Source organism: Ictalurus furcatus, chromosome 9 (genome assembly GCF_023375685.1).
Source record: "Ictalurus furcatus strain D&B chromosome 9, Billie_1.0, whole genome shotgun sequence".
Lineage (NCBI taxonomy): Eukaryota > Metazoa > Chordata > Actinopteri > Siluriformes > Ictaluridae > Ictalurus > Ictalurus furcatus.
The window spans coordinates 29,846,664-29,906,663 of NC_071263.1; the positions used below are offsets into that span (position 1 = coordinate 29,846,664).

Consider the following 60,000-nt stretch of genomic DNA (forward strand, 5'->3'; position numbering starts at 1 on the left):
TAATTGAGACTGTAACACACACTGATAGAGACTGTAACACACACTAATAGAGACTGTAACACACACTAATAGAGACTGTAACACACACTGATGGACTGTAACACACACTAATAGAGACTGCAACACACACTAATAGAGACTGTAACACACACTAATAGAGACTGTAACACACACTAATAGAGACTGTAACACACACTAATAGAGACTGCAACACACACTAATAGAGACTGTAACACACACTAATTGAGACTGTAACACACACTGATAGAGACTGTAACACACACTAATAGAGACTGTAACACACACTGATGGACTGTAACACACACTAATAGAGACTGCAACACACACTAATAGAGACTGTAACACACACTAATTGAGACTGTAACACACACTAATAGACTGTAACACACACTAATAGACTGTAACACACACTAATAGAGACTGTAACACACACTAATAGAGACTAACACACACTAATAGAGACTGTAACACACACTGATGGACTGTAACACACACTGATGGACTGTAACACACACTAATAGAGACTGTAACACACACTAATAGAGACTGTAACACACACTAATAGACTGTAACACACACTAATAGAGACTGTAACACACACTAATAGAGACTGTAACACACACTAATTGAGACTGTAACACACTAATTGAGACTGTAACACACACTAATAGAGACTGTAACACACACTAATAGTGACTGTAACACACACTAATTGAGACTGTAACACACACTAATTGAGACTGTAACACACACTAATTGAGACTGTAACACACACTAATAGTGACTGTAACACACACTAATTGAGACTGTAACACACACTAATAGAGACTGTAACACACACTAATAGTGACTGTAACACACACTAATTGAGACTGTAACACACACTAATTGAGACTGTAACACACACTAATGGACTGTAACACACACTAATAGAGACTGTAACACACTGATGGACTGTAACACACACTGATGGACTGTAACACACACTGATGGACTGTAACACACACTGATGGACTGTAACACACTGATGGACTGTAACACACACTGATGGACTGTAACACACACTAATAGAGACTGTAACACACACTGATGGACTGTAACACACACTGATGGACTGTAACACACTGATGGACTGTAACACACACTGATGGACTGTAACACACACTAATAGAGACTGTAACACACACTGATGGACTGTAACACACACTAATAGAGACTGTAACACACACTGATGGACTGTAACACACACTAATAGAGACTGTAACACACACTGATGGACTGTAACACACACTGATGGACTGTAACACACACTAATAGAGACTGTAACACACACTAATAGAGACTGTAACACACACTGATGGACTGTAACACACACTGATAGAGACTGTAACACACACTGATGGACTGTAACACACACTGATGGACTGTAACACACACTGATGGACTGTAGTGACGATACCTGATTTTTTTCTGGTTTAAACGTGTTTAAAGGCGGTGGTCTAGTCCAGTGGTTTTCAAAGTGGGGGCCGCCAGGGGGGCCTCAACAATTTGGTGTGAAAAATAAATAAATGTATGTTTTCTCTTTCTCACTCTCAGACACACACACAATCAATTCCTGATGTAATGTAAAGATGTAAGATGTAATTATTAATAAAAAAGGGGGATATATTCAGAAGTCTGTATTTTTAATGTGTTTTAAAGACATCTTGCAAAAGGGGGGCCTCGGTCACATGTCAATGCCATTTGGGGGGCCTCGCCCTGGAAAAGTTTGGGAACCCCTGGTCTAGACACTGTTAAAACCCTCTGGGACACTTTTACTAATAATAATAATAATAATAATAATAATAATCTGGAAACTTCAGAGGTGAACTACAAGCAGGTCATTTTAATAATTTAAATGTGGAGCTCAGAAAATCCACTCAAGCAGCTGTAACCCGACTCTGAATACCAGCAACTTTCCTCACGTAAATATTGATGTAACTTGTGGACTTAAGTTGCCGACTCTGCGAGAACAACGACAACACACACACGCACACGCGCACACACACACGCTGTTATTTATCACACATGGTTCTACGCTTTATTGAGTGTATGTAAACACATTCCAACGATAAGGAGAGATTGCACACTGGAAGGTGACTATTGCATCTTTCATTTTCTCTTTTTTCAATTCCTCCATTTCTGTTTGCGCAGTGGAGCATTATGGGATTGCTGGAGGCATCGACTCACTTAATGTGATCAAAGCTTATTAAAGCCTCGTGTCTGACACTCTAGCGTTCACCACCCCAGCTCACCCACACACTATATATTATATATATACACATATAAACACTTCCGTATTCCGCACACTTCAGTTATCCGTGCACACTTCCGTATTCCGCACACTTCAGTTATCCGTGCACACTTCCGTATTCCGCACACTTCAGTTATCCGTGCACACTTCCGTATTCCGCACACTTCAGTTATCCGTGCACACTTCCGTATTCCGCACACTTCCGTATTCCGCACACTTCAACTATCCATGCACACTTCCGTATTCCGCACACTTCAACTATCCGTGCACACTTCCGTATTCCGCACACTTCAGTTATCCGTGCACACTTCCGTATTCCGCATACTTCCGTATTCCGCACACTTCAACTATCCGTGCACACTTCCGTATTCCGCATACTTCCGTATTCCGCACACTTCAGTTATCCGTGCACACTTCCGTATTCCGCACACTTCAACTATCCATGCACACTTCCGTATTCCGCACACTTCAACTATCCGTGCACACTTCCGTATTCCGCACACTTCAGTTATCCGTGCACACTTCCGTATTCCGCATACTTCCGTATTCCGCACACTTCAACTATCCGTGCACACTTCCGTATTCCGCATACTTCCGTATTCCGCACACTTCAACTATCCATGCACACTTCCGTATTCCGCACACTTCAGTTATCCGTGCACACTTCCGTATTCCGCATACTTCCGTATTCCGCACACTTCAACTATCCGTGCACACTTCCGTATTCCGCATACTTCCGTATTCCGCACACTTCAGTTATCCGTGCACACTTCCGTATTCCGCACACTTCAGTTATCCGTGCACACTTCCGTATTCCGCATACTTCCGTATTCCGCACACTTCAACTATCCATGCACACTTCCGTATTCTGCATACTTCCGTATTCCGCACACTTCAACTATCCGTGCACACTTCCGTATTCCGCACATATCGGTTATTCGTGCACACTTCCATAGTCCGCACACTTCCGTATTCCGCACACTTCAGTTATCCGTGCATACTTCCGTATTCTGCGCATCAGTTATTCATGCACACTTCCGTATTCCATACACATCCTACAAAATACTGAACGCTATACACTTCCGTATTCCGCACACATCAATTATCCATGCGCACTTCCGTATTCCGCACACTTCCGTATCCCGCACACATCAGTTATTCATGCGCACTTCCGTATTCCGTACACATCCTACAAAATACTGAACGCTACACACTTCCGTATTCCGCACACATCGGTTATCCGTGCACACTTCCGTATTCCGTACACTTCCGTATTCCGCACACATCGGTTATCCGTGCACACTTCCTGCACTATATTGAATCCCGTACACTAGAGTATTCTGTACACTTCAACATTCCCTTCACCTCAGCATCTCATACATGTCAGTATTCCTTCTCAGTCTCTATCCTCCCTCGATCAATTTTGCTCTCCATCACTCCCTATTTTTTTCTTTTTCACATTTTCTTTCCTCTACCTTTCTATCTCTATTCCTTTCACTTTTTTTCTCTTTGACCTTCTGTCTGGTGAATATCCTTCTCTCTCTGTCCCCTCTCTCTCTCTCTCTCTCTCTCTCTCTCTCTCTCTGTGTGTGTGTGTGCTTCAGTCTTTTTGGACATCTCTACAGTCTCTTTTTCAGACCACGATCAGTTTCTCTGCATGACTTATGACTAGAAATGACAGAAATTCCATTCATGTTCGCTTTTATAATATATACATTATACTTGTTATAAATGTTTCACTATAAAGTGTTAAATAGGAAGTAAAAATTCACACAATCATTATTAACATTCGTCACAAATACCAACAACAAACAACTACACACACACACACTCACACACACCCTAAAGCATGTGAAATGCCCTTTAAACCTGAACCGAGACTAACTCCATCAGCAAAGCTGTACTTTAACAGAGCACACACACACACACACACACACACACACACGATCTGTGGCAGTTTTATGACATGAAAGCTATCAAGAACCTTTGAAGCTGAGCAAAGGCAAAACTGAACAATAACCAGAAAGAGAGAGAGAAAGAGAGAGAGAGAGAGAGAGAGAGAGAGACAGGAAGGTATGTAAACAGACAGACAGTTGGTGCTTTATTGATCCCAAAAAGTGAATTTTTTTTAGTTCGGACAGTAATGCAGAGAGTGTGCCAGACAGACAGCTAGACAGAGACACAAACGCAGAGTGAGAGAGAGAGAGAGAGAGAGAGAAAGCGGTGGATAGATAGATAGATAGATAGATAGAGACAGAGAGACAATTAGACCAAAATGCAAAGACAGGCAGAGAAGTTGTAACACTACAAAATGTGGAAATGTTCAAGGGGAGGGGGGGTAAATACTTATGCAACATACTGTAAAACCCTAATTTGTAAACCGTGTGTTTATGAAAAGAACACAACCTTCACACCTCATTTGTTTGGACACTGCCGCTTTAGATCAGCGAACACACAGACACGCTGACTGTTTAAATCGTGTGTGTGTGTGTGTGTGTGTGTGTGTGTGTGTGTCCATTTCCTCAGGCGTGCCTTTGGGTATTTTGTCTTATCTGTAGATGATGAGTGAAGAAGGGTCTTTTAAAAAAAAAAAAAAAAAACCCCTCCTCTATGTCCATGTTCCTGATGGCCTGCATCCACAGAGAGGTTCTCTCGTGGCCGCGGGTCTCAGACGGAGGGGTGAAAGCCACATGCAGAGAAAATGACTCAGAAAGAAGACGACGAAGTAAAAATATAGAGGAGGCAAAATTCACACGAATATGGAGGAAAAGCAAAAGAGAGAGAGAAAGAGACAGAGAGAGATAATATGGTGCTATATATGCACACAGATGAAGAGTCGCTAAACGTAGCCAGTTAGCTAGCAACTGGATAAACTAGCTAACAATTTGCTAGCTATTATTAATGGTTAGCCATGAGGAAGTAGAGGAGGTGGATTTAACACAAATATGAAGGAAAAGCAAAAACAGAGAGAGAGAGGGAGGGAGAGAGAGAAAGAGAGAGCAGGAGAGAGGGAGAGAGAGAGGGGGAGGGAGAGAAAGAGAGGGAGGAAGAGCGAAGGGGGGGGAGAGAAAGAGGGGGGAGAGAGAAAGAGAGGGGGTGGGGGAGAGAGAGACAGAGAGAGAGAGAGAGGAAACACTCCAACATCAGATAACCACCATCATGATGGACAGAGCTTTAAAACGGTTGATGTTATGATTAGAACATTAAGTCGTATTAAAGGTTAGTGTTGAAGTGGTGTGTGTGTGTGTGTGTGCGCGTGTGTGTGTGTGTGTTTGAGATACACAGGAGACACACACTTTCTGATCAACTCTCCATCATCTCTCTGTGCTCCAGAATAAATCTGTTGCTACTGATGAAGAATCTCTCAGAACATCAAAGTGTGTTTCATCTCCACCTCGCTGATTGTGTCTGTCTCTGGGATTTACAGCTCTCATATCCGTGCGTGTGTGTGTGTGTGTGTGTGTGTGTGTGAGAGAGAATATTTATGTATCCGACATCACCTAAACACACTGTATACACAATCGGTGTGTAATTAATGTTTCTGCTGGCAGGTAACAACCAAGCGTGTGTGTGTGTGTGTGTGTGTGTGTGTGTGTGTGTGTGTGTGTGTGTGTGTGTGTGTATTCCATATCAGAAAAACATCCTTACACTGCACACATCATTCACACCTCCCAGCACACTGTCAGGAAAATGCAAAAGGCAACACACGCACATTTTATATATATATACACACATATAAATAAATAAAATCAATCAGATCTACATAAACACGACCATCCCAGTCCCCTGACCTGAACCCCATAGAAACCCTGTGGGGTGAACTGAAGAGGAGAGTCCACCAGCATGAACCTGGAAATGTGAAGGATCTGGAGAGGTTCTGTACGGAGGAACGCTCTCAGATCCCTCGCCGTGTGTTCTCCAACCTCATCAGGCGTTACAGGAGAAGACTCAGAGCTGTTATCTTGGCAAAGGGATGTAGCAGTGTTGACTAAAAGGGTGCTAATAATTGTTGCTCACCTATATTTAACAAAGATTTTTTGTTCTAAACCCGTGCTGTGTTTGTAATCGTTTGATGTCCATAAGAGCAGAGTAATTCAGTGAATTATTTGAACAAAAGATCGAAAGGTTAAACAATAAAGACAAGTTTTCACAGGCTTCTTCGCTCCTATGTACCGAGGGTGCCAATATTAACGGAGGGCGCTGTAAATACACACACACACACTCTCCACCCACACACTATGCATTCCGGGTGTAATTTCTCAAAATACTATAATTTGTTAATGAGGCAGGACAGAAGATAAAATGAGAGAGAAGAAAAGACGGACAGAATGAGAAATACAGAACGAGACCGCGTGTGAGACCGACAGAGCGAGAAACGACGAGAGAGAGAACGTGAGAAAGACAGAGTGAGAGACAGAACATGAGAAAGACAGAACGAGAAAGTGATTGAGCGAGAAAGACAGAATGAGAGTGTGCGTGAGAGAGAAGCGAGAGCGAGAGAGATGGACGTTCCGTCCTGCAGGGGGCTTCTGTCCTCCCAGTCCGATGAGGATCTTCTGAGCGTGAGAGCTCCTGTGGTGCTTCTGTTGTGCAGTGGGGATTAGTCTAACTGGAGCTTCTGTCCTGTCGGGTTTGATTACCTCTCAGCCTGCTGACTGAACTCCGACACCGCAGTGTGTTCAAACCACAGCCATGAGACCTGATAAAGTATCAATGCTTTTATTAAAGGTGGAATTATTTACAGGTAACCAAAGACAAGATTCTGCGCAAAACCGGGTAGAAAGTGTTTATACATACATTTATATATATATATATATATAGAATTTTATTTATATCCTGCAATAACCAAGAAAAAAAAAAACTAACTGTATAAAACAAAAAATTCAGGAAAACCCCCACTGAGCATTCAGTGGAACATTGTCAGCGATATTTACACAAAATATTTACATTTACACACACCTTTAATTCCACTCACAACCCACTCCATTTCATCTCAACACAAAACCCGCGCGGGACTGCTGCGGCTTTAAAAACCCGGAGAGAATAGTAACTCGGTATGGCTCGGAGAGAAACAGGACGCTTATTATTCGAGTTAGTTTGTTTAGTTCGTCACGGATTAAACGGAACCGAAACACGAACTGATCGAATTCTTTACGATCTGAAAATAAAAGACGGAAGTTTCAGGGTGGAATCGATCAAACCCGTACGTTCGAGCTGTAGTTTTGCTTAATTGTACACCAATCTATTTATCCTAAGAGGCTTTTTTTTTTTTTTTTTTTTTTTTTTTTAAGGCATCATTTTTTATTTTACAACACAACTTAAAAGGTAAAACACGTCAAAGAATCGATTCAGTGTCATGCCAAAGATCCAAAATACAGCAAACTAAAATAATCTAAAATCTATATACGGAAAAACAAACAAACAAAAAAAAAAACAATAAAAATCATGAAATGGTGAGAATTGCTTGAAATTAATTGATTAATTAATTTTTAAAAAATCTATTTCAGGTACAACTGTTTGCAAAGGATGAGAAGTCTCAAATAAAATTGCAATTGTTCTTTAAAGGTGCAGAAAGTAATATTGATATTTTTGGATCTGAATAGTTTCTTCATTTCAGGCTTCCTTTTAGCGCTAAGCCCCGCCCTCTTAAAAAAAAAAAAAAAAAAAAAAAAAAAAAGAAGCTATCCTGCTAGTGATGTGTACAGTAGCATAAGAAAGGGGCGTGGTCTGGTGGAAGGCTCTAGACATTACATGCTGCTGCTTCAAGCTGAAATCTTGAGCTATACCGAAAAACCCCCCACAAAAAATGAGCCCTCCTTTTCTTAATAATAATAGAACATTTAAGGTGAAATTGTTTAGTTCCAGTCAAAGTAGAACATATTTAATTAATGTGAAAATGTGTCTTGTGACCTTTAATTTACACACACACACACACACACACTTTATCATATATCTTAAGGTGGAACAGTTTCACACCAGGGCCTCACTGAATGATTGTGCATCTCCATCAACAATACCACCTTAAAACTCTAACGCTGGCTCTAAGTGTGATTAAAGCATGATTCTGAAATATTTATTAAAAACTAAAAATTCAGAATAATGATAATAATGAAATTATATCGATGCCAAAACTTAAATTTAATTCCTTAATTTTGCTCTTCGAAAAAATTCCCGAGACGAACAGTGTGCGTTCGTGTTACTGCTCTTATATTCAGACGTGTGAAATAATGAAATTAAATCAATTCCAGGTGCCATTATTATTATTTTTTTTAAATAATAAACTAAACACCGCATGATTTGCAGGTACTGCTCAAACCCTAAATCACGTATTGAAATATTTTCTTTAGTATAATCCCGTTCGTTGCGTGCATTTTTATTTCTGGCCACTGCAGAACATACACATACAGACTTTTGAAATTAAAACGTAGAATTTATTCTCCCTGTTGAGAAATCCTGTTTAACACCCAATAAGCTCCACTTAAATAATTCTATACTTTGTATATTATTCTTTTTTTTTTTTTTTTTTTATTATTTTTGAAAAATAATTCATTATTTTCACTCATTCTTGAAATGTTCGCTGGACATATGTCATTATTTTGAAATTTCCAAACAATTATTTAGACGCCATTAATTCACCATTGATGGAATTAAAAAAAAAATGGAGCAATTTAAATAAAAATGAAAAGCAACAGCTCATAATTGAACAGGTGTGTGTGTGTGTGTGTGTGTGTGTGTGTGAGAGAGAGAGAGAGAGAGATAAAAGTGTCTCCATATTGATGTTTACAGACTTTGGAGTTGCCAGCTCCTCTGAAATCCTGCTAACAGCGCTCCAGATAGTCGATGACGCGGGAGATGGATTTCTGTCCTGTGGTGCCCACTGCGCACTACAGAGGGGGCGGAACAAGGGAGTGTGAGACACACACACAGAGAGAGAGAGAAAGAGAGATTTCACAAGAGTCTCTGTGAACAGGCTGCCAGATATTTGAACAAAAACTCCAACAATACGTTTCTGCTAAAATATTAGTGACACTGAAGCTAATTTGTTGGTTGGTGCGATATTATCCACCTAACGTTGCTCCTAAAAACATAAGCGCAACAAGTTCTCTTCTCGCTCAACATTTCTGAGCCAACGCCATATTAATCAGAGTAGCAGAATGCAGTGCAGCTACACGACGCAGATTTGTGGCTAGTTAGTGATCTACGGGACGACGAGCACCATGTTGTTGACGGCGTATTAGCGTGAAAGTTAAAGCATAGGATGCTGATGTGTTTGAGTGGAGCGTACAGACGAAGCTAAAGCGCCGCCGCATAGCTTTCTTTAAAATCTCACTTTACCATTTTCAACCGTATTTCGAAACTGCGTATCTGGCAACCCAGATCTCGCGCCTCCTGTAACGCGCACCGTTTTTAATCGGAGTTTCACCGTCAGCTCCATGAGGCGCGTCACTGCCAGATGTTTTTAAAACACCATGATTAATTTCAGAGTGACGGATGTTTTGGAACAGTTTAGTCAGATGCGGCGCCTCGTCCCGGTCTCCGCTGGGAGCCCATTAAAACAGGAGGGAATGCAATCCCAAAAAGAGTGCAATCCCACAGAGCATTATTATAACGCATTTTATCTGTATACGCCGAGTGTTCGATAAATATATTTATCATGACACGAACATCACAGCGAGTAAGAAAACTAACAAACACACACACACGCACACTTTTATATCGCGACCTTCAGACCTGACCCATCATTAGCTAGCTTCTGTTTGGCTTCTACTGTTCCTAGTTTCCTAGCAACAGTAACCTCAGTGTAAACTCAAAACAATGCTGTGCGTTTCATCTTTAAATATTAATAACTGCACAAGTTCACAAGTTCTCCTTGAACACTATTAATATTAATGCGATGTAAATTTAGCTTTATTATGCAATAGATGTTATTGTTTATAATCCTTGTTATTGTTGTTATTAATGAAAAAAGCAATAACTTATTATTATAGTATTGTACACAGCTCACAGTCAGGTTCATGAAGTTGAGGAACTTCTTCAGCATCTCAGTCATGATGGAGAAATCTCCTTTAGGCAGGCTGTCTCTCACAGCCGTTACATTCACCTGTTACACACACACACACACATCAGTAAAAGACTAAAGCTTTCCAAAGCAACACAACCTGTATTACAGTGTACTGTAGCATTATTACATTCTTATTACTACAGTATAAACTGTAAGGAAGTCGATATAAAGGAAATTCCAGGTGATGGAGGTGGTACTGACCGGACTGTCCTGACACACACACCCCAGCAGCAGCGCAGTGTATGACGCCACTATACTGTCCTCCATGTGTTTCCCAGCATGATGCAGGACTAACACACACACAAACACACACATTGTATTTGTAGTGTGAACACCTGATGATTCCCACATGTGTATAGAGTGATGAGAATAAGTGTGTGTGTGTGTGTGTACCTTTATTAAAATCGAGCTCCTCCTCCTCTTCCTCTTTCTCCTTCTCCTTCTTGTCGTCCGTGTTATTTTCTGAGGCGACCCACTGCATCTCTCCGCTCGTCACCTGCCACTGCCCGCTCTCATCCGCCTGAGGCTTCGGTGCCTCGCTGATGATATCATCAGCCTGCGCCTCGGCCAGCACGGCCGCTCTCTCGCGCTCCAGGAAGAACTGCACACACGTGCGCACACATTTAATTTCTTAATTTCATGTGGATTAGATATGATACTATAAAGCCGCAGTAAATGCTGGATTAATCAGCACCAGGACAATTTTTATGATAACGCTAATGACTGTGTGTTAATGATTGTGTTATGATATCCTAACGAATCAATACAGTGACTCGTTTACCTTAACGACTCAGTGTTAGGATTCATATCCTAACCAATCAATAGTGATTTGATTACCTTAACGACTCAGTGTTATGATTCTTACCTTAACAAATCAATGCAGTGACTCGTTTACCTTATTGCCTCAGTGTTATGTTTTCATATCCTAACGAATCAACAAGTGACTCGTTTACCTTATTGCCTCAATGTTATGATTCTTACCCTAACGAATCAATAGTGACTCGTTTACCTTAACGCTTCAGTGTTACGATTCACAATCTAACAAATCAATACAGTGACTCGTTTACCTTAATGCCTCAGTGTTATGATTCATATTCTAACAAATCAATACAGTGACTCGTTTACCTTAACGCTTCAGTGTTACGATTCACAATCTAACAAATCAATACAGTGACTCGTTTACCTTAATGCCTCAGTGTTATGATTCATATTCATATGATTCATAACATAGATCAAACCAAAGAAATAATAATTGGCTTTCGGAGGAAAGCTCTCCCTCTGCAGCCTCTTCTTAGTGATCATAATCACCCAGCTCACTCTTTGTTCAGGTGGAATAACTCAGGATATATCCTAAAACATCAAAGGCTAATGTGGATCGCCACTCATAAGCCACTTTTTTAATAACAGTCTTCTGAGCCACAGTCAGACTGACTGCAAAAGACACTGAGGCTGGAGGGAAATCTCTCACCTCCCATCTTACTCATAGCAGGGACACTTCATTCATACGCTCGACGGTCTCTGAACGGCTTGTATTTTTAAAATTCGTACTGGCTATGCCCGATAGAGGTTTTATATAATCGTTTATTTTAAATTTCTTATATTTGTTAAATTAAATTAACATGTATATACAGGTTTTATTTGGCAGTGTTGTGTTTATTGACTGAGTGTTATGCACAAGAATTCCAATGTACCTGTACTGCTTTGTACCTGTGCAAATGGCAATAAATCAAATCATATCCTAACGAATCAATACAGTGACTCGTGTACCTTAACGCTTCAGTGTTATGATTAATAATCTAATGAATCAATACAGTGATTCGTTTACCTTAACGCCTCAGTGTTATGATTCATAATCTAACGAATCAATAGAGTGACTCGCTTACCTTAATGCCTCAGTGTTATGATTAATAATCTAACGAATCAATACAGTGACTCATTTACCTTAACACTTCAGTATTATGATTCATAATCTAACGAATCAGTACAGTGACTCGTTTACCTTAACATTTTCATAATGAATCAGTGCTAGGATTCTTATACTAATAACTAACTGCTGTGATTCTTATCTGAAAGAATCAGTTATGTGAATCTTTTGCATTAACGAGTTGATTTTTATCGTGCTCAATCAGTGCTGTGATGCTAATAAATCAGCGCATTTGAAAAATCAAATAAACAACAACATTTAAATATATATCAGTCCAAAGTTAACATGCTGATGTTTATATTATTATGCACATCACGGCTGCTGCGGTTTCCTTTCCACAATCTCAGAACTCTAAACAGTGCAAATGAGTGGTGCGACTCCTGTAAGCTGCTGCTCGCTGGTGGACTGTCACGGTACAGCAGGCACACAATACTGTCTCAACCGGTAAACATATTGTTCTTAATCGCACACCTACAGTACCTGCACCAGTGCAGCGAGAGCACTTTCTTTCGCGTCCGGTCTCTTCTCCTTCATATCCTCCATCTCCTTGTTGACCTTCTGCGCTTCCTTCTCTCCCTCCATCCTCCTGTCTTTCTCCGTCTCCGGCAGAAAGCTCGAATCCACCTCCAGTTCTACCAGACAGTGTCTGTTCCTGGAGCTGTACTCCACCAGGTTTATCAGCAGACCCAGACCCTGCACGCATGCACGCACACGCGCACACACAGTTGTCACTACATGCGTGTACCAGTGTTTTTATTGCTGTATGGTGCTAATAAACAGTGATGCAATGCCGGTGTTTTAAAGACGTACGAGCACACGGATGTCAAATCTCTGCTCCTGAGGGAGAAACTGAGGAACTTTAAGCACACTGTTCAGCACAGTCACGATCAGTTCATCCTGCTCGCCCATCTTAGTGCTGCCCCACTCTGTCAGACAGACAGACAGACAGACAGGTTATTATGATCATTTTTATTCATGTTCTACTTTAAAGTGCATTCTTCAAGCTCTTCAATATTTTAACGGAAAGACATAATAACAGGGACGTGTTTATACTAACGACTCTGTGTCAGGATCCCTATTGTAATGAATCAGTTCTGTGACTCCTTTATAATACTGACACATTGCCATGATTCTTAAGTGTCATGAATCAGTTCCATGACTCCTTTATACCAATGGCCCTGTGTCATGTTCCCTATTGTAATGAATCAGTTCTGTGACTCCTTTATAATACTGACACATTGCCATGCTTCTTAAGTGTCATGAATCAGTTCCATGACTCCTTTATACCAATGGCCCTGTGTCATGTTCCCTATTGTAATGAATCAGTTCTGTGACTCCTTTATAATACTGACACATTGCCATGATTCTTAAGTGTCATGAATCAGTTCCATGACTCCTTTATACCAATGGCCCTGTGTCATGTTCCCTATTGTAATGAATCAGTTCTGTGACTCCTTTATAATACTGACACATTGCCATGATTCTTAAGTGTCATGAATCAGTTCCATGACTCCTTTATACCAATGGCCCTGTGTCATGTTCCCTATTGTAATGAATCAATTCTGAGAGTCCTTTATACTACTGACTCTGTGTCATGATTCTTATTTTAATGATTCAGTACAGGAACTTGTTGATACTAAACACTTATTGTTGTGATCCTTACCCTAATGAATCAGTGCTGGGACTCTTTTAGATTAATGACTCTTTTATATAAATAAGAGTCAAAGAAAGCGTAAAATTGTGCGTGTATGTGTGTGTGTGTGTGTTACCATTATCATGTGTGAGGTTCAGCATCACCCCCAGCACCGCCCTCATACAATCCTCCACTGCTTTTCCCACGTTGCTATGGTTACTGTGAGCAGAGGCGGCACTAGAGTTGATGACATCACGGCAGTAGAGATGAATCATGGATTCGCAATGCCTCAGGGCCCTACACACACACACACACACACACACACACACACATTATAAAGACACAAATGACATATTACAAACACACACCTTAAAGTTCAACTGCTCTGTATCACTGAGTGACAATATCACAGTCTCTCTCTCTCACACACACACACACCTGGCTGACGAGATGATCAGTTGTGAGTCTTTGTAAGCAATCAGGTAGGACTGATTCTCTGGATTATGAACCGTCACCTGGCGAATGAACACACACACACACACACACACACACACACACACAATTACTTTGTGGATAAGTATAATTATAATAAAGGTTAACTTTTTTCCTTTTACATGATTCCACGTTTCCTTTTAAAACGGGGTGTTAGGACAGGGATGTGCCGAGAGAATGACTTATTCCCACAACAGCCAAGAGCTGCTGAAATACACCACATGCCCACTGAATCTAAACACACGGACAGCTTCTATTTTTAACCAGATGACAGCCGAGCGGTTGTTGAAGAGTTTTGGAGGATTTCTCTCTCTCTCTGTAATAAAATCAGCGCTGTAGCTTATTTCATGATCAGTTATGTCAGCGTTACCTTTCATCCCCAACATCACCTCAGTCACCATGAGACGGAGGCGTAATCGTCGACAGTGGAAAAATTGAGCGACCCTCTAAGGCAGGGGGGTATTTTATATCGAAAGCCGCGGAGAAGACTGTAACCTGCAAACTCTACAAAGCGGAGCTTGTGTAGCACGGAAGCACGACAGCGATGCACATACTTCCAAAATGCTACACGGCGTGCAAGGGGTTGGGGGAAACTGGTGCGAAGCGCATTGTCATTACATGCTGTGTCTGCGCGCTTGCAGTGTACATTCAGTCGATTATTATAACGGGAGCGCTCTAGTAGTAACGAGGCCGCGTTGCTCCTCACTCGATGCAGACGCGGTGATAAACAGCGGGAGCGCAAGATCGGTAATGTCTAATTAAATCGGACAAACAGTTGTCCTAAAGTTTTAGTCTGAAGTTTATATTTGTAACACTCAGTTTGTGGATTTTATTTTAATTAAACAAAAAAAAATGGTATTAAATGTTGTTTTCTTTTCCCTCTCCAGCCAATTACTCATTAAAATTAATCGTCCGATTAATTGATTACGAAAATAATCTTTAGTTGAGGCCCTACGGTATCGTCACGCTTATCTTAATAAATCAGTGGCGCGACTCCGGCGAATCAGTGGCAAAGCCAGGACTCCCAAAAATCGTGACAACAATGAATCAAACTCAAAACAAACAAACAAACAAACAAACAAAAAACACAAGAAAATAATACTGTTCAGAGACGGGAAAATAAAACGGATGCACTCACACTCTCGAGAACTCGTAAACAGCGCTCTGCTCCCCATAATGAGGCCACCAGGTTCTCATGATCATCATCTGTATCTAGGTTTTCCACACACTCTTTCACTGAGACAGACACAGGCAGGGAATTAATTTATAGTACCATATTAATGTCAGTAGTAGTGTAACGACAGAGCTGCAAGACGACACAATACTTAACTCTGAAATAACATTACTACTATGAAAACCACCGTATTAGACTGAACAATAAGCGCTGTACACTTATAACGTGTGTGTACCTTTATCTATGATGTGGTCCAGTCCCCCCAGTAACCGGAGCTCTTCTTTAAACCAGTCTCCTGCTCTTTTAGATGTCAGTGAGAGAAGAGTCTCCATCGCCAGGTGACCCGTCTGAAAAACCAAAAAAAACCCAAAACACTCTTCATTCTCCTAAAGGATCAGTGTCATGACTCTGTACAGTGTACGCTATACAGTGACGCTATTCTCCAAATGAATCAGTGCTGGACAGTGATTCTTTATCCTCCAAATGAATCAGAGCTGTACAGTAACTCTATTCTCCAAATGAATCAGTGGTATACAATGACTCTTTATTCTCCAAATGAATCAGTGCTGTACATTGACTCTTTATTCTCCAAATGAATCAATGTTGTACAGTGATTCATTTTTATCCTAAAGAATCAGTCAGTGGTGTACAGTGACTATATTCTCCAAATGAATCAGTGCCAGATGTGACTAAATGAATCAGTGCTGCTAATTAAGATTCTAATAATCTAATTAAACTAATGACTCAAAGACATGATTCTCATCCTAACGAATCAGTGCCTCAGTCCCAGCGGCTGAAAGGACTCGGAGTTATGACTCACAGTGATGTTGTCTAGGTCCAGGTGTTTGTTGTGTACAGTTTCACACAGTTTCTGTATTTTCTCCTTCACTTTGCTCTGATGATCCTCAGACTCGTCCTGTTCCAGCTCCAGCAGACGGATCATCAGCTCCAGACAGCCACGGTCCAGGTCCATATTGAGCCGGTCCCGACTGAGAATGTAGAGCAGAGCTGCCGTGCACAATGCCAGGTTCTGACCAAACACACACACACACACTTATTATTATTATTATTACTATAATTGCACAATGATCATAATTATATTTATGAAATAGTTACCGGATGTTGTGGTGCGTCGCTCAGCATGTTGAACACCTGAGCCACTTTTCCTCTCGCTCTCAAATGCATGCGGAAACTCGGCATGGCACAGCGTGTGGCTAAACTGATTATACTGCTCACAAACACACACACACACACACACACACACACACACACACAACCAATGTAAATGTAAACACTCAGACAAATATAGATAAAACACTGGCACAAAAAAAAAACATTTTGTGTGTAGATGTTTTTTGGGTGTGTACATAAGGCAGTGTGTGTCTGTGTGTGTGTACCTAAGGCAATGTGTGTGTGTGTGTGTACACACTGTTTGTGTGCGTACCTAAGGCAGCGTGTGTGTGTGTGTGTGTGTGTAGACAGTGTTTGTGTGTGTATATAAGGCAGCGTGTGTAGACAGTGTTTGCGTGCGTACCTGAGGCAGCGTGTGTGTGTGTGTGTGTGATTGTGTGTGTGTGTGTAGGTACCTAAGGCAGCGTGTGTGTAGAGGCTGTGTGCTCTTTAGTCCCGTCTCCAGATACTCAAAGTCGTCAGTAAATTCTTGGTTCTCTCCGAATTCCACCACGTCGTTAAAGTGCTTCACGTGCTGGACAACTGTGTACAGCTACACACACACACACACACACACACACACACCATAACTAGTACATGCTAAAAAATTATTTCATCATACCCGCTATAAAATCACACTATACTAGAGCATGGTTTATACGGTACAGTGTAACCCGCTGTGATCCCGCTGTTTGCTACGGACGCATTATACTCCATGTAATATATGCTAACCACAGTCGCACTACACTCGCTACACGTGCATGATAAATTGCATAATACGGACTATAATTGCACTACACTCGCTACACTCGCACGATAAATTGCATAATACGGACTATAATTGCACTACACTCGCTACACTCGCACGATAAATTGCATAATACGGACTATAATTGCACTACACTCGCTACACTCGCTACACTCGCACGATAAATTGCATAATACGGACTATAATTGCACTACACTCGCTGGTACAGTCACTGCATCTGTTAGTGCTCTTACGCCAATTTCCGCATTACGTTTATTCCTAGTGAATAATTGTTAAAAAAAAAAAAAAAAAAATTGTTTCCCCACAATGCACTGCTCACCTCCTTTTGTTCTGCAGTGGTAGTGTGTGGGTGGGGCTCAGTGGGCGGAGTCACTGATTTAGTGACTTTAGGGGGAGGTGGTGGGGCTTTAAACACGGTGTCGTCTTTTACAGAATTCATGTCTTTGTTCACGTTTGACGGACTCGGCTTCTGGAAAAACCACACACACACACACACACACACACACACACACACACACACAATTTTATATTTCTATAAAATGTCATCTCAATGCTTTAGCAATACTGTAACTACTGTAACGTTTATTGTTTTTTAAATAGTCACTAAGTCATTAAATAGAATTCAATGTCAAAGGGGTCAAAGGTCAGGACGTACAGGTGTGATGTCACTGTGTGAGGTGGGAGGAGCTTCCTCCGCTTCAGGCTGATTCCAGTGACGAGCGTTGTACACCGCTTTAGTAGGAATCTGAAACACACATCAAGCAATATCACAAACCACACAGACACACAGAGTGAGAGAGAGAGAGTGAGAGTGGGTGAGAGAGAGTGTGAGTGAGAGAGAGAGCGAGAGCGAGGGTGTGAGAGAGAGAGCGAGGATGTGAGAGAGTGAGAGAGAGAGTGAGAGTGTGAGAGAGAGCGAGAGAGTGTGAGAGAGCAAGAGAGTGTGAGAGAGAGAGCGAGAGAGTGTGAGAGAGAGAGCGAGAGAGAGAGAGCGAGAAACAGAGAGAGAGAGCGAGAGAGTGTGAGAGAGAGCTAGAGAGTGTGAGAGAGAGAGCGAGAGAGTGTGAGAGAGAGAGCGAGAGAGTGTGAGAGAGAGAGCGAGAGAGTGTGAGAGAGAGAGAGCGAGAGCGAGAGAGTGTGAGAGAGAGAGAGAGCGAGAGAGAGACAGAGAGAGAGAGACAGAGAGAGTGTGAGAGAGAGAGAGAGAGAGAGAGAGAGAGAGAGAGAGAGCGAGAGACAGAGAGAGATGGAGCTTTGTGATGCACTGTTGGGGTCAGAGGTTTCCCCGTACCTTTCTGAAGATTTTGCGGCTGATGGTTTTGTCGGTGTGTTTTCCCGCTCGGTCTCTCAGTGAGTCTGGACCGGCAGAGCCCGTCTCATCCTGCCACTCCTGAGGATCTGAAACACACACCCTCTAAATTCTGTCTGCTTTCACAGAAACACCTCCATACACAAACACTCTGTTTTACAACTCTCCTCCTGTGCTCTCGGTGCAGTGTGAAGTGTTTATCATCCAGCCTCCTTCGCCCCTCCTTCGCCCCTCCGTATCGTAAAGACATACAGTCAGAGACGCACCGTGGACTTTGGGGTGATATAAACTTTATACTGTCTAAACTGCTTCAGATTAACCATACAGACTGCCTGAGAGAACACAAAATACACTTTATAAATGGTGATGTTATTTATTGAAGCCAAAAAAAGGTACCCAATACCGACTGTATTTGCCCCTGTAGTTACTAATTCCCCAAAATCTATGAAAGTGCATTGATAACGGGGTTCAGCTGGACTAGACGTAACCAGACCTGATTACTGCAAACCCTGTTCAATCACATCTACACTTACATAGAACTTTTTCAACAGCATGAAGTTGGTTAAAAGATCTTACCCAGTAACACACTACACCAAGCTGAAAGAGATTCCAGAAATGATGAGGGAGAAGGTGATTGAAACACATCAGTCTGGGAAGCGTTACAACGCTATTTCAGAGGCTCTGGGACTCCAAAGAACCACAGCGAGAGCCGTTATCTCCAAATGGAAAAACACGGCACAGTAGTGAACCTTCCCAGAAGCTCTCCACCCCGGCAAACATCTCGACCACATCCTCACACGTAACCGCACCACACATTATCTTCTCATTACTCCTCTCCACACCTCTCACCATCTCTTTATCCAGTTTTCTATTTCTCTCCCTTCACCCCCTCCACCTTCAATCTTCACTCCTTTCCCCCTCACCGTGATTATATACTCAATATAAAAATCACACTATACTTGCTACAATCCCCACTATACTCACTACAATTGTACCGTACTCTCACAATAGCACAGCAGCTCTGCTCGTACCTACAGAGGAACAACATTCATGAAATGCATCAGTCGGGGTTTAGACCTCATCATAGCACAGAGACAGCGTTAGTTAAAGTAGTAAACGACCTTCTACTGACCTCTGATCAGGGTTGTGTCTCGCTGCTTGTGATACTATAGATCACACTATTCTCCTTGATAGATTAGAAAATGTAGTAGGCATTAAGGGAACAGTCCTCTCCTGGCTCAGGTCTTATCTGACCGATCGTTATCAGGTCGTAGATGTAAATTGCGACATCTCCGTGCATACCGAGGTTAAATTTGGTGTTCCACAGGGTTCTGTTTTAGGCCCACTGCTTTTTACTTTATATATGCTCCCTCTAGGTCAAATTATTCGTAAACATGGAATGATCTTCCACTGTTATGCTGATGATACACAGCTGTATGTTTCAGCGAAGCCAGAGGACAGACAGCAGCTTAGTAAAGTTGAGGAATGTGTAAAGGACATTAGACGTTGGATGACTATTAACTTCCTCTTACTTAATTCTGATAAGACAGAAGAACTTGTACTAGGACCACGTGTAGCTAGAAGTAATCTTTCTGATCTCACAGTAACTCTGGATGGACTTTCTGTGTCATCATGTGCAGCAGTTAAAGACCTTGGAGTGATTATTGACTCCAGTCTATCATTTGACTCTCATGTAGATAATATTACTAGGATAGCCTTCTTTCATCTCAGGAATATTTCTAAGATAAAAAATATATTGTCACTACACGATGCAGAAATATTAGTTCATGCTTTCGTCACCTCTAGACTAGATTACTGTAATGCCTTACTGTCTGGATGTTCCAGTAGGAGCAGAAACAAGCTCCAGTTAGTCCAGAATGCAGCTGCTAGAGTCCTAACTAGAACCAGAAGATACGCCCACATCACCCCGATCTTATCCACACCGCATTGGCTCCCAGTGAAATCTCACACTGATTATAAAATACTATTCTTAGCCTATAAAGCATTAAACAGTCTCGCGACACAGTATCTAAGCGAACTTTTGGTTTTCCATGATCCGCCAGGCCTACTTAGATCAAAAGATGCAGGCTATCTGACGGTACCTCGAATAGCGAAGGCCACAGCAGGGGGAAGAGCTTTCTCTCATAGAGCCCCACAGTTATGGAACAGTCTTCCAATTAGTGTTCGGGACTCAGACACAGTCTCTGAAAACGTATTTGTTTACTCAAGCCTACCCTGACTAGACTTTCTGTTACGCTAAGCACAGTCTCACTTAACAATCTCCTCTCTCCCTCTGTCCTTCTGTCGAGCCACACACGATTTTATGGAGATACTACAGATCCTGATCCTCTCCGCTCTCCGGACCTGCCTGATCCGTTTCGGATGCCCTACCTCTGGACGGATCTCTCATGTACTCCAGTTCCACATGGACGTTCTCGCTGTGGTTGCTGGGACTACGGTTGCTGCAATGGCCCTGGGACTGCAATCACCACATACGGTTTCGCACCCGGGTCCCCTTTGAACAGTGGACTAGATCAACAAAACAGACTTCATATTAAAACCCTAACGATCTTTCTTTTACTTTCACACTATCTGTTGTTCCCCATATGAGGACGGGTTCCCTTCGGAGTCTGGTTCCTCTAAAGGTTTCTTCCTCTTAACATCTCAGGGAGTTTTTCCTAACCACCGTCACCACCGTCTCACTCAATAGGGATTAATCCACACACTTAAAATCTCTATCCTGTGTTTATGTTTCTGTCAAGCTGCTTTGAGACATCGTCCGTCGTAAACTAAATTGAACAATACTCACTCCATTTGCACCGAACTCACACTGTACTCTCTGTAGTCATGAGTACTAATACCTGCTTATGCTCCTACGCGACTCTCAGTGATAGATTAGGACCAAGCTCATGCTAGTGTATAGATAATCTACGGCTTGATGCCTAGCTCTGACAGACTGCAGACTATACCTGTGTGGGCGTGTGTAAGATCCGGAGAGTCACTGATCTGAGGACTGTCCGCCGCCGCCATCCTCGTCTCCTCAGCGTCCTTCTTCTTCTTTTTCTTCTTCTTCCCGGGCCGGTCATCATCGTCCTCGCTGTCGCTTTCGCTCAGCTCGTCAAAGCCGAAGTATTTTATCTTGTAGCTGGTGCCAGGTTCGGTGTCTCCGTCCTCACACACTCCGTCCTCAAAGCCGAAAAACTCCAGCTTGCACTCCAGCTTAGACTTAGTGGGACGATGCCTTTATTTATTTATAATAAATAAATAAATAAAATAATAATGTTAATTAATAAATAAATACGTACATTTAAAAGACAACACTAAACTGCTGTACCATTGACTGTGTGTGTGTGTGTGTGTGTGTGTGTACCTGCTGTACTTGGGAGGCTGGGCGTCCGTCTTTCTCCGGAACGTCCCGGCGTCCCCCAGATCGGATGGCGCGGTGCTCACACACTCCTCCACGCTGCGTTCTATGGAGTCCTGGATGGTGACGTTACACACCGATACACACGATGGATGCAGCAGCGTGTAATCCCTCACGCGTCCGCGACCTTTCACCCCCGACGCCCCAGGCGCAGACACGCTCGCGGAGATGGTGGCGGCGACGACGGGTTTATTGCTGTTGTTTTCTCCTGACAGTTGGGAATTCTGGGAGTTCTCCGGTTCTCCTTTCTTCCCGGCCCTTCTGTAAATGCGGTCTCTCGCCGGTTTAATCAGAGGAAGCTGCTCGAAGTCGATCGGCTCCTCCGCCGTCTCGGAAGCTCCGGCTTCCTGTTCGGCAGGTCTGGAATTGTCCGACACGGTGCCGGTTTGTGCGGACGTGCTCTCTGTGAGCTCAGATGGGGAACTCTCGCGCAAACAATCTACAAAACCGTATGAGTCTTTAGGGGCGGGTTTTAAATTAGCTGTGTGTGACATGGGTTTAGATCCAGTGATGGCGGGGGAGGGGCTCTGAGCGGGCGGGGCTGAAGGAAATGAGAGAAAAACAAATGAAACTTTATTTAAATATTCTGTATATTCCAGAATGCTAAAGTGTGTTTAGATGAACATTCACTCCATACACTACAGCGACACTGGCACTGATGGTGAACAGGAAGGTTACTACGTAAGCCATAAATGTGAAACATTTAGTAGTAGTAATAATAATAATAATAATAACAATAATAAGGAAACTGAGAGCAGAATCAGGAAAAAATATGAGATCGGCTACAAAAACAAGAATGAGATCAGAAACAAGCGCTTGCAATGGAATCAGGAAGAGAAACAAACAGGACTGTGAAATAGGATCAGTGATTGGGAAGAGAAATGGGGTCGGGAATGGGACTGGGAGCAGGTTGGCGAGGAACGGGAACGGGATCCGGAATGGAAGCGCAAAGGGATCAGAAACAAAAACAGCAGTGGGATAAGGAAAGGAAAGAGACACGGGAACGGGAACAGAAACAAAACCAGGAACAAAATCGGGACATGAAAGAGAAACTAAAATAAAATAAAACTCAGGATCAGAAACATAACTGATGGGAAAGATAACTGGCTGGGATTTGAAGCAGCTTAAGGAATCTAAACATAATCGGGAACAATTAGGATTCAGATTCTGGAATGAGAACTTTATCTGGAACTGTAATGGGAACAAGACACGTATCCATTTGTATGAAACCTGAACAGATCGTCCAGTGGACGGTTTTCCTGCCAATCTGGAGTGGGTGTGTCCTGTCTACCTTTAGAGAAGCCACACCCCTTCTTGTACTCGCTACATTAATGATTCATTAATCCTCACCAGGACATAGTTGCACGTCTGAGCTGATCGTAACGTCACTGCGATGACATTAAACGTGTTATTTGTGGGCGTAAACTGGACGTTACCTGCGCTGGCTCCGCCCTTCGCGTTCTGTTCTGCCTCCGACCCTCGGGACGTCTCGCTCTGCTCCTCATCATCGCTGTCGAAGCCGAACGGGTCGTCCTCCTCGTCATCGCGCTCGAGGCGGGGCTTTTTGTGCAGCGCGGATGTGTCGGGCGCGGCAGGCGTGTGGGCGGGGCGTCTGGATCCCAGCTGTGCTTTATACGTCGTCTCTCCCCATTTGGTACTCAGCGTGGCTTTCCTGTTACCGAACACCTCCTCGAACTTCGAGTTCGCCTCGCCGCCCTTCCGCGTGTACGTCTTGCTGAACTTGGTCGTCATGGTGACGCACGCGTTACATATTCCCTACACGTAGACATAACCAGACGCGTCACTACGGTGACAAAGAAATCTAACATCCTACTCGTTATAAAAGCACATTATACAGGGTGTAACGTAGTGCGTGTTTGGGCCTCTTCAGTTCCAGTGAAGGGAAATTGTAAAGCTACAGTGTACAGAGACTTTCTATATCTACACGATCGCGTGCTTTAAACTATGTGTAAACAGTTTGGGGGAGGAGCCTCATATGGGTGTGATGTTCATGGGGTGCACATACTTTTACTCCTATAGTGCATAAACACCAAGACATCAAAATAAATCACAAATAATTTAAAAACAAAGCTGTAAGTCTTAAAATTACCGACTTATGTATTAAATTGAATCAAATAAAAATAAACATAGTAAATTATTCAACGTTAACTGACCTAAAAAAAATCTATTTTCGGTGAATGAAACGTGCAGATTTATAAATTATAGACCAGTATATCAAAACTATACATTAATACACTTTCACAAATTACAAATTCAACAATAAGACGCATATATTGAATTTCTTGCGTATAAAAAGATGTCAAATATTTGTTTTATTTTAAAATAATTTTCATCTCCATGATAACCGAGATTAACTGTTTGCTTAGCATTAGCTCGTAGTTATCCACAACTGCTATTTTATCTCATGCTTACACTCCGTGCACAAAGTTGAAATAAAATGCAAAAAATAAAACAGTGTGCACTGTGGCTAGTTCTGCAAATAAATAAATATTATGTTAAAATAATACAATAATAAAAGAGTAAATATAAAGCACACTGGTGTCTCACCTGCGGCCTGCTGCTATCCGCTCTGTGCTAACCGGCTAATCCGCTCAAACACACCCGCGCGCCTACAGCCAAATCAAATTAAATAATATATATAATATAAATATGCAACGCTCACGAAAATAAAACGGATGCAAAATTATATATTATATTTTTATATTATTATTTATCATCTGTTTATAAGCTGTATCCGCTCGACTATGACGCGCCATGGAAAAATAAGCCCCGCCTCTTCCGGTCTCACGAGTAACCGGATATATGTCACACAGAAACACTACTTTTAGATTATTTTCAATGGATTGTCGTTTCTACGGCATTACGTATCCAATATTGTGAACTAAATAAATAGAATAAATAGATTATTGTTTGTTTGTTTAAAAAAATAATTAATTACAAATATTAAACCGCTAATTTTATTTACTTTCGTCAGTTCATCCTGTGGAGCTTCGAGCTTGGCTGAGAGCCAGTGTAGCCAGAATACCCGGATGAGACAGCGGCGTGTAATTGGCTAGTGGGACTTTACCTCTATGGGAGATGTAGTTGTATGTAAAATGGACTACATTTTATACACTTCATGTATAGCTTCATGTTTTTCAACGAAAATATTTCAATTTCAGCACTATAGCTTTTTCCCCCTTTAATTTATTATTTAATTACAGACTGTTAATGACTAAATTTGGTTAAATTTGGAACAGTAAATACTACTTTGCCCAAATTGAAAGCCAAATTTTTAATTTTAAACACGCTTTAATGAAAAATGAAACTGCATGAAGTGTAAATTATTATATGAGAGTTTTAGAAGCTCTCAAACCACTTGATAGAATAATCCAGTCATTTCTTATTCCAAAGATTAATAATAAGAATAATGTTTAGATCTCACACACGGATTTAAAACTGTTGTGGACTCGATAACCCCCAAACACAACTTTCACTTTCAATATTGCATATGTTTATTAGGCGTCCTCAGATTATTCAATTGTTACTGTAACTTTACTGCTTAAAAAAATCCAGGTAATACCTTATCATTTAATTATTGATTTTTCATTTTAATGAGTTTTATTGTGTTTTAATGAGCAGTTCCAGTATGATGTTGCAGTTCTATATGTGACCACTAGATGTCACAAAAAAACTGTATAAAAATTTTGCTGTATAAAAAAAAAAAACACTTCACTGTAAAATAATAAAACAAACAAAAAACAGTCCCTTGTGCTCAGCGTCAGAACAAGAGGTTTCATGATTTATTAACAGTAATAATAACTATAATAATAATAATAATATCAGACATCCAGAAGGCAGAATTTGCTATTTATTATGGATTTATTTGTTTAGGTGCTTGTGTACTTCTGGTTTTGTTTATGTATTGATTTGACATTGGTTTAAGCTATAGGTGGAATCTCATCTTTACAGGATTTTACACAGATCGCTTAAAAATAAAGACATAGAGCATACATGGTGCGTCTGGGCCATAAAACTATGTATGCTCTTTATCTCAAGCTATCTGTGTAAAATACGGTAGAAAGCAGCAATAGAAAACAAATTACAGTATAAAGGACCTTTCCATTTTTCTGTAAATACATTTTGATGAAAATCTTTGTGTTATTTGTATGCTAAGGCCAGCATTTTTCTATTTTATTAATTCTGCTTAACCATCTGTATATTAAACCTATTGTGGGATTTCACTTATAGCTCAATATCAAATAAATACACAAACAAAACCAGAATGCTGTATTATAAACAAGTACATAAACAAACTAAGCAAATAAGCATCTATATAAATAAAAATAATAATAAAAAAAATGTAAATAGCAAATTCTGCCTTCTGGATGTCTGATTATTATTATTATTATTATTATTATTATTATTATTATTATTATAAAATCAGTGTAGAAATTCTGTACGGAATACAAGAAGCCACAATACATCGCAGTATTTCGGGTTTTTTTAATAAGCAGAATAATAAGCAAAATATTTAAAGACATCTTTTAAAAAAGATCTTTAAAAAGATCTGAATCTTATTCAGTAAAAATTATTTTTATTTTACAAAAAATATGTAAAATCCAGCAAAAATTCTTCAAATGTTCCTAATTTTTCTCCGTGTGCTCAGGCTGAGAGCTTTTCTTATTTCATGAACCTTTTATCAATATTTATCTTTTTAAAAATAAAAAAAAAAAAAAAAAAAAAATCAACAGTAACTAAAGTAAGGCTTATTTTGTAAAATGTAAACAACAATAATATTTTAATTCAACGCTTTTTAACAAAATGATCAAATAAAATAAAAATACATGTAAATCTCCATCAATATGCATTTTAAGGCGGAGCTTCACCCTGTCAATCATTAGAAAGCCATCACTGATTGGCCTCAGCCCACCAAACCACAGACAGGTGGAGAGTCGAGGTCAAGGGTCGATCTCCATGGGGACAACAGTGAGAGGGACGTCCTCGTTGCCACGGCGAACGACGATGTGCAGCGTGGCGTGTGTGTTAATTACAGCACTGACATCAGCAGCCGAGGAAATCCGCACCCCATTAACCGAAATGATGATGTCATTCTCCTTCACTCCACCTCTACAGAGAGAGAGAGAGAGAGAGAGAGAGAGAGAGAGAGAGAGAGAGAGATTACTAATTACTAAAAACTTACCAATTCTAACTTCATTAAAAACAAAAAAAGACAACAATGAAATCACTTAAAAGGTATACAAACTGCAACGTGACGTCACACAAAGCCCCATTATAACACCGAATCAAATAATAAGGAGAGAGAAAGAAATGTGAAATAAAAGGAGAGAGAGACAGAGAGAATTAAAAAGAGAGGATGAGTAAGACAGATAGAGTGAGAGAGAAATGAAAGGAGAGAAAAAAAGACAGAAATAGAAAGAAAAAGAAAGAAAACAGACACAGAGAGAAATAAAAGAAAATGTAAAATAAAAGGAGAGAGGAAGAGTGAAACAGAAAATAAAAGAAAAGAGAAATAAAAAGAGAGAAGACAGAAACAGGGAGAGAGAGAGAGAGATAAAAAGAAAATAAAAATGAGGGAAGGAGAAAGAAAAAGAAATAAAAGAAATGAGAAATAAAAAGAGGGAAGACAGACAGAAAAATACATAGACACGGAGAGAGAAATAAAGAGAAAAAAAATGAGAGAAACAGGAAATGAAAAAGACAAAGAGAGAGAGAGAGAGAGAAGAAATGTGAAATGAAAGGAGAGAGAGAATTAAAAAGAGGATGAGTAAGAGAGAGTGAGAGAAATAAAGGAGAATAAATAGAGGGAGGAAGACAGACATGGGGAGAGATACACAGAGAGAGAGAGAGAGAGAGCGAGAGAGAGAGTGAGAGAGAGAGAGAGAGAGAGCGAGCGAGAGAGAGAGCGAGCGAGAGAGAGCGAGAGAGCGCGTATGCATGCGCGCGAGAGAGAGAAATATAAAAGAGAGAACAAGAAAATGAGAGACATAAATGAAAGGAGAAAAAAGAAATAAAAACAGAAAGAAAGTAGACAGAGAGAGAGAAATAAAAAGAAAAAGGAAATAAAATGAGAGAAAGAGAGCGAGAAAAATAAGAGAAGAGATAAAAGAAATGTAAAATAAAAGGAAAGAGGATGAGAGAGAAAGAGAAAATAAAAGAACGGAGAAATAAAAATAGGCAAGACAGAGAGAGAGAGAGAGAGAGAGAGAAAGAGAGAGAGAAAGAGAAAGAGAGAGAGATAAAAATAAATGAAAATAAAATGAGAGAAACAGGGAAGGACAAAGACAAGGAGAGAGGGAAAAACATGGCCGCCTCCGTGGTCATCTTTAGTTAGCAACATGCTAGCCAGCTAACTGATGTACATTTACCTCAGAGCAGTGAACTGTAGAGTCGGTGTTGTAGATTTATCAACTGAACATGTCTGTACGCTGATTAATCTAAAGCGAATGTGTACAGTATGTACAGCAGAACTGATTTAACGCTCTTTAAAGCTAAGAAGAAGTGCTGCTGCTGCGTTCACTGCTGATGCCGAGTGAGCGGCCATTTTGATTTGTCTTTGCTGCGTCACTGTATCGCACCATTGCGTTGATCCTGAAGAAACGTGTATAATCTCATTCCCGTGAATATGAGATCTATAGAGGAATGACAATAAAACCACTTCATGTGTCTTAACTTGACTCGGTGACGTTGTCGACACACACGCACGCACGCACACACGCACGCACGCGCGCGCACGCACACACAGACTTTCACATCATTCTTTATTATGCTTACTGGGTACACTGGAGCTCAGTAGGATCCTGTGGTCTGAGGTTGTATAACTTAAGTGAAAAAGGATTAAGGATAATAAATGCTAAATAGTAAAATGCTGTACAAACACACACACACACACGCACACACGCACGCACACACACGCACACACACACGTTGTAAATTGTGGTCACAAAATACTGAGCTGGAGGATTTTTTAACGATGAATAAATGTGGGTCAGAGGGCCTGTGTGTATGTGTGTATGTGTGTGTGTGTGTATGTGTGTGTGTGTGTGTGTGTGTGTATGTGTGTGTGTGTGTGTGTGTGTGTACTACAACAGAAGTAGTTGTGTAAGAAAAATGTGCCGTGCTGCACCGGAGCCAAAGATAACATCACTCATGCAGACTGAAGCCAATAAAAACTACACTGGCTGTGTTCCAATCCTGCATTGAACCCACCCTCATCCACTAACCCTCGGTTTAAGGGCACTTCTGTTACTTCTATTACAATTCTCTTGTCCTGTTGCACGGCACTAATCTGATCCAGTTCCGTTTTTCAAAATGTCGCATCAATGTAAAACAGCCCTGCTGAAAAAAAAAAACAAAAACAAAAACAAAAAACAAAACATCACAGAAATTCTAACGGTTCCCACTACAAATACCATTACAAACCACCAGCTAACCATTAAAACCATCATCATTATTTCTCCTTAATGGTATCCACTAGACATAACATGCCACCAATAGAAGGCAACAAATTACCACTAGAGACCCACAGGGACCATTACAGTTTCCATTAAAACCAATACACATTCTATGAGGGTTTCTATGTATTCATGTTGGACTTTATTTCTTTATTCCGTCCGTTCATCATACTGATAAAACTAATAGCGAATTAAAATGCTACTCAGTTAGCCGTACGCTGGGAGTCTGTGTGAGACATTTTGCCTAGGGGGGCAGGACCGTGGGGTACGACGGGGGAATGGACGGAGGTCACGGACTTCCCCTCTAGCATTCTGAATTAACGTGATTGCACGTGCGTCTGGGTTGTCACTGACTTTTGTTTACGTTTACGCACGTGTTTTCGGTTTGGTTTCTGTCCTGTCTTCACCCCTGTATCGTTATTGACCGCTTCCCCTCACGTGTCCTCATCACTCACAGCTGTTCCCGTTTCCTCGACGATTAGTTTCTCTATTTATACCCTTGTGTTTGTTTCACATCGCAAAGTATTGTTTCACCGAGCCGTACCAAGCCTTTGCTCTGCGTTCGTTCTCCCGGTTTCTCGACTTGGTTCAGTTTCTCGGTCTTCGCCTTTGCCCCGTTCACTCCGCTGGCTGATCGCCTGACCTACGCCTGTTTTTGGACCCTGATGTTGCCTTCACGTTTCGGAATGATCTTCGTGCCTCTCTTAAATAAAGCTTTATACTGCACTTGCATCCACCCACCCTGCATTACATGACAGCAAAAATATCAACGTTAGCAATATCCTGTGTATATGGAAAGCTCTATATATTAGCAAAACTGAACAGTAGGGAAAAAAAAACCCTAAATATCAGGGAAAACCTTGAATATTAGCACTTGGCATCAACTGAAATATTAGCTATACTCAAAATATTAGGAAAACTCTATTAGCGAAAATTCTGAATGCTGATTTATTAATATTAGCAAAACTCTGGCGGCTAATTAAACTCTGAACATTAGCTTAACGCTAAATTGCTTGTGTTTTCTACACTCTGAATGTTAGCTCAACGTTTCAAAATTCAGTGCGTTAACCCTCGGCATCATGGGAGTTGGAGTGTTTTAAGCACTCACACTGCTGCTGGAGTTTTGGAGATGACCTCGACCACGTAAGCCCCAGACGTGACGTCAGGAAAATCTCCCAGCTTCACTTTCAGCTCCTTCACCAGCCTGAGGAGAGATTAGCATCACATCACGCTAACAAGATCCCAGTGTTCCTACAGGCTGTGTCCCAAATCGCACAGCGCTAAAGCATGACAAAATAACATAGCATACGAAATCCGAACAAATTTCATTTTCATTAAAATATATATATATATATATATATATATATAAACATCGCCTCTTATCCACTCACTCGGGCGTCAGCGACATCATCCGAATACCGATGTATTTCTTCTTAGTTGTTACTCGACCTGTAAAAACACGCGACTCAATCCATTTCAGTTTACTGTTAAAACAAACCTCTGATAAAAACCTGCCGTGTTTCCGATCACATTAAACATGTATTTATTTATGTCTTCGTGACCTCTGGCCTGTCTGTCGTAGGACTCGGTGAGAAATTCCTTGATCTTGTCGGATGGAATGGCGAAGGAGATTCCCGCGGTCACCTTCAGAGTGTTTATTCCGATCACTTCACCGTCCTGTAGATCACAACACACGTACACACGCTCGAATGACATATTTATACACACCCTGCCGTGTGTCATGTCTTTTCAGCGTCCAGGCTCTGAAGTTTCCTTATATGGTCGTAACTTGTGTCAGCTGTTCCTCAATCCCAGCTTTCTTATGCAAGTTTGTCCTCTCCATCTGTAAGGTCATGTGTTTCTTACTGTATTTCTAAACAGTCTGTCTGTCTGTCTGTGACACTTCTTTGTCTGGGTAACTGTCTGTCTGTCTGTGACACTTCTTTGTGTGTGATAACTGTCTGTTTGTCTGTCTGTGACACTTCTTTGTCTGGAGAACTGGCTGTCTTTCTGTCTGTGACAATTTGTCTGGATAACTGTGGCTGTCTTTCTGTCTGTGACATTTCTTTGTGTGTGATAACTGTCTGTCTTTCTGTCTGTGACATTTCTTTGTGTGTGATAACTGTCTGTCTTTCTGTCTGTGACATTTCTTTGTGTGTGATAACTGTCGGTTTTCTGTCTGTGACACTTCTTTCTCTGGAGAACTGTCTGTCTTTCTGTCTGTGATAATTTGTCAGGATAATTGTGTCTGTCTGTCTGTGACACTTCTTTGTCTGGATAACTGTCTGTCTTTCTGTCTGTGTCATTTCTGTGTGTGTGATAACTGTCTGTTTGTCTGTCTGTGACACTTCTTTGTCTGGAGAACTGTCTGTCCGTATATTTCTATGTGATAACTGTCTGTCTTTCGGTCGGTCTGTCTGTGACACTTCTTTGTCTGGAAACTGTCTGTCTGTGATACTTCTTGGTCTGGATAACTCTGTCCATACATTTCTATGTGATAACTGTCTGTCTGTGATAATTGTCTGTCTGTTTGTAAGAGACAGACCCAACCGATCATGTGTATAAACATGAGAAAGTCATTATTTGCGATAAAAGAAATGAAATCCTTACCAGATTAACCAGGGGTCCTCCTGAGTTTCCGTACTGTGAAATAGACAAAACAACTTAGCTCCTGAAGTCTGAGGTGTGAACGTGTGAAAACCATGCACGCTGAACATCACGTGTGAAAACCGTGCACGCTGGACATCACGTGTGAAAACCGTGCACACTGGACATCACGTGTGAAAACCGTGCACGCTGGACATCACGTGTGAAAACCGTGCACGCTGGACATCACGTGTGAAAACCGTGCACGCTGGACATCACGTGTGAAAACCGTGCACGCTGGACATCACGTGTGATCATACGTCACTGTACTGTTTAGGTGAGAAGTTGAGACTGCAGTAAACGTTTAGTTACTCGGAAAACGTCACTGTAGCTACTCTGAAGTTTTAAACCAGCCTGCTTTTCACAACTTCACTACATATTTATGGAATGCCTGAATTAATGAGCGATGTGTTGATGTGTCGAGGCAGGTGAAAACATTTGTGTGTGTGTGTACGTGTGTGCGCTTACGTTGATGATGGCGTCGGTCTGGATGTAGTCCATGTCGGAGTTGCGTAGGCCGAGCTCTTTCCCGCCCCTCTGCGTGGTGCTGACGATCCCCGTCGTCACCGTGTGCTGCAGTGAAAACGGACTCCCGATGGCCACCACGAACTCGCCCGGTCTCAGATCAGCTGACCGGCCCAGACCCATCACAGGAAGTTTATTCTGTGGGACAGGAAGTGACATCTTCGTGAGGAATGATTGCTTTTGTGCTCCTTTACAATCACAACCTATAACCGTCAGGGTCGGGGCGTGTTGTTATGGGAAAATAATCAACTTTGGGGTTGTAACCGTAACAGAAACTCCACTTCATCGCACCAACCCATCACTGATCACTTTCCTTCAACAGCATGACACACACACAGTTTTATAACTTAATAACTCAGAGCTCTAAATACCGATGGCAATTTCAGAATTAATATACAGCCCCATTTGTGTGTGTGTGTGTGTGTGTGTGTGTGTGTGTGTATGTGTGTGTGTGTGTGTGTGTGTGTGTGTGCGCGCAATATGGTAAAAAATCAACAGATACAACCTCTTATAAAGTTTTAAAATGCTAGATATTAGACTTTAGTGCCATATTTGTTTATTTATTTATTTATGTATTTTGACAAATGTCTGACGGTAAGAGAAGATATTTTTAAGGCCTAATTTGCCTTGAAGTATGTTCAGCATGGAGGAATTCTCACTATAAAGTGTTTTACTGCATAATAAAATTCCTATGAAGTTAGATCAGAAAGAATATTTGAGAGCAACGAGAGGGCATGAAACGTTTTGATAAATTAAAGTGAGTGTGTATGCGTGAGAGAGAGATGGGGAGGGAGAGAAAGAGAGAAAGAAAGAGAAAGAAAGAAAGAGAGAGAGAGAGAGAGCAAGAGAGAGAGAGAGAGCAAGAGAAAGAGAATGAGAAAGAGAGATATAGTGACTATATACGGTATAGTCACTATATTAAGAGAGAGAAAGAGTGAGAGAGAGAGTGTGAGAGAGCAGTTACTCTGTAGAGACGTTAGAGCAGTAACTCTGTAGAGACGTTAGAGCAGTTACTCTGTAGAGACGTTAGAGCAGTAACTCTGTAGAGACGTTAGAGCAGTAACTGTGTAGAGACGTTAGAGCGGTTACTCTGTAGTGACGTTAGAGCAGTTACTCTGTAGAGACGTTAGAGCAGTAACTCTGTAGAGACGTTAGAGCAGTAACTGTGTAGAGACGTTAGAGCGGTTACTCTGTAGTGACGTTAGAGCAGTTACTCTGTAGAGACGTTAGAGCAGTAACTGTGTAGAGACGTTAGAGCAGTAACTCTGTAGAGACGTTAGAGCGGTTACTCTGTAGTGACGTTAGAGCAGTTACTCTGTAGTGGCGTTAGAGCAGTTACTCTGTAGTGACGTTAGAGCAGTAACTCTGTAGTGGCATTGGAGCAGTTACTCTGTAGTGGCGTTGGAGCAGTTACTCTGTAGTGGCGTTAGAGCAGTAACTCTGTAGTGGCGTTGGAGCAGTAACTCTGTAGTGGCGTTAGAGCAGTTACTCTGTAGAGACGTTAGAGCAGTAACTCTGTAGTGGCGTTAGAGCGGTTACTCTGTAGTGGCGTTGGAGCAGTAACTCTGTAGTGGCGTTGGAGCAGTTACTCTGTAGTGGCGTTGGAGCAGTTACTCTGTAGTGGCGTTGGAGCAGTTACTCTGTAGTGGCGTTAGAGCAGTAACTCTGTAGTGGCATTGGAGCAGTTACTCTGTAGTGGCGTTAGAGCAGTTACTCTGTAGTGGCATTGGAGCAGTTACTCTGTAGTGACGTTAGAGCAGTAACTCTGTAGTGGCGTTAGAGCAGTTACTCTGTAGAGACGTTAGAGCAGTAACTCTGTAGTGGCGTTGGAGCAGTAACTCTGTAGTGGCGTTAGAGCAGTTACTCTGTAGTGGCGTTAGAGCAGTTACTCTGTAGTGGCGTTAGAGCAGTTACTCTGTAGAGACGTTAGAGCAGTAACTCTGTAGTGGCGTTAGAGCAGTTACTCTGTAGTGGCGTTAGAGCAGTAACTCTGTAGTGGCGTTGGAGCAGTTACTCTGTAGTGGCGTTGGAGCAGTTACTCTGTAGTGGCGTTGGAGCAGTTACTCTGTAGTGGCGTTAGAGCAGTTACTCTGTAGTGGCATTGGAGCAGTTACTCTGTAGTGGCGTTGGAGCAGTTACTCTGTAGTGGCATTGGAGCAGTTACTCTGTAGTGGCGTTAGAGCAGTTACTCTGTAGTGGCGTTAGAGCAGTTACTCTGTAGAGACGTTAGAGCAGTAACTCTGTAGAGACGTTAGAGCAGTAACTGTGTAGAGACGTTAGAGCGGTTACTCTGTAGTGACGTTAGAGCAGTTACTCTGTAGAGACGTTAGAGCAGTAACTCTGTAGAGACGTTAGAGCAGTAACTGTGTAGAGACGTTAGAGCGGTTACTCTGTAGTGACGTTAGAGCAGTTACTCTGTAGAGACGTTAGAGCAGTAACTGTGTAGAGACGTTAGAGCAGTAACTCTGTAGAGACGTTAGAGCGGTTACTCTGTAGTGACGTTAGAGCAGTTACTCTGTAGTGGCGTTAGAGCAGTTACTCTGTAGTGACGTTAGAGCAGTAACTCTGTAGTGGCATTGGAGCAGTTACTCTGTAGTGGCGTTGGAGCAGTTACTCTGTAGTGGCGTTAGAGCAGTAACTCTGTAGTGGCGTTGGAGCAGTAACTCTGTAGTGGCGTTAGAGCAGTTACTCTGTAGAGACGTTAGAGCAGTAACTCTGTAGTGGCGTTAGAGCGGTTACTCTGTAGTGGCGTTGGAGCAGTAACTCTGTAGTGGCGTTGGAGCAGTAACTCTGTAGTGGCGTTGGAGCAGTTACTCTGTAGTGGCGTTGGAGCAGTTACTCTGTAGTGGCGTTAGAGCAGTAACTCTGTAGTGGCATTGGAGCAGTTACTCTGTAGTGGCGTTAGAGCAGTTACTCTGTAGTGGCATTGGAGCAGTTACTCTGTAGTGACGTTAGAGCAGTAACTCTGTAGTGGCGTTAGAGCAGTTACTCTGTAGAGACGTTAGAGCAGTAACTCTGTAGTGGCGTTGGAGCAGTAACTCTGTAGTGGCGTTAGAGCAGTTACTCTGTAGTGGCGTTAGAGCAGTTACTCTGTAGTGGCGTTAGAGCAGTTACTCTGTAGAGACGTTAGAGCAGTAACTCTGTAGTGGCGTTAGAGCAGTTACTCTGTAGTGGCGTTAGAGCAGTAACTCTGTAGTGGCGTTGGAGCAGTTACTCTGTAGTGGCGTTGGAGCAGTTACTCTGTAGTGGCGTTAGAGCAGTTACTCTGTAGTGGCATTGGAGCAGTTACTCTGTAGTGGCGTTGGAGCAGTTACTCTGTAGTGGCGTTGGAGCAGTTACTCTGTAGTGGCATTGGAGCAGTTACTCTGTAGTGGCGTTAGAGCAGTTACTCTGTAGTGGCGTTAGAGCAGTAACTCTGTAGTGGCATTGGAGCAGTAACTCTGTAGTGGCGTTAGAGCAGTAACTCTGTAGTGGCATTGGAGCAGTTACTCTGTAGTGGCGTTGGAGCAGTTACTCTGTAGTGGCGTTAGAGCAGTAACTCTGTAGTGGCATTGGAGCAGTTACTCTGTAGTGGCGTTAGAGCAGTTACTCTGTAGTGGCGTTAGAGCAGTTACTCTGTAGTGGCATTGGAGCAGTTACTCTGTAGTGACGTTAGAGCAGTAACTCTGTAGTGGCGTTAGAGCAGTTACTCTGTAGAGACGTTAGAGCAGTAACTCTGTAGTGGCGTTGGAGCAGTAACTCTGTAGTGGCGTTAGAGCAGTTACTCTGTAGAGACGTTAGAGCAGTAACTCTGTAGTGGCGTTAGAGCAGTTACTCTGTAGTGGCGTTAGAGCAGTAACTCTGTAGTGGCGTTGGAGCAGTTACTCTGTAGTGGCGTTGGAGCAGTTACTCTGTAGTGGCGTTGGAGCAGTTACTCTGTAGTGGCGTTAGAGCAGTTACTCTGTAGTGGCGTTAGAGCAGTAACTCTGTAGTGGCATTGGAGCAGTTACTCTGTAGTGGCGTTGGAGCAGTTACTCTGTAGTGGCATTGGAGCAGTTACTCTGTAGTGGCGTTAGAGCAGTTACTCTGTAGTGGCGTTAGAGCAGTAACTCTGTAGTGGCATTGGAGCAGTAACTCTGTAGTGGCGTTAGAGCAGTAACTCTGTAGTGGCATTGGAGCAGTTACTCTGTAGTGGTGTTAGAGCAGTTACTCTGTAGTGGCGTTGGAGCAGTTACTCTGTAGTGGCGTTGGAGCAGTAACTCTGTAGTGGCGTTGGAGCAGTTACTCTGTAGTGGCGTTAGAGCAGTAACTCTGTAGTGGCGTTGGAGCAGTAACTCTGTAGTGGCGTTGGAGCAGTTACTCTGTAGTGGCGTTAGAGCAGTTACTCTGTAGTGGCGTTAGAGCAGTTACTCTGTAGTGGCGTTAGAGCAGTTACTCTGTAGTGGCGTTAGAGCAGTTACTCTGTAGTGGCGTTAGAGCAGTAACTCTGTAGTGGCGTTAGAGCAGTTACTCTGTAGTGGCGTTAGAGCAGTAACTCTGTAGTGGCGTTGGAGCAGTAACTCTGTAGTGGCATTGGAGCAGTTACTCTGTAGTGGCGTTGGAGCAGTTACTCTGTAGTGGCGTTAGAGCAGTTACTCTGTAGTGGCGTTAGAGCAGTTACTCTGTAGTGGCGTTAGAGCAGTTACTCTGTAGTGGCGTTAGAGCAGTAACTCTGTAGTGGCGTTGGAGCAGTTACTCTGTAGTGGCGTTAGAGCAGTTACTCTGTAGTGGCGTTAGAGCAGTAACTCTGTAGTGGCGTTGGAGCAGTAACTCTGTAGAGACGTTAGAGCAGTAACTCTGTAGTGGCATTGGAGCAGTTACTCTGTAGTGGCGTTAGAGCAGTTACTCTGTAGTGGCGTTAGAGCAGTTACTCTGTAGTGGCGTTGGAGCAGTAACTCTGTAGTGGCGTTGGAGCAGTAACTCTGTAGTGGCGTTAGAGCAGTTACTCTGTAGAGACGTTAGAGCAGTAACTCTGTAGTGGCGTTGGAGCAGTAACTCTGTAGTGGCGTTAGAGCAGTTACTCTGTAGTGGCGTTAGAGCAGTTACTCTGTAGTGGCGTTAGAGCAGTTACTCTGTAGAGACGTTAGAGCAGTAACTCTGTAGTGGCGTTAGAGCAGTTACTCTGTAGTGGCGTTAGAGCAGTAACTCTGTAGTGGCGTTGGAGCAGTTACTCTGTAGTGGCGTTGGAGCAGTTACTCTGTAGTGGCGTTGGAGCAGTTACTCTGTAGTGGCGTTAGAGCAGTAACTCTGTAGTGGCATTGGAGCAGTTACTCTGTAGTGGCGTTGGAGCAGTTACTCTGTAGTGGCATTGGAGCAGTTACTCTGTAGTGGCGTTAGAGCAGTTACTCTGTAGTGGCGTTAGAGCAGTTACTCTGTAGTGGCGTTAGAGCAGTAACTCTGTAGTGGCATTGGAGCAGTAACTCTGTAGTGGCGTTAGAGCAGTTACTCTGTAGTGGCGTTGGAGCAGTTACTCTGTAGTGGCGTTGGAGCAGTAACTCTGTAGTGGCGTTGGAGCAGTTACTCTGTAGTGGCATTGGAGCAGTTACTCTGTAGTGGCGTTAGAGCAGTTACTCTGTAGTGGCGTTAGAGCAGTTACTCTGTAGTGGCGTTAGAGCAGTTACTCTGTAGTGGCGTTAGAGCAGTTACTCTGTAGAGACGTTAGAGCAGTAACTCTGTAGTGGCGTTAGAGCAGTTACTCTGTAGAGACGTTAGAGCAGTAACTCTGTAGTGGCGTTAGAGCAGTTACTCTGTAGTGGCGTTAGAGCAGTTACTCTGTAGTGGCGTTAGAGCAGTTACTCTGTAGTGGCGTTAGAGCAGTTACTCTGTAGTGGCGTTGGAGCAGTTACTCTGTAGTGGCGTTGGAGCAGTTACTCTGTAGTGGCGTTGGAGCAGTAACTCTGTAGTGGCGTTGGAGCAGTTACTCTGTAGTGGCGTTAGAGCAGTTACTCTGTAGTGGCATTGGAGCAGTTACTCTGTAGTGGCGTTAGAGCAGTTACTCTGTAGTGGCGTTGGAGCAGTTACTCTGTAGTGGCGTTGGAGCAGTTACTCTGTAGTGGCGTTAGAGCAGTAACTCTGTAGTGGCGTTGGAGCAGTAACTCTGTAGTGGCGTTGGAGCAGTTACTCTGTAGTGGCGTTGGAGCAGTTACTCTGTAGTGGCGTTAGAGCAGTTACTCTGTAGTGGCGTTAGAGCAGTTACTCTGTAGTGGCGTTAGAGCAGTTACTCTGTAGTGGCGTTAGAGCAGTTACTCTGTAGAGACGTTAGAGCAGTAACTCTGTAGTGGCGTTAGAGCAGTTACTCTGTAGAGACGTTAGAGCAGTAACTCTGTAGTGGCGTTAGAGCAGTTACTCTGTAGAGACGTTAGAGCAGTAACTCTGTAGTGGCGTTAGAGCAGTTACTCTGTAGAGACGTTAGAGCAGTAACTCTGTAGTGGCGTTAGAGCAGTTACTCTGTAGAGACGTTAGAGCAGTAACTCTGTAGTGGCGTTGGAGCAGTTACTCTGTAGAGACGTTAGAGCAGTTACTCTGTAGTGGCATTGGAGCAGTTACTCTGTAGTGACGTTAGAGCAGTAACTCTGTAGTGGCATTGGAGCAGTTACTCTGTAGTGGCGTTAGAGCAGTTACTCTGTAGTGGCGTTAGAGCAGTTACTCTGTAGTGGCGTTAGAGCAGTTACTCTGTAGTGACGTTAGAGCAGTAACTCTGTAGTGGCATTGGAGCAGTTACTCTGTAGTGACGTTAGAGCAGTAACTCTGTAGTGGCGTTAGAGCAGTTACTCTGTAGTGGCGTTAGAGCAGTAACTCTGTAGTGGCGTTAGAGCAGTTACTCTGTAGTGACGTTAGAGCAGTAACTCTGTAGTGGCGTTAGAGCAGTTACTCTGTAGTGGCGTTAGAGCAGTTACTCTGTAGTGGCGTTAGAGCAGTTACTCTGTAGTGGCGTTAGAGCAGTAACTCTGTAGTGGCGTTGGAGCAGTTACTCCGTAGTGGCGTTAGAGCAGTTACTCTGTAGTGGCGTTAGAGCAGTAACTCTGTAGTGGCGTTAGAGCAGTAACTCTGTAGTGGCGTTAGAGCAGTTACTCTGTAGTGACGTTAGAGCAGTAACTCTGTAGTGGCGTTAGAGCAGTTACTCTGTAGTGACGTTAGAGCAGTAACTCTGTAGTGGCGTTAGAGCAGTTACTCTGTAGTGACGTTAGAGCAGTTACTCTGTAGTGGCGTTAGAGCAGTTACTCTGTAGTGGCGTTAGAGCAGTAACTCTGTAGTGGCGTTAGAGCAGTTACTCTGTAGTGGCGTTAGAGCAGTAACTCTGTAGTGGCGTTAGAGCAGTTACTCTGTAGTGGCGTTAGAGCAGTAACTCTGTAGTGGCGTTAGAGCAGTTACTCTGTAGTGGCGTTAGAGCAGTTACTCTGTAGTGGCGTTAGAGCAGTAACTCTGTAGTGGCGTTGGAGCAGTTACTCCGTAGTGGCGTTAGAGCAGTTACTCCGTAGTGGCGTTAGAGCAGTTACTCTGTAGTGGCGTTGGAGCAGTTACTCTGTAGTGGCGTTGGAGCAGTTACTCTGTAGTGGCGTTAGAGCAGTTACTCTGTAGTGGCGTTGGAGCAGTTACTCTGTAGTGGCGTTGGAGCAGTTACTCTGTAGTGGCGTTAGAGCAGTTACTCTGTAGTGGCGTTAGAGCAGTAACTCTGTAGTGGCATTGGAGCAGTAACTCTGTAGTGGCGTTAGAGCAGTAACTCTGTAGTGGCATTGGAGCAGTTACTCTGTAGTGGCGTTAGAGCAGTTACTCTGTAGTGGCGTTGGAGCAGTTACTCTGTAGTGGCGTTGGAGCAGTAACTCTGTAGTGGCGTTGGAGCAGTTACTCTGTAGTGGCGTTAGAGCAGTAACTCTGTAGTGGCGTTGGAGCAGTAACTCTGTAGTGGCGTTGGAGCAGTTACTCTGTAGTGGCGTTAGAGCAGTTACTCTGTAGTGGCGTTAGAGCAGTTACTCTGTAGTGGCGTTAGAGCAGTTACTCTGTAGTGGCGTTAGAGCAGTTACTCTGTAGTGGCGTTAGAGCAGTAACTCTGTAGTGGCGTTAGAGCAGTTACTCTGTAGTGGCGTTAGAGCAGTAACTCTGTAGTGGCGTTGGAGCAGTAACTCTGTAGTGGCGTTGGAGCAGTTACTCTGTAGTGGCGTTGGAGCAGTTACTCTGTAGTGGCGTTAGAGCAGTTACTCTGTAGTGGCGTTAGAGCAGTTACTCTGTAGTGGCGTTAGAGCAGTTACTCTGTAGTGGCGTTAGAGCAGTTACTCTGTAGTGGCGTTAGAGCAGTAACTCTGTAGTGGCGTTGGAGCAGTTACTCTGTAGTGGCGTTAGAGCAGTTACTCTGTAGTGGCGTTAGAGCAGTAACTCTGTAGTGGCGTTGGAGCAGTAACTCTGTAGAGACGTTAGAGCAGTAACTCTGTAGTGGCGTTAGAGCAGTTACTCTGTAGTGGCATTGGAGCAGTTACTCTGTAGTGGCGTTAGAGCAGTTACTCTGTAGTGGCGTTAGAGCAGTTACTCTGTAGTGGCGTTGGAGCAGTAACTCTGTAGTGGCGTTGGAGCAGTAACTCTGTAGTGGCGTTAGAGCAGTTACTCTGTAGAGACGTTAGAGCAGTAACTCTGTAGTGGCGTTGGAGCAGTAACTCTGTAGTGGCGTTAGAGCAGTTACTCTGTAGTGGCGTTAGAGCAGTTACTCTGTAGTGGCGTTAGAGCAGTTACTCTGTAGAGACGTTAGAGCAGTAACTCTGTAGTGGCGTTAGAGCAGTTACTCTGTAGTGGCGTTAGAGCAGTAACTCTGTAGTGGCGTTGGAGCAGTTACTCTGTAGTGGCGTTGGAGCAGTTACTCTGTAGTGGCGTTGGAGCAGTTACTCTGTAGTGGCGTTAGAGCAGTAACTCTGTAGTGGCATTGGAGCAGTTACTCTGTAGTGGCGTTGGAGCAGTTACTCTGTAGTGGCATTGGAGCAGTTACTCTGTAGTGGCGTTAGAGCAGTTACTCTGTAGTGGCGTTAGAGCAGTTACTCTGTAGTGGCGTTAGAGCAGTAACTCTGTAGTGGCATTGGAGCAGTAACTCTGTAGTGGCGTTAGAGCAGTTACTCTGTAGTGGCGTTGGAGCAGTTACTCTGTAGTGGCGTTGGAGCAGTAACTCTGTAGTGGCGTTGGAGCAGTTACTCTGTAGTGGCGTTAGAGCAGTTACTCTGTAGTGGCGTTAGAGCAGTTACTCTGTAGTGGCGTTGGAGCAGTAACTCTGTAGTGGCGTTGGAGCAGTTACTCTGTAGTGGCATTGGAGCAGTTACTCTGTAGTGGCGTTAGAGCAGTTACTCTGTAGTGGCGTTAGAGCAGTTACTCTGTAGTGGCGTTAGAGCAGTTACTCTGTAGTGGCGTTAGAGCAGTTACTCTGTAGAGACGTTAGAGCAGTAACTCTGTAGTGGCGTTAGAGCAGTTACTCTGTAGAGACGTTAGAGCAGTAACTCTGTAGTGGCGTTAGAGCAGTTACTCTGTAGTGGCGTTAGAGCAGTTACTCTGTAGTGGCGTTAGAGCAGTTACTCTGTAGTGGCGTTAGAGCAGTTACTCTGTAGTGGCGTTGGAGCAGTTACTCTGTAGTGGCGTTGGAGCAGTTACTCTGTAGTGGCGTTGGAGCAGTAACTCTGTAGTGGCGTTGGAGCAGTTACTCTGTAGTGGCGTTAGAGCAGTTACTCTGTAGTGGCATTGGAGCAGTTACTCTGTAGTGGCGTTAGAGCAGTTACTCTGTAGTGGCGTTGGAGCAGTTACTCTGTAGTGGCGTTGGAGCAGTTACTCTGTAGTGGCGTTGGAGCAGTTACTCTGTAGTGGCGTTAGAGCAGTAACTCTGTAGTGGCGTTGGAGCAGTAACTCTGTAGTGGCGTTGGAGCAGTTACTCTGTAGTGGCGTTGGAGCAGTTACTCTGTAGTGGCGTTAGAGCAGTTACTCTGTAGTGGCGTTAGAGCAGTTACTCTGTAGTGGCGTTAGAGCAGTTACTCTGTAGTGGCGTTAGAGCAGTTACTCTGTAGAGACGTTAGAGCAGTAACTCTGTAGTGGCGTTAGAGCAGTTACTCTGTAGAGATGTTAGAGCAGTAACTCTGTAGTGGCGTTAGAGCAGTTACTCTGTAGAGACGTTAGAGCAGTAACTCTGTAGTGGCGTTAGAGCAGTTACTCTGTAGAGACGTTAGAGCAGTAACTCTGTAGTGGCGTTAGAGCAGTTACTCTGTAGAGACGTTAGAGCAGTAACTCTGTAGTGGCGTTGGAGCAGTTACTCTGTAGAGACGTTAGAGCAGTTACTCTGTAGTGGCATTGGAGCAGTTACTCTGTAGTGACGTTAGAGCAGTTACTCTGTAGTGGCGTTAGAGCAGTTACTCTGTAGTGGCGTTAGAGCAGTAACTCTGTAGTGGCATTGGAGCAGTAACTCTGTAGTGGCGTTAGAGCAGTTACTCTGTAGTGGCGTTGGAGCAGTTACTCTGTAGTGGCGTTGGAGCAGTAACTCTGTAGTGGCGTTGGAGCAGTTACTCTGTAGTGGCGTTAGAGCAGTTACTCTGTAGTGGCGTTAGAGCAGTTACTCTGTAGTGGCGTTGGAGCAGTAACTCTGTAGTGGCGTTGGAGCAGTTACTCTGTAGTGGCATTGGAGCAGTTACTCTGTAGTGGCGTTAGAGCAGTTACTCTGTAGTGGCGTTAGAGCAGTTACTCTGTAGTGGCGTTAGAGCAGTTACTCTGTAGTGGCGTTAGAGCAGTTACTCTGTAGAGACGTTAGAGCAGTAACTCTGTAGTGGCGTTAGAGCAGTTACTCTGTAGAGACGTTAGAGCAGTAACTCTGTAGTGGCGTTAGAGCAGTTACTCTGTAGTGGCGTTAGAGCAGTTACTCTGTAGTGGCGTTAGAGCAGTTACTCTGTAGTGGCGTTGGAGCAGTTACTCTGTAGTGGCGTTGGAGCAGTTACTCTGTAGTGGCGTTGGAGCAGTAACTCTGTAGTGGCGTTGGAGCAGTAACTCTGTAGTGGCGTTGGAGCAGTTACTCTGTAGTGGCGTTGGAGCAGTTACTCTGTAGTGGCGTTAGAGCAGTTACTCTGTAGTGGCGTTAGAGCAGTTACTCTGTAGTGGCGTTAGAGCAGTTACTCTGTAGTGGCGTTAGAGCAGTTACTCTGTAGAGACGTTAGAGCAGTAACTCTGTAGTGGCGTTAGAGCAGTTACTCTGTAGAGATGTTAGAGCAGTAACTCTGTAGTGGCGTTAGAGCAGTTACTCTGTAGAGACGTTAGAGCAGTAACTCTGTAGTGGCGTTAGAGCAGTTACTCTGTAGAGACGTTAGAGCAGTAACTCTGTAGTGGCGTTAGAGCAGTTACTCTGTAGAGACGTTAGAGCAGTAACTCTGTAGTGGCGTTGGAGCAGTTACTCTGTAGAGACGTTAGAGCAGTTACTCTGTAGTGGCATTGGAGCAGTTACTCTGTAGTGACGTTAGAGCAGTAACTCTGTAGTGGCATTGGAGCAGTTACTCTGTAGTGGCGTTAGAGCAGTTACTCTGTAGTGGCGTTAGAGCAGTTACTCTGTAGTGGCGTTAGAGCAGTTACTCTGTAGTGGCGTTAGAGCAGTTACTCTGTAGTGGCGTTAGAGCAGTTACTCTGTAGAGATGTTAGAGCAGTAACTCTGTAGTGGCATTGGAGCAGTTACTCTGTAGTGGCGTTAGAGCAGTTACTCTGTAGTGGCGTTAGAGCAGTTACTCTGTAGAGACGTTAGAGCAGTAACTCTGTAGTGGCGTTAGAGCAGTTACTCTGTAGAGATGTTAGAGCAGTAACTCTGTAGTGGCGTTAGAGCAGTTACTCTGTAGAGACGTTAGAGCAGTAACTCTGTAGTGGCGTTAGAGCAGTTACTCTGTAGAGACGTTAGAGCAGTAACTCTGTAGTGGCGTTAGAGCAGTTACTCTGTAGAGACGTTAGAGCAGTAACTCTGTAGTGGCGTTGGAGCAGTTACTCTGTAGAGACGTTAGAGCAGTTACTCTGTAGTGGCATTGGAGCAGTTACTCTGTAGTGACGTTAGAGCAGTAACTCTGTAGTGGCATTGGAGCAGTTACTCTGTAGTGGCGTTAGAGCAGTTACTCTGTAGTGGCGTTAGAGCAGTTACTCTGTAGTGGCGTTAGAGCAGTTACTCTGTAGTGACGTTAGAGCAGTAACTCTGTAGTGGCATTGGAGCAGTTACTCTGTAGTGACGTTAGAGCAGTAACTCTGTAGTGGCGTTAGAGCAGTTACTCTGTAGTGGCGTTAGAGCAGTAACTCTGTAGTGGCGTTAGAGCAGTTACTCTGTAGTGACGTTAGAGCAGTAACTCTGTAGTGGCGTTAGAGCAGTTACTCTGTAGTGGCGTTAGAGCAGTTACTCTGTAGTGGCGTTAGAGCAGTTACTCTGTAGTGGCGTTAGAGCAGTTACTCTGTAGTGGCGTTAGAGCAGTTACTCTGTAGTGGCGTTAGAGCAGTAACTCTGTAGTGGCGTTGGAGCAGTTACTCCGTAGTGGCGTTAGAGCAGTTACTCTGTAGTGGCGTTAGAGCAGTAACTCTGTAGTGGCGTTAGAGCAGTAACTCTGTAGTGGCGTTAGAGCAGTTACTCTGTAGTGACGTTAGAGCAGTAACTCTGTAGTGGCGTTAGAGCAGTTACTCTGTAGTGACGTTAGAGCAGTAACTCTGTAGTGGCGTTAGAGCAGTTACTCTGTAGTGACGTTAGAGCAGTTACTCTGTAGTGGCGTTAGAGCAGTTACTCTGTAGTGGCGTTAGAGCAGTAACTCTGTAGTGGCGTTAGAGCAGTTACTCTGTAGTGGCGTTAGAGCAGTAACTCTGTAGTGGCGTTAGAGCAGTTACTCTGTAGTGGCGTTAGAGCAGTAACTCTGTAGTGGCGTTAGAGCAGTTACTCTGTAGTGGCGTTAGAGCAGTTACTCTGTAGTGGCGTTAGAGCAGTAACTCTGTAGTGGCGTTGGAGCAGTAACTCTGTAGTGGCGTTGGAGCAGTTACTCTGTAGTGGCGTTAGAGCAGTTACTCTGTAGTGGCGTTAGAGCAGTTACTCTGTAGTGGCGTTAGAGCAGTTACTCTGTAGTGGCGTTAGAGCAGTTACTCTGTAGTGGCGTTAGAGCAGTAACTCTGTAGTGGCGTTAGAGCAGTTACTCTGTAGTGGCGTTAGAGCAGTAACTCTGTAGTGGCGTTGGAGCAGTAACTCTGTAGTGGCGTTGGAGCAGTTACTCTGTAGTGGCGTTGGAGCAGTTACTCTGTAGTGGCGTTAGAGCAGTTACTCTGTAGTGGCGTTAGAGCAGTTACTCTGTAGTGGCGTTAGAGCAGTTACTCTGTAGTGGCGTTAGAGCAGTAACTCTGTAGTGGCGTTGGAGCAGTTACTCTGTAGTGGCGTTAGAGCAGTTACTCTGTAGTGGCGTTAGAGCAGTTACTCTGTAGTGGCGTTAGAGCAGTTACTCTGTAGTGGCGTTAGAGCAGTTACTCTGTAGTGGCGTTAGAGCAGTTACTCTGTAGTGGCGTTAGAGCAGTTACTCTGTAGTGGCGTTGGAGCAGTTACTCTGTAGTGGCGTTAGAGCAGTTACTCTGTAGTGGCGTTGGAGCAGTAACTCTGTAGTGGCGTTGGAGCAGTAACTCTGTAGTGGCGTTAGAGCAGTTACTCTGTAGTGGCATTGGAGCAGTTACTCTGTAGTGGCGTTAGAGCAGTTACTCTGTAGTGGCGTTGGAGCAGTTACTCTGTAGTGGCGTTGGAGCAGTTACTCTGTAGTGGCGTTAGAGCAGTAACTCTGTAGTGGCGTTGGAGCAGTAACTCTGTAGTGGCGTTGGAGCAGTTACTCTGTAGTGGCGTTGGAGCAGTTACTCTGTAGTGGCGTTGGAGCAGTTACTCTGTAGTGGCGTTAGAGCAGTTACTCTGTAGTGGCGTTAGAGCAGTTACTCTGTAGTGGCGTTAGAGCAGTTACTCTGTAGAGACGTTAGAGCAGTAACTCTGTAGTGGCGTTAGAGCAGTAACTCTGTAGTGGCGTTAGAGCAGTTACTCTGTAGTGGCGTTAGAGCAGTTACTCTGTAGAGACGTTAGAGCAGTAACTCTGTAGTGGCGTTAGAGCAGTTACTCTGTAGAGACGTTAGAGCAGTAACTCTGTAGTGGCGTTAGAGCAGTTACTCTGTAGAGACGTTAGAGCAGTAACTGTGTAGAGACGTTAGAGCAGTTACTCTGTAGTGGCGTTAGAGCAGTTACTCTGTAGTGGCGTTAGAGCAGTAACTCTGTAGTGGCGTTAGAGCAGTTACTCTGTAGTGGCGTTAGAGCAGTAACTCTGTAGTGGCGTTAGAGCAGTTACTCTGTAGTGGCGTTAGAGCAGTAACTCTGTAGTGGCGTTAGAGCAGTTACTCTGTAGTGGCGTTAGAGCAGTTACTCTGTAGTGGCGTTAGAGCAGTAACTCTGTAGTGGCGTTGGAGCAGTAACTCTGTAGTGGCGTTGGAGCAGTTACTCTGTAGTGGCGTTAGAGCAGTTACTCTGTAGTGGCGTTAGAGCAGTTACTCTGTAGTGGCGTTAGAGCAGTTACTCTGTAGTGGCGTTAGAGCAGTTACTCTGTAGTGGCGTTAGAGCAGTAACTCTGTAGTGGCGTTAGAGCAGTTACTCTGTAGTGGCGTTAGAGCAGTAACTCTGTAGTGGCGTTGGAGCAGTAACTCTGTAGTGGCGTTGGAGCAGTTACTCTGTAGTGGCGTTGGAGCAGTTACTCTGTAGTGGCGTTAGAGCAGTTACTCTGTAGTGGCGTTAGAGCAGTTACTCTGTAGTGGCGTTAGAGCAGTTACTCTGTAGTGGCGTTAGAGCAGTAACTCTGTAGTGGCGTTGGAGCAGTTACTCTGTAGTGGCGTTAGAGCAGTAACTCTGTAGTGACGTTAGAGCAGTAACTCTGTAGTGGCGTTAGAGCAGTTACTCTGTAGTGGCGTTAGAGCAGTAACTCTGTAGTGGCGTTAGAGCAGTTACTCTGTAGTGACGTTAGAGCAGTAACTCTGTAGTGGCGTTAGAGCAGTTACTCTGTAGTGGCGTTAGAGCAGTTACTCTGTAGTGGCGTTAGAGCAGTTACTCTGTAGTGGCGTTAGAGCAGTAACTCTGTAGTGGCGTTGGAGCAGTTACTCCGTAGTGGCGTTAGAGCAGTTACTCTGTAGTGGCGTTAGAGCAGTTACTCTGTAGTGACGTTAGAGCAGTAACTCTGTAGTGGCGTTAGAGCAGTTACTCTGTAGTGACGTTAGAGCAGTAACTCTGTAGTGGCGTTAGAGCAGTTACTCTGTAGTGACGTTAGAGCAGTTACTCTGTAGTGGCGTTAGAGCAGTTACTCTGTAGTGGCGTTAGAGCAGTAACTCTGTAGTGGCGTTAGAGCAGTTACTCTGTAGTGGCGTTAGAGCAGTAACTCTGTAGTGGCGTTAGAGCAGTTACTCTGTAGTGGCGTTAGAGCAGTAACTCTGTAGTGGCGTTAGAGCAGTTACTCTGTAGTGGCGTTAGAGCAGTTACTCTGTAGTGGCGTTAGAGCAGTAACTCTGTAGTGGCGTTGGAGCAGTTACTCCGTAGTGGCGTTAGAGCAGTTACTCTGTAGTGGCGTTAGAGCAGTAACTCTGTAGTGACTCGCCCCACATCGATGTTCTGGATGATTTTCCACATGAAAGTGCAAAACGTTCCAAAATGGCTGACTAATACACAAGGAATAAACCACATAAACCTGCTGTGCCGTTTTAGGAAAATTATCCATGACGATGGTGCAATATGTCTCGACACAAAGTTTAAAGACTATTTTCCTCTAAGCGTGATTTATTCCTCTTCTAGAACAGCAATTTCCCAACCATCCCAATGTTTAATCTATTAACAGACTACACTTCGTCCTTTTTAACCGTTTCTAGGTGCATTTAACGTTGTGAAACATCCCTGAGACAGTGTCTCTGACAATGGAGACTCCTTCCATCTCCTTACCCTGGTGAAAAGTTCACCGTATCAACAAAATCTGTTTGCGTGGCACGTCCACCGTACGAGTCCCTGTGAAGGAGCCGTTACTATAGAAACGATAGCATGTTAGGAACATAAACAATATAAACCTGTGATTTGAATTAAAGCCAGCACTACTTTTAGAGCTGCTGGTATAGAAACATATTTCAACGTCTTCTGACCAGTCAGAATCCCGAATTCAACGGTGACAGAGGTATCGGTGCGAGAGAGTCAGAGAACAGCGCACGATTTCAGACGGAACCTTTACAAGCTGAAATGAGAGAAAGAATGCGGAGATGTTTTTTATTACACTGTTTTCCACAACCTTCCTATAAACATATGCAATACCCAGGTGTGTGTGTGTGTGTGTGTGTGTGTGTGTCTATGTTTATGTTGTTTGGCATTCTGTGAATACCTCATCAGCACTGAGGTGAAATGACCAAACCGTGTCAAAGATCAACACCCCCTATCCAAACACACACAATCCCCCAGCTTTACTCTCCATCCATATAGCACAGTCCCCTCCGTAACTATTGGAACAGCGAGGCCGGTTCATGTGTTTGTGCTCTACACCAAAGACATTTGGGTTTGAGATCAAAAGATGAGTATGAGACGAGAGTTTAGGATTTCAGCTTTTATATCTAGACGTGTCAAGCAACATAAAACATAGAAGCTTTTGTATCAGACCACAGCTTCTTTCAGTAGTTGTTTGTTTCGGGGGGTTTCTCCCTTCAGTCTCCTCTTCAGGAGGTGAGGTGCTGATCAGTTGGGTGAAGGTCTGGTGATGGACTTGTCCAGTCTAAAACCTTCCACTTTCCCCCTGATGAAGTCCTGTGTTGAGGTGGAAGTGTGTTTTGGATCGTTGTCTTGCTGCATGATGAAGTTCCTCCTGATTCATTCGGATGCATTTCTCTGTAAATCTGCAGACAGAATGTTCCTGTAAACTTCTGAATTCATTCTGCTGCTCCATCATGAGTTCATCATCAATAAAGATCAGTGAGAATGTTCCAGAAGCAGCCATGCAAGCCCAGGCCATGACGCTACCTCCACCATGTTCCACAGATCAGCTCGTATGTTCTGGATCATGAGCAGATCCTTTCTTTCTCCACACTTTGGTCTTTCCAGAACTTTGGTAGAGGTTCATCTCGGTTCCAGAACTTTTGTGGATCGTCTCTGTATTTCTTTGTGAATTCCAGTCTGGGTTTCTGATTCTTACTGCTGGTCAGCGTTTCACATCTTGTGGTGTGTCCTCTATATTTCCGCTCTCGAGGTCTTCTTCTAACGGTGGATTGTGACCTTCACCCTGCCCTGTGGAGGTTGTTGGTGACGTCACTGTCTGTTGTTTTTGGGTTTTTCTTCACAGCTCTCACAATGTTCGTCATCGGCTGCTGTGGTTTTCCTCGGCCGACCCGTTCGGTGTCTGTTCCTCAGTACACCGGCGGTTTCTTTCTTTTCCAGGACATTCCAAATGGTTGTGTTCTCTATACACAATGTTTGTGATTGATTTTCCCTCGACATTTTCTCTCAGCTTCAAAACGGCTCGCTTTACTCCCACAGACAGCTCTCAGATCTTCGTGTTATTTAGATAGTAGATGTTCAGAGCGGTTTAATGTGTAAACAATCGATCTAACAGGACTGGGGAACAACAAACACCCGTCAGTCACATCTTCCTTTATTTTTTTGCTCGCCAACAAATCGGGTGATCTACATATAAATACCAAGAATGTATATTACATGTGTATACACATGTGTATGTGTATGTGTGTGTGTGTGTGTATATACACTGTTGTTGTGTGTTTGTTCATGCTTTGGTCTGAACACATGACCCACAGTCACCACATTAGAGCTTTAGCCCAATAAACCCAACTGCTGTAACTGCAGTGTGTGTGTGTGTGTGTGCGTAAATGGACACAAGAGACTTCACTGGGGAAATTGCACTCCCGCTGATTTTGGACGCGACAGCATTCCCAGCTCTGAGAAGCAATGATGGGAAAAAACAGGCACATTGACGAGTCTGGTTTGAGGTTCTGGGTATGTATTGTGTGTGTGTGTGTGTGTGTGTGTGTGTGTGTGTGTGTGTGTGTGTGTGTTTCCATCCCTACACCAGCATTCAAACCAGTGACCTTGTATATTCACACACATATGGATTTGTTTTTCTTTTTTTTTTTTGCCTCATTCTCCACCTGTCTCACTTTCTGTCTCCTTTTTACTCTCACATTATAAGTCTCTCTTTTCCTTCTGCTCTCTGCTACTTTCCATCTGTCTCCATTACTGTCTCTCCCTCCATCTGTCTCTCTCTCTCTCTCTCTCTCTCTCTGGTGTCTGAGGTAGGAAGAGCGCTTTCCCTTTTTCTAATCTGAAGTCACAGTAATGTCTTCTCCAGAGGGAGAGAGACAAACATAAAATGAGAGAAAGCTCAGCAGAGGGATAAAAAAGAAAGACAGGCAGACAGAGGTGGGGGAGGGACAGTGGAGATATATACAGAGAGAGATATACAAAGAGAGACAGAGAGAGGAGCAGACAGACAGATAGGGTGAGAGACAGACAGTGAGGGGGGGGATTAAAATAGAAAAACTAACAAAGGGATTTAAAAAAAAAAAAAAAAAGACGCCCAGACACACAGAGAGGGATAAAAAGATATATATATATATATATATATATATATATAGAGAGAGAGAGAGAGAGAGAGAGAGAGAGAGAGAGAGAGAGAGAATAGTGACAGCTAGAAAGAGACCGAGAAAAAGAGGGGGAGAGACAGGTAGAGACAGCGAGACAGAAGAAAGGGGAGATTGTGAGAGTGACAGCAAAGAAAGACAGAGAGAGAGAGAGAGAGAGAGAGAGAGAGAGAGAGAGACTAAATAGAAAAATTAGCAGAGGGTTAAAAAAAGAAAGACACCCAAACAAATAGGAACATCGAAACTAGATGAAGAGAAAAAGACAGAGAGACAGTGAAAGAGACAGAGAGGTAGAAAGCGAAGGAGAAAGAGAGAGAGAGAGAGAGACAGACAAAGAGGCAGTCAGAGAGAGAAAGAGAGACAGAGAGAGAGAGACAGAGAGAGAGAAAGCCAGAGAGAGAGAGACAGAGAGAGAGAGAGAGAGAGAAAGACAGAGAGAGAGAGAGACAGAGAGAGAGAGAGATAGAGAGAGAGACACACACACAGAGAGAGAGAGACAGAGAGAGAGAGACAGAGAGAGAGAGAGAGACAGAGAGAGAGAGAGACAGAGAGAGAGAGACAGAGAGAGAGAGAGACAGAGAGAGAGAGAAATTGACAAAGACAGAGGGAGCAAAAGTGAGACATTGAAAGGAAGAGAGAGAGAAAGACAGAACTTTCCCTTCTGAGCATGTGCTATCCATTCTGTGGTCTCACACACACACACACACACACACACACACACAACAGATATTTATGAAGTGACTGTTTCTTTCCCATAACCTCAGTACTCACTTTCATTCTCTCCATCGCTCTCACTGTCCTGTTTTATAAATCACTTTTCTGCATGAGGCTGTAAAACGTTCTCTCTCTCTTCCTCTCTCTCTCCCTCTCTTCCTCTCTCTCTCTCGCTCTTCCTCTCTCCAGAAACCAGTTCATTTAAACTGCACTCTTTATTTCCTCCTCCAAGTCCTCACTCAGTCGTCATCGTCCCTCAGAGAATCGGGAACGCATCGAAGGAAACGAACTCCTACCGGAGAGTCGATCTTGAGCAGAGCGATGTCCGATCTTTCGTCGATGTCTGTGATTTTGGCGTCGTACGACTGTCCGTTCTTCAGTTCGACCTTCACTCGGTTTTTATCGGCGACGACGTGGGCGTTAGTGACGATGAGTCCATCATCAGAAACGATAAATCCCGAACCAGTCGCCACAGCCCTCTCGCGCAAACTGTACACCATCCTGAGAGAAAGAAAAAGCGTTCTGAAGAGAATGACACGTTTTCACCATTTTGACCATTAAATCAAACCTTCAGAGCAGTGAACAAGTTCCACAAAGACCTGCCAGAAAAGTCTCGACCGTAGACACGACCTGATCGTGAACTCTCGAGACATTTGGGAATAATACGCAGTACACTTTTTTTGGATTTTCAACTGTAATTATAACTCCTCCCCTTATTCAGAGATACTTACAGAAGTGCTTTGTTGTCTCTATCAAGCTCTAAGATCCTTGTACTAGTAGAAGTAGGTCAAAATTTAAGTATACTATCAGGTTAGTGCGAGGCATTGGTACTCTGATCAGTCAAGTTGTACTTGTGGCTTGGATGGGGGAAAAGGTGCAGAACAGGGTTTGATAAGTGCCTTCAGGAAGGTGGGGGTCCATGTTTGGCGTTGTAGATGAACCTCAGTGTTGCAGCAGGAAGCCAGTGGAGGTAACACAACAATTTTGTCATGTGGGAGATCTTGGGGAGGGTCAAAGCAAGTCATGTAGCTGAATTCTGGATCAGCTGCAGGAAACTTCTGGCTCAGGGAAGACCTGCCAGGAGTGAGATGCAGTAGTCCAATCTCCAGATGACGAGATGAAATTGCCAGATCCTCCTGATGTTGTAAAAGGAGAAATCTGCAGGGCTGAGTCAGGTTAGCAATATGCCTATACCAAGATTGAGGTCATTTGGTGTGATCCAAGAGTTCTCCCAGGAGATCACAAGATCTTGAAGTGCATCTCCGGGGATACACAACAGCTCAATCTTGCTGGGATTTAGTTTAAGGTAATGAGCTGCCATCTATGAGAAGATGTCTACCAAACACGTTGAGATATGAGCTGAAATGGAAACTGAAAGGTGAGGATGAGTCATCAGTGGTATGAAAAGCCATGTAAAGATATGACTTCACTGAGACTGTGGGTCTAGATGGAAAATGAAAGAGGACTGCACACTGAGCCTTGTGGGACACCAGTGAGAGTCTCCAATGTGGTGCCTCTCCAAGTCAGCTGATCGGTGTGATTCCCTCCAGGTAAGAAGCAAACCACCACTATGCTGTGTCAGTAATCCCAAGGCTCATGAGAATGGGCAGGAGGATCTTGTGATAAAAGAATGCTGGGAGGTCCAGAAGAACCAGGACTGCTAATAGTTTATCTATCTGATCTAGCAGCACGAAGCCTCTCTACAATACATCGCCACAAGGCCACTTCTGAGTGAAGAGTGGCCGGATTGGTTGAAACCAGGAGGCCATGCTGGGTAAGAAAAGAAGACAAGAGATTGCAAACAACATTTTTAAGCATTTTGGAAACAAAACAAAGGAGTGAAGTGATACGGATTTGTAGCTGCGAATTTTAGAGGAGCCAGAGGATCCCTAGTGTGAAGGGTGTAGTGAACAGTTTTACACTTTGGACTATTGGGTAAGAAATTCTGATAGTATTTTTCACTTGGTAGTGTTTCTTTTAGGATGCCACTTGGTAGCGAACACCTTTGTACCTTTGGTCTGTATTTGATCCAGCACTGAGCATATACAGTAATATAGAGATACAGATATAGTACACCAAAGAGAACAAAAATGGACCAAGAACCCAGCCCTGGGGAACTCTAATATTGATGTTGTGAGGTGATAATATTGAACCTCTTCAGGCAAGATACAGGTAAGATCCATCATTCCCACTGCATTTGCACAAGCACATGATTAATCAACAGGTGATTGTTGTTCATATTGTTTTTCAGATTTAAGTTACAATTTTCCAGACCTGCGAGTTGAGGCGAATGTCACAGTGATTGACAGGGGAGAAAGAGAGAGAGAGAGAGAGAGAGAGAGAGAGAGAGAGTATGCCATACCTCCTGCTCAGAAAGTACGGCCAGTATTCCTCTCTTGGCAACCAGACACAGCTAGCGGTGGCATCAGTGGGATTCAAACTCACAATCTTCAGAGATAGGAGGTCCGTATATTCTATCCCTGATTTTCCAGATTTAAAGGCAAGTGCATGTGTTTAAAAGTGGTGGCGTAGACGCGACTGAAAAACGCCATCTGTGTAACCTGACTCTGAATATGAGGAGCTCTCCATGTGTAAGTTTATGGCACTGAGCTGTGATTCTGGTCACACCGACATCGTAAGTGAGATTTTCTGTCTTTTATCTGAATCAGTTATCACGTGTTTAAACAGCAACTCCAAATGGTTTGATTGGATGCAGCAATGCATAGTGTTCCTTGGTGTTATACTCCCCAACACACATACACACACATACACACACACACACACACACACACACACACACACACACACACACACACACACACACACACACACTTACTTGCGGTAGAGTTCAATATGAACGACAGCAGGTGCGATTTTCTCCACCACGTCAGCGATGAAGTTGTATTTATATCTCAGACTGGTTGGCTTCTCCTGAACTGTAAGAGAGAAACACACACACACACACACACACACACACACACACACAATTAAACTAGCTGAAAATTACACTGACATCATCTAAAGAGAAAAAAAGTACAACACATCAGACTGGTCATTTCATTTCTCTTTATTTATGTCCATCTCAGAAAGGCTTCATTTACGGTTTAGAACAAAAATAAAAAAGATATAAAAAGAGAACTGGAGAAATAAAACAACAAAAAAAAGGAAATCAAAACATTTATAATCAAACGTTGAAGTTGGTGTTTTGGTAAAAAGTGGAAAGTGTGGATGATGATTATAGAGGACTTGTATCACTGTGTTGTATTGCTTGCGCTGCACCCTTGTCCACTTCCCCTTACTACTACACAGCACATACAGTATCACGACTGTGTAAGGTAGGGAGGAACAGAAGTATGTAGGGGGTGTAGGAGTGTGTACATGAGTGTAGAAGCAGCCTTTATTTGTCACATATACAATACAGCATAGTGAAATACATTTTTCACAGAGTCAGGCATGACACGACCTGGAGCAGAAAGGGTTAAGGCCTTGCTCAAGGGTCCAACAGTGTCAGCTTGGTGCTGCAGGGGCTTGAACCCCTGACCTTCTGATTGATCAGTAACTTGGTCTTAACCGTTGAGCCACCACTGCACTGTGTAAGGGAGTGTAGGAGTGTGTTAGGGAGTGTAGGAGTGTGTTAGAGAGTGTAGGAGTATGTTAGAGAGTGTAGGAGTGTGTAAGGGAGTGTAGGAGTGTGTTATGGAATGTAGGAGTGTGTTAGGGAGTGTAGTAGTGTGTAAGGGAGTGTAGTAGTGTGTTAGGAGTGTGTTAGGGAGTGTAAGAGTGTGTAAGGGAGTGTAGGAGTGTGTTAGGGAGTGTGTTAGTGAGTGTAGGAGTGTGTAAGGGAGTGTGTTAGGGAGTGTAGGAGTGTGTTAGGGAGTGTAGGAGTGTGTTAGGGAGTGTAGGAGTGTGTAAGGGAGTGTGTTAGGGAGTGTAGGAGTGTGTTAGGGAGTGTAGGAGTGTGTTAGGGAGTGTGTTAGAGAGTGTAGGAGTGTGTTAGGGAGTGTGTTAGGGAGTGTAGGAGTGTGTAAGGGAGTGTGTAAGGGAGTGTAGGAGTGTGTAAGGGAGTGTGTTAGGGAGTGTAGGAGTGTGTTAGAGAGTGTAGGAGTGTGTTAGGGAGTGCAGGAGTGTGTTAGGGAGTGTAGGAGTGTGTAAGGGAGTGTAGGAGTGTGTAAGGGAGTGTGTTAGAGAGTGTAGGAGTGTGTTAGAGAGTGTGTTAGAGAGTGTAGGAGTGTGTAAGGGAGTGTGTTAGGGAGTGTAGGAGTGTGTTAGGGAGTGTGTTAGAGGGTGTAGGAGTGTGTTAGGGAGTGTGTTAGGGAGTGTAGGAGTGTGTAAGGGAGTGTGTTAGGGAGTGTAGGAGTGTGTTAGAGAGTGTAGGAGTGTGTTAGGGAGTGTAGGAGTGTGTTAAGGAGTGTAGGAGTGTGTAAGGGAGTGTAGGAGTGTGTAAGGGAGTGTGTTAGGGAGTGTAAGAGTGTGTTAGAGAGTGTAGGAGTGTGTAAGGGAGTGTGTTAGGGAGTGTAGGAGTGTGTTAGGGAGTGTAGGAGTGTGTAAGGGAGTGTGTTAGGGAGTGTAGGAGTGTGTTAGGGAGTGTGTTAGGGAGTGTAAGAGTGTGTTAGAGAGTGTGTTAGGGAGTGTAAGAGTGTGTTAGAGAGTGTAGGAGTGTGTAAGGGAGTGTGTTAGGGAGTGTAGGAGTGTGTTAGGGAGTGTGTTAGAGAGTGTAGGAGTGTGTTAGGGAGTGTGTTAGGGAGTGTAGGAGTGTGTAAGGGAGTGTGTTAGGGAGTGTAGGAGTGTGTTAGAGAGTGTAGGAGTGTGTTAGGGAGTGTAGGAGTGTGTTAGGGAGTGTAGGAGTGTGTAAGGGAGTGTAGGAGTGTGTTAGGGAGTGTGTTAGTGAGTGTAGGAGTGTGTAAGGGAGTGTGTTAGGGAGTGTAGGAGTGTGTTAGAGAGTGTAGGAGTGTGTTAGGGAGTGTGTTAGGGAGTGTAGGATTGTGTAAGGGAGTGTGTTAGGGAGTGTAGGAGTGTGTAAGGGAGTGTAGGAGTGTGTAAGGGAGTGTGTTAGAGAGTGTAGGAGTGTGTTAGAGAGTGTAGGAGTGTGTTAGAGAGTGTGTTAGAGAGTGTAGGAGTGTGTAAGGGAGTGTGTTAGGGAGTGTAGGAGTGTGTTAGGGAGTGTGTTAGAGAGTGTAGGAGTGTGTTAGGGAGTGTGTGAGTGTGTAAGGGAGTGTGTTAGGGAGTGTGTTAGGGAGTGTAGGAGTGTGTTAGGGAGTGTAGGAGTGTGTTAGAGAGTGTAGGAGTGTGTTAGGGAGTGTGTTAGGGAGTGTAGGAGTGTGTAAGGGAGTGTGTTAGAGAGTGTAGGAGTGTGTTAGGGAGTGTGTTAGGGAGTGTAGGAGTGTGTTAGGGAGTGTGTTAGGGAGTGTAGGAGTGTGTAAGGGAGTGTGTTAGGGAGTGTAGGAGTGTGTAAGGGAGTGTAGGAGTGTGTAAGGGAGTGTAGGAGTGTGTAAGGGAGTGTGTTAGGGAGTGTAGGAGTGTGTTAGAGAGTGTAGGAGTGTGTTAGAGAGTGTGTTAGAGAGTGTAGGAGTGTGTAAGGGAGTGTGTTAGGGAGTGTAGGAGTGTGTTAGGGAGTGTGTTAGAGAGTGTAGGAGTGTGTTAGGGAGTGTGTTAGGGAGTGTAGGAGTGTGTAAGGGAGTGTGTTAGGGAGTGTAGGAGTGTGTTAGAGAGTGTAGGAGTGTGTTAGAGAGTGTAGGAGTGTGTTAGGGAGTGTGTTAGGGAGTGTAGGAGTGTGTTTAGGGAGTGTGTTAGGGAGTGTGTAAGGGAGTGTGTTAGGGAGTGTAGGAGTGTGTTAGGGAGTGTGTAAGGGAGTGTAGGAGTGTGTTAGGGAGTGTAGGAGTGTGTTAGAGAGTGTAGGAGTGTGTAAGGGAGTGTAGGAGTGTGTTAGGGAGTGTGTTAGGGAGTGTAGGAGTGTGTAAGGGAGTGTGTTAGGGAGTGTAGGAGTGTGTAAGGGAGTGTAGGAGTGTGTAAGGGAGTGTGTTAGGGAGTGTAGGAGTGTGTTAGGGAGTGTAGGAGTGTGTAAGGGAGTGTGTTAGGGAGTGTAGGAGTGTGTTAGAGAGTGTAGGAGTGTGTTAGGGAGTGTGTAAGGGAGTGTAGGAGTGTGTAAGGGAGTGTGTTAGGGAGTGTAGGAGTGTGTTAGGGAGTGTAGGAGTGTGTTAGAGAGTGTAGGAGTGTGTTAGGGAGTGTGTAAGGGAGTGTAGGAGTGTGTAAGGGAGTGTAGGAGTGTGTAAGGGAGTGTGTTAGGGAGTGTAGGAGTGTGTTAGGGAGTGTAGGAGTGTGTAAGGGAGTGTGTTAGGGAGTGTAGGAGTGTGTTAGAGAGTGTAGGAGTGTGTTAGGGAGTGTGTAAGGGAGTGTAGGAGTGTGTAAGGGAGTGTGTTAGGGAGTGTAGGAGTGTGTAAGGGAGTGTAGGAGTGTGTAAGGGAGTGTGTTAGGGAGTGTAGGAGTGTGTTAGGGAGTGTAGGAGTGTGTTAGGGAGTGTAGGAGTGTGTAAGGGAGTGTGTTAGGGAGTGTAGGAGTGTGTTAGAGAGTGTAGGAGTGTGTTAGAGAGTGTGTAAGGGAGTGTAGGAGTGTGTAAGGGAGTGTGTTAGGGAGTGTAGGAGTGTGTTAGAGAGTGTAGGAGTGTGTTAGAGAGTGTAGGAGTGTGTTAGGGAGTGTAGGAGTGTGTTAGAGAGTGTAGGAGTGTGTTAGGGAGTGTAGGAGTGTGTAAGGGAGTGTAGGAGTGTGTAAGGGAGTGTGTTAGGGAGTGTAGGAGTGTGTTAGGGAGTGTAGGAGTGTGTTAGAGAGTGTAGGAGTGTGTTAGGGAGTGTAGGAGTGTGTAAGGGAGTGTAGGAGTGTGTAAGGGAGTGTGTTAGGGAGTGTAGGAGTGTGTTAGGGAGTGTAGGAGTGTGTTAGAGAGTGTAGGAGTGTGTTAGGGAGTGTGTTAGGGAGTGTAGGAGTGTGTAAGGGAGTGTGTTAGGGAGTGTAGGAGTGTGTAAGGGAGTGTAGGAGTGTGTAAGGGAGTGTGTTAGGGAGTGTAGGAGTGTGTTAGAGAGTGTAGGAGTGTGTTAGGGAGTGTAGGAGTGTGTTAGAGAGTGTAGGAGTGTGTTAGGGAGTGTAGGAGTGTGTTAGGGAGTGTGTTAGGGAGTGTAGGAGTGTGTAAGGGAGTGTGTTAGGGAGTGTAGGAGTGTGTTAGAGAGTGTAGGAGTGTGTTAGGGAGTGTAGGAGTGTGTTAGGGAGTGTAGGAGTGTGTTAGAGAGTGTAGGAGTGTGTATAACTATCGGAGTTTCTGCTAGAACAGACTCGCCCTTAACAGTCAGAAGCCTCTGCGGTTTTTATCCCTCTATCTCTTCCTGTGATTCTCTGTATAGTTGTCTATATGGCGATATTTCCTTTTTCCCCTCTGCTGCCCTGTCTCACTCTCTGTCTTTCTCTCTATAGCCATCTATTTTTCCTTTTCTTTCTTTCTTTCTTTCTTTCTTTCTGTTCCTGGTCTCTCTCTCAAACCATCTCTCTCACTCTCAGTCTGTCTATTTTCCCCCTTTCTTTTCTCTCTGTCTACCTGCCTCTCTCTCTCTCTCTCTCTCTCTCACGCACACACACACACACGCACACACACGCACACACACGCACACACACGCACACACACGCACACACACGCACACACACACTCACCCTCATTTCTGACATCTCCTCACTCA

The 60,000-nt window shown here is 43.8% G+C and overlaps 2 protein-coding genes across 3 annotated transcripts; both read right to left on the reverse strand.

Moving 5' to 3' along the window:
- Positions 1-5,351: 5,351 nt before the first annotated feature.
- wapla (WAPL cohesin release factor a) lies at positions 5,352-25,411 on the reverse strand. 2 transcript variants are annotated; one of them, XM_053633910.1, is made up of 21 exons: positions 24,840-25,411; positions 23,708-24,047; positions 22,218-22,812; positions 21,817-22,088; positions 18,830-18,936; positions 18,194-18,283; positions 17,858-18,007; positions 17,186-17,322; positions 16,716-16,827; positions 16,420-16,629; positions 15,835-15,946; positions 15,564-15,661; positions 14,372-14,448; positions 14,070-14,230; positions 13,111-13,226; positions 12,781-12,993; positions 10,770-10,977; positions 10,578-10,666; positions 10,320-10,415; positions 9,103-9,198; positions 5,352-7,013 (listed from the first exon to the last, which is right to left on the reverse strand). In XM_053633910.1, exons 2-20 carry the CDS (start codon positions 24,021-24,023, stop codon positions 9,133-9,135), a joined length of 3,225 nt encoding a protein of 1,074 aa, XP_053489885.1. In that variant the 5' UTR covers positions 24,024-24,047; positions 24,840-25,411; the 3' UTR covers positions 5,352-7,013; positions 9,103-9,132. The 2 variants fall into 2 exon arrangements, with proteins under 2 accessions (XP_053489885.1, XP_053489884.1); XM_053633909.1 differs by lacking the exon at positions 5,352-7,013 and having other exon boundaries at positions 7,018-9,198.
- A 1,346-nt stretch (positions 25,412-26,757) lies between these two features.
- On the reverse strand, positions 26,758-52,455 carry LOC128613238 (serine protease HTRA1A-like). The gene is made up of 7 exons (XM_053633911.1): positions 52,343-52,455; positions 32,861-33,055; positions 32,357-32,389; positions 31,309-31,423; positions 31,138-31,195; positions 30,855-30,950; positions 26,758-27,401 (listed from the first exon to the last, which is right to left on the reverse strand). The coding sequence occupies exons 1-7, from the start codon at positions 52,355-52,357 to the stop codon at positions 27,233-27,235; spliced, it is 681 nt and encodes a 226-aa protein (XP_053489886.1). The 5' UTR covers positions 52,358-52,455; the 3' UTR covers positions 26,758-27,232.
- Positions 52,456-60,000: the final 7,545 nt, after the last annotated feature.

Coding starts and splice junctions, on each gene's coding strand:
- wapla (XM_053633910.1), bottom strand. CDS start 24,023: ATGACGACCAAGTTCAGCAAGACGTACACGCGGAAGGGCGGCGAGGCG. Junction 18,008..18,193: donor CACACAGTGACATCACACCT/GTACGTCCTGAC, acceptor TGGTTTTTCCAG/AAGCCGAGTCCGTCAAACGT. Junction 10,667..10,769: donor GGAGCTCGATTTTAATAAAG/GTACACACACAC, acceptor TGTGTGTGTTAG/TCCTGCATCATGCTGGGAAA.
- LOC128613238 (XM_053633911.1), bottom strand. Junction 31,196..31,308: donor CTACGACAGACAGGCCAGAG/GTCACGAAGACA, acceptor GTGTTTTTACAG/GTCGAGTAACAACTAAGAAG. Junction 30,951..31,137: donor ATGATGTCGCTGACGCCCGA/GTGAGTGGATAA, acceptor ATCTCTCCTCAG/GCTGGTGAAGGAGCTGAAAG.